Source organism: Tauraco erythrolophus, chromosome 13 (genome assembly GCF_009769465.1).
Source record: "Tauraco erythrolophus isolate bTauEry1 chromosome 13, bTauEry1.pri, whole genome shotgun sequence".
Classification (NCBI taxonomy): Eukaryota; Metazoa; Chordata; class Aves; order Musophagiformes; family Musophagidae; genus Tauraco; species Tauraco erythrolophus.
The window spans coordinates 1578382-1649025 of record NC_141477.1 but is presented as its reverse complement, the minus strand read 5'-3'; the positions used below and the strand labels follow the sequence as shown (position 1 = coordinate 1649025).

General features: G+C 49.5%; 2 protein-coding genes across 2 annotated transcripts; one reads left to right on the top strand and one right to left on the bottom strand.

Annotated features, from left to right (window-relative positions):
* Positions 1-17373: 17373 nt before the first annotated feature.
* Positions 17374-23569, bottom strand: LOC147527900 (uncharacterized). Its single transcript, XM_086619782.1, has 2 exons — positions 23496-23569; positions 17374-18073 (listed from the first exon to the last, which is right to left on the bottom strand). The coding sequence occupies exons 1-2, from the start codon at positions 23531-23533 to the stop codon at positions 17377-17379; spliced, it is 735 nt and encodes a 244-aa protein (XP_086475908.1). The 5' UTR covers positions 23534-23569; the 3' UTR covers positions 17374-17376.
* Positions 23570-55042: 31473 nt separating this feature from the next.
* Positions 55043-56297, top strand: CYSLTR1 (cysteinyl leukotriene receptor 1). Its single transcript, XM_009991975.2, has one exon. It carries the CDS (start codon positions 55044-55046, stop codon positions 56079-56081), a length of 1038 nt encoding a protein of 345 aa, XP_009990277.1. The 5' UTR covers position 55043; the 3' UTR covers positions 56082-56297.
* Positions 56298-70644: the final 14347 nt, after the last annotated feature.

The window sequence follows — 70644 nt, the reverse complement described above, 5'->3', positions numbered from 1 at the left end:
GGTGGTGGACGAGCCACCCCCTGCTTGGCTGACTCTTACCTTGATTACTTTCTACGTACCTTTTCCCTTGATACATCTTTTTGACCAATCTTACACAAAACTCTTCTGTCTGTGGTCTACCGGAGGCCCTGGGAGGTCTGGTGGCATTGCTGGATCTCCTTGGGCTTTGTTTGCGTAACTTTCTACGTGCTCTTTAGATTCAGAGTGCTCGTTTTCATCTTTGTTTGAATAATACTTTGAAGTGTTGATCCATGGCGTGGTTTCCTACAGCCTCCTAAGAGGTACTAGATAATTAAAAAAATGTTGTTAGTTTTAGGGTTTTCTTTTTTTTCCCCTGAAAAGATTATTTTGGGGAAAAAAACCTCATGGGTTTATGCTGTGTCTGGCAGGAAGGTTGGTTCTAGGTCTATCAAAGCTAAGAATGGATGTGAGCTTGAGCGGTGCTTCGGTAGCAGCATGGATAATATAGGGTCTGATGGAGCAGGGAGCTCCTGCAAATGGAGCTGCAATGGAGCTTCCCAAGTTGGAGACACCCACATTTCTTTGCAGTTTGACCCAAAGAACTTCCTCACACTGCTCCCCCAGAGCTGTTGTGTGGGTTCTCTCTCTGGGGCTACACCTGCTAAGGAATACAAGGAAACCTGGCAGGCCCTGTAACCTGGGAAAAAGAAGTTGTGCAGCTTCACAGCCTTCAAGAGGGCACACGTTAAGTAGCCAGCCACGCTGGTCTGTAAGGACAAGTAGGATCTCCCCACCAAACGCTCCTTTTCCTGTCTGTTGGACCACAAAAACCATGCTGAAGAAACACAGAGCAACACCTGGTGCTCCAAGGGTTGTTTTTCAGGTTGCCAGAAGGGGAAAGTAACAGTTTTCACACATAGGCAACACATCGGAGCAGCGTGCAGGTCGCTACACACCTATTAAATGGAAATCTTGGTACAAAAAATGCCTTAGAACGTGCTGAAGTTGTGTTTGTGTTTAGAAACAGTGATCAGTGGCAAAGAGACGCGCGCAGAAAACGTAACGACTTCAGCATCCGCGTCAGACCTGCTCACTCTCCTTGCTCTGAGCAACTTTTTGACTCTTTGGAATTAAGTGATCAGATATCCTGGAAATTGCATTTATTTCCAAATACAAGCAGGGTCACAGGGTAATTCTAAGACAAGGAGTTAAACTGGTTTCCTTTTCCTTTGTATTTCAGCTCGTTTTCGTTGTGTACAGAGCACATCTGAGATAAACTTTGCAGTAAACACACATTACTACCAGATTCTGCAAGGAAACATATTTTTGTCTTCCCTCCCCTCACCTCCCCAAACTAGGGCTTTAAACGAATCCTTCCATAATTCTCAAGGTCATTGTTAAATATTTTAAATAGTTGGACAAATGCCAAACTATTTTCATTGCCTGAATTTCTCTCCTTGGAGAATTGTTGCAGAGAACGAAACGTGGCATCTTCAACATTTGTGTCAAAGACAAACCTACCAGGAGAAGCAGTTTGGTGTCTCAGGAACTTGATGAAAGTTTAATATTGTACCGAGTGGGACAAAGAGTCTCCTGGTGCATTTAATCACCAGATCTCTGCAGCACCCTGTGCTGCAATTATTATGGCTTTTATTTATTAGGGAAAAAGAGATCTCGTTTCTGCGTTTTGGATGAAATTTGGGCTGAAACCATCTGCAGTCCTTAGAAATACCTGGATGGAGCAATTGTATGCAGCGGGGAGGCTCGATTGCCCCTCGAGCTTTCAGTGTTGGAGCACGCTCTCCAGGAACATCCCTGGTGCTGGGGGAGGCAAAATGGCCAAATCTAGAGGAAAGTGGATTTTTCCTTTCTTCAGTTCCTGAGGACGGTACATCAACTTGCGGTGAAAGCCTGTCCAAGACAGTGGGAGGACTCCTCAGTGGTTTGGGCCAAGCCTTGACCTACAGTGGAACACATGAGCAAGCCTCGATCTTGCCAGACAGCTTGCTTTTCTGTTTTCTCAATTTTATACTGGGAAAAAAAGGAATTAAGGTCTTTCTGTGATACACTTTTCACCATCACTTTCCTTGCAGAAGGAGTTGAGGGGGCTTAAAAGAGGCTGACAGATACGCAGCAGCGAAAGAGCTCGTACCAGGCAGGTACCACAGCTACATTCCACGTGGACACGGACCAAAAATGTTCAAATGACAAATATGCTGTTTGCCTGATTGTGAACTCTTATTTGCTCCGAGGAAGAAGTAAGTAGAATTTTCTGTAGCCGGATTATGAACAGATTAGGCATCTGTCTTCCTTTTGTGAGAACAAGTGGGCATTATTAGCCAGGAAACAGATGAACCTGTACTTGACCGAGCGACGCAGTAATTTTTATTTCCTTCAAAGCCCTAACTTTGGTTTCTCCACTTGATAGACACCGATATGCCAAAGTCTCTGGAAGGAATTGGGTGTTTATCCCTGTTACAAATCTGCGGGCTGGGCTGGTGTTCATTTCCCTCGGCTGACCCCGGGACGGCTGGGCTGGGGTTAGCGGATGACGTGCCCCGTGCTAATCGGCCGCGTCCCGCAGGGATAACGCGTGCCGGCGTGGGAGCTCCTGCTCGCCGCGGCAGGGAGGGAAGAGGTCTTGCAGCAGGACATGCTGTGGTTCTGACATCCACCAGCAGCACGTGCCGTGACCATCGGAGTGGCCTCTGACAGTGGGAATGAAAAGGCTGCGCGGAGATGCCTGTCCATAATTGAATTAGCGACAGCAATGATCTTGAAGGGTTTAGTGAAAAAGATTAAGAAAGGTGTTTTACTTTGTAGAGGAGACAAAGAACTTTTATCCTGCAACCTCCTCCCCCCTTGGGTATTTTTTTCCCTCTTTAAGGGAGGCAGAGAGTAGAAATTGCAATTGATGTCTTCTTTAGTTTCCTTGCTCTTAATGAAAATTCAGGTAGAGCACAGATCAAGTAAGCACATCCCACGGAGCCAGGGGAGAAAAGTCCTTCTGGCAAAGTAGGGCAACGTAGAAATGTCTGTGTGGTTGCTCTCAGCTCAGCCAAGTTTCTGAAACCACGTAGTCCATGGGCAGTCGGGCACAGCCCACGTACAAGGATGTTTAGCTGCTGCAGAACGCATCGTGCACATGCTTGTTTCTGCACTGAAGACAAGTGGGAAGTGTTGCCCTTTGCTTTTCGGATGCTCCTTCTGTCGCTTGAAAATTATCTTTAAAGCTGGAAATCAAGATTCTTGGGAAAAAGAAATAGTACGGTCTTAATACAGTCTTAACCTTTTTAACTTCACAGTTTTAGCTGTTCCAAATGCATTTACCTGATGAGTTCATATGTGACCTTGTGTGTTTGGAAGCGCCATGTTTTGGCTCCCTAAATATTATCTTGCAGCGAGGATCAACATTTCTAAACATATATTTCTACAACCAGTAAATAATGCAGAGGAGACAGTGAGGTTCACAAGACTCATCAACGGGTTGCGTGGCGCCAGCACCCAGCCCCGGAGGGGGCTGGAGCAGTGCCTCTTTGGTGCTCTCTGCAGTTTTGGGGTACTGGTGTGGCCACAGACTGGCTTATCTTTAGTGGGGAGACAAAAGGTGGTGTCTGCAAACCTGGTCAGCCAAAAACCTGGCTGCATTAAACAGTCGTGCAGAGACGGCGCTCGAGAAGCATATCGCCAGGGATGTCATTTCCTTGTGATCTCTCTTCTGCCCTACTCAATATTTGTTTTACACAGCTGCCTCCAACATCTGCTTTTTATCTCTGCTCTTTATCCATGTAGGTATTCAAAAATGCCTTTCTTCTTTCAGCTGCTTTGTGTGTCTCCTGTCTTGTCAATGAAACGTGCAGCTAATAGAATTCCAAAAATCGTTTGAAAATAGGCTATTGTATATTTTACACACAAATAATTACAGGAATAGTGTCAACTGCTTTCTTCACCTAAAGGAGGATGGGGAAACCAGCAAGATGAGCCTGAAATTTCTCAGGAATCTGAAAGAAGGCTGAGCTCATTCTGTAGTTTCAAGTTGACATCTTTTCCCACCCTTCTACCTGCCGGCTTTTAAGCTGCATTCCCAACCCCCAACCTCTCCCATCTTCACTTGGGGCAATTAAGACCCAAGCTGTGGTTCAGCCTTTTAGCCCAGGGTCCATCTCCAGAGCACCAGTCTTCCCGGGTGAGCAGCTGCTTCTGGTGAAGCATCTCCCCATAACGTCAGAAATAGCTGATTCTTTGGCTTCTGTCGCCGGTTGGCATGAAAACGTTGCCGAGCGGCACCGCTGCCCTGCGGCGGCGGGTCACAGCGGGTCTTGGCAGCTCTGCTTTGCCCAGCTGTGATTAGGAGGTTTGCACGTTGCGGGGGGGGGGGGGAGTCACATTTAAGCAGATATTCCATACCCGTTTCAGCCTCCAAATGTCTTCCCTTCTCTCCTCCTCCCCAGTAAACGTGAGCTTGTTGCTTTTGGATAAAGGAGGCCGCAGCTCTGAGGCATTTCTCAAAAAGCAAATATAACTCTTGACCTCAGCAAGGAGCAGTTTTGCCTGGATTGAAGGTCAGCAGCTCCACGAGCTGTACCGGCCAGAGATGCTGATGCCTCCTCCCTCTGACACTCGCTACATCTTCCTCGGAGAAAAGCCCTTTTTCTTAGAAAATCCCTCTCCTTTTGATGTTTTTCCCCATTTTTGCTATTTATCTCCTTGCCCTTCGAATAGCATCCCTCCACGCTACAGTATCTCTAGATTTCTGTGGCTGAGCTTCTCTTGCATCTTGAATCAGCCACGGAACAGGCAAGTCTGCATTTTCTCACGTAGATGATCAAGAGCGAGGGGAGCCACTAAGCCCCACGACTGACTTTTATTAGGCAGAAAGCTCTTCCACGCTCCGGTGGGGTGGTCTGAAACATAACTGACCCTTCCAGCCTGCAGAGCAAACGAGGTTTGGATCCTCTCCTCCTCCTCCTCACCTTCCTCTGAGCTTCCACCTGGGCGAATGGCCCGTACTACGGAAAGGAGATTGGAAAAATACTGCCAGGTCGTGTCTCTTATCTGATATCTAAAAGGTGTAGGGGGTTTCGAGGAGAGAAGCATGGAGCAGAATGGGGGCCGGGTGGGATCGGGATCTGCAAGGCCTGGAGGTCCCAAAACCAGGGACCGAAATCCGTGTCCGCCTGGATTCACACTCGCTGTTTTTCTTTAGCAGACAAAGGAAAAGCAAAGGAAAATCTGATGTGTTTGTGCTTGTTCACGGATCTGAAAATGTAAACTATGGTAAAGTATCTGCTTATAGTGTGACCTCTTAACCTGAGGGTTTTTTTCCGTTCTGGGGTGAATTCCAGCAAAACACTGCGCTGCCGTGTTTACAAGGAAAATGCCTGCTTTCTGCCTTCTCAAGGCCACAGCGTGTCTCCTTAAAAATCCTCTCGGGGAAAAGCAGGCGAGTTAGCACCGCTGACCCTGGCAATGCTGCAGGGAAGAAATATCCCTACTCCACTACTTAAAAAAAAACCCCAACCAACCAAAAAAAAAATCAATAACTAAAACCAGATTTAAATAATTGTTTACCACCTCCTCTGCTTATGCATCTATTCTGAGTTTTAAAGCATCGAGGTGCTCAGTTACCCTGCCGAAACGAGCCGCAGGATGAGCGTCCCATCGTCTCCAAGCACCGGGCAGGATTTAGCCCGCTCGGGGGAAGGGGCTGTGCGGGCTGGCAGCCGGACAAACAGCCCTTCCAGAAGGCTGCTGGCTCCCCACCGTGGCAACAAACGCGAATTTAGCGGGCGAACGCGTCGGCGGAGGCAAACCAGCCGCGACCGTGGTGGAATCGTGGCGGAAAGGCGATGGGTGGCCGGTGGCGACTGGTCGCGGGGTGCCGGCACCCCCAGCCCCCTCCGGCAGCTGCTGTGGCGGGAGCTGTTTCGGCACTGGGACGGGGTAAATGACAATCCCGGTGAATGCCAAGCAGAGTCCCACGCTTCCCAGTGGATCCCCGGCTCTGTAAACAGGCTTCCGTGTGCCTGGCCACGGATCAGAGCCGCGCGCGTCGGTCCGGCCGGCTCCGCGGCGAAGCTCCGCGGCGTACTCGAAGAAAAGCCAAAGACAATATGTTTATGAAATCCAAAGATCACAAATACACTTTATTTACACGGCTGACACTGAAAGGAGAAACAGATGCTGCTGGTTTGGGCGCCTGTCCGGTTTACAGTCAGGAAAACGTGGAGATCAGAGGGAGGGAAAAAAAAGGGAATCGAAATGTACAGCCTGTCACATCTCTGGGTTTTGATATTTTGAATTATTCACGTGCTGCTGCAGCAAACAGAGCTGGGCTCGGCGTTGCCCAGCGCCGGGCTGCGTTCCCCCATGGATTGATGCCACGGGTTAAATTGTCAGTAAAGGCCAATGCTGTGAAACGGCCCCAGAATGGACAACTGGTGGGATTTATGCCATGAAACACGTGTCATTAAAAATTCTCCCCAGGGTGCTGATGGGGCTGCCTGCATCTTGCAGGCACATCCCTGCTGAGTGCGTCCCGGAGCACCCTCCTGCATCCAGCCGGCCTCGGCCTCGGCTCGGATGCTCTTGCGGCGGCGGGTCGGTCCCACTCACCCATCTCTCCTTCCCGAGAAGCTGCCAGGAGGATGTGAAACATTTGCCATGGACTCAAACGTTGTTTTATTTCATATGTGCTGTTTGTTGTTTTAATGTGCATTCTGCCACCACGTGAGGTTTGACAGGAGCAAGCGCGTGATGGCATCAGTTCCCATGGATATCAGTTTGGATAGTTCCCAAAGCTCTGAGTTAACTCTTCATCACACCTCGTCCCTCTCAGCCAGATAGGTGGACAAGGCAAACAAGTACCATATTATAAAGCTGTCTTGCTTTCTGTCTGAGATAAAATATGTTTTCATTGCCAGGTGGACAGGGATAGGAGCATGGGTCATGCTGAGCTGCTGGGTCCTGGGGGGACCAAACTGCTTTCTCCTCTAAGAGGCAGGACCCAAAAGCCTGGACCTGCCGCTAAACCTGCCCCTGCCTCCCAGAGCAAGCCTGGGAGATACATCAGCGAGGGCTTTCATCAGCGTCATTGCTACATCACGGCCTGATTGCCATTGAGCAGAACAGGTGGAACGCAGGACCTCATCCTGGGATCATCCCCCGCCCCGGGCTGACCCTGTGCTCAAGGGGAAGTAGAACTGGAGAAGTTATCAGGAGCCATTAAGGAAGTTCTCCCGTCAGTTCCTCTGTCTTGGGGCTTTGGGGCGTGCTTGGAGGTCCTTTAAGCTGTGGTAGTGTGGTTCAGCACGTTGCGGGGCTGCGGGCTTCCGGCTGAGGGTGTGCTGCGGGGGGGGTCCCCGAGGAGCTGCTGTTTGGCACGTTCAATCGTTCAGACTTCCCACTAAGTTCTGGCTCTAGCTGTCCATTGTCAGAGCGTATCTAAAAACCAATGCATGAAGGAAGAGAGGATTTTTCTTTTGTCTAGATGAAATCATCAGTGTTTCCTAGGGAAAAGGATTCTTAATAAGGGAATTGGCTGAACCTTGTACATCATGATTAATGTGGAGGGAGTTTACACCCGTTCACCATCTTACATCTTTGGGGAACAAGCGGATGTGCCTGCAGGGCTTACACCTGCTAAGGCACAGTACCACTGGGAAGCATGTAGTCCCCTTTGAGAAAGCCACAATCGGGCCACCGTGGAGACACAGAGCTGGCTGGACGTTGAAAGCGTCGCTCGCTAAACCCCTAACAGGGCCAGCACCGCCTGCGCTCCCCCTCCCACCATCCGTGCTACCACCATCCTCTGGTGGGTAATGGTCCTGCCCTATCCCTGTCGCATCCCCACGATCTCGTGTGCCAGAATGTACCGCTCGACTCTCTGGGTACATCCACCTGGTGCCACAGCTGGAGCTGCAATCTGGTTTTCCCCCAATTATATGGGAAAATATATGTCCAGGGCGCCGGGAGTGCTGGGTCACGCAGCTGGAATCGAGCACTTTTTCTTGGAAATGTCAAGCCGTGGGGTGACTTCCAAGTCATGGAGTCATCTGATACCCTGGTGAGCTCCTGTTAAATGGAAAACCATCTGTCCCCGAGGGAGCCTTGCGTGGGCTGTGCCCTGACTGCGCGACTCACGTTGCGCGCGGGTTCGCTCGCAGCAGCACCCCTTGCAAAATCTGCGGGGTGAGGGCGGGAGCCTTGTCCCCCCCAGCCTGCCCAGGCTCACGGTTTGCACCCTGAGCACTCACTTCTCATCTTCAGGTGTGAACCCACCTGTGTGCTGTTATGACCAACGGGCAGCTCCCAGCTGCCCACCAGCCCCTCCGACGGGGACAGATCCTGCACAGGAGGGTTGCAGAGCAGTGCAGGACTCTCAGGTACCACCCGCCCCCTCCTACTCCTGGTTGTCCCATGTTGACTGCCCAGAAAGTCGTTCAGAGAGGATTGACACAAACCTGGAGTACAAACCTGCTCCGAACCAGGTGCATCTGTCCCGCGGCCGATCGCTTGCTCTGAGCTGAGACATGGTGTTTGCACAGCAACCCTCTGAGATGAGCTGCCTGCTGCTGCTCCAGCGTGGTCTCCTTGGGTGAGCAAAGCTGGACAGGACACTCCTGCCTTCCCTGTTGCGTGTGGTGTTCCTTAATCACCGGCCATCTGAACTCTGGGCTTTACTTTTTTCCTGCAAACACCTGTTACTGATCATTTCTCCCAGCACTGGTATTCCGAAGTCGTTCGGTGTGGTTTTGGCTGCGTTGATGGCTTTGGCAGAAGGTTGTGTGCAGGAAGGTCATTCGTCCCGGTCCCAGAGGTCATCTTTATAAGAGTGAAGAGGGATTTCTTTTTTCCCTCATTGAAAAGACATTTTGAGAACATTAGTCTGATGAGAGAGAATTTTTGGCAGCTGCCAGTAGCCGATGTGACTTACCCTTTCGTTCTCTGTCCCGGCCCCGCGCAGCGAGCTCGTCACAGCCTCTCCCTGCTCGTTAATCTCGTGTGCTGTACACGTGTCCACCAACTAATGAGCCACAGCATCCTGAAGCCCTGGTGTCTGTTGTCCCCTCCAGTGTCCCACATGGATCACCTGGCTGCCACAAGCCAGGCAAATAGCACAGCAATTATAAAATGCAGGGAATGATAGAAAATGGCCCGTCGAGGTCGTGTTTCTGCGATAGCCTTCTCGATACGAAAGCCACAAGCACAATTTAGAGAGAAACAAAAAACATGCTGCGTTTAGAAGCCCTTTGAAAGATGGAAATTGAACCTCTCTTGCTTTCATAATACTCTCACCAAAGGTTAAATTATGGAAGTTGTATAACATTCAGGTCTTTAGAAGCAAGTTTTTAATATTTTTGCTTGAAAGAAAATTCCTTCTGTAAAAGCTGTAGATGACTCGTAGCCCTTCCCCTTTTCCCCGTGGGGTTATAGTGATGGTGCTGCTGCATTTAAACTAAACGCAGCAAATCCCTGTGGTTTGTTGCTCGTTTGTTTCGGAGAGTTTGGGGAGACGTGATCAGGTTTGGGGAGATGTGATCAGCTGTAATATTTCTCCCCAATCACCCGCGATCAGCTGGGATTGCCAAACCTCATGGCAACGGAATCATAGAAAATCCACCCTCCGCGGGGATCAGTTTTGGTCATTCCGATCAGGCAGATGTGGTACCCCAGGGACCTGAGCACAGCCTTGTCAGGGTGAGGGGATCAGCACATCCTCTGCGTCTCGGAAGGACACCGGGAGCCCCATTCTGCGGCGTGCTGGGATCCACCCATTCAACAGCTTCAGCTTCTCAGGGCAGCAAAAGGCTTCATCAACTTCGACAGCAGCAAAAGCATGTGGTCCCGGCCAGGATGGATCACCAGGACACCTCCCAGGTGTGCAGCCAAGAAAGATGTGCTGGTTTTCAGCTTCTGCTTTCGTTCTCAGAGAACTGGAAGTAACACGCTCACAAATACCAGAAGTCAGAATGCAAATGGAAGCAGAGGACAAGAAACTGATATTTTAGCCCACATTTGGGCTAAAAGATTTTTAAAAGTGGTCTTAGACCAAACTATATGTCTATCTGTGTTAAATATTAATTTCCTGTGTATCAGTGTTGATTTACTAAGCGAGACAGATTCATTCTTCAGCATTAGCTGTACAGCAACGTACTTGCTTGCCCTAACTCAAACGATCCTTGGGGCGAGGGGTGGATACTCGGTGCCGGTAGGATTGATTTGGCATAGCTGCAGCGTGAAAGGGAGAGGTCCCGAAACAGGTCTGAATATCTGGGCATCGCGTGGCGGAGGGCTGAGGTGGCGGGTGAAAGGTGCCATCGTGGGACCAGGTCTGGAGCCACGGCCACGGCTTGGAATCGCTGCCTCCTCCCAGCATCGCCTTGTGCCGCAGCGTTCGCCAGAGCAAACCAGGACCAGTTTTCCTTCCGACCGGCCTAAAGCGTCACTTTCCCAGCAGAGGGCACGATGTGCAAACGAGAGCGGTGGTTTTCCGCTGCCAGAAGCCGTTTCAGAAATGATACAGCGAAAGGGAACGAGCGTGCAGGGGCAGAAAGGCCACGGGCAGGACGTGTCGGGGCACAGCACATCCTGCTCAGCACCCTCCGGAGCATCAGGCTGCCTCTGGAGCGAGCATCCCGCGCTGCCGACGGCTCCCAGCCCAGGACCGCAGTGGCCAACCACCTTCTGCGCTTCCGAAAGCACTCATTTTCCTTATAAAACACCCTCAAAGCTATTTTAAATGTAATTTGAAGAAAATTCTCTGGATTAAAGACAATCGAGCCAGCATCTGTTAGAAGGAACACAATTGCTCCTCATTTTCCAGAATTTTGAGGCATTGATGTCAAAATGGCAACGTTTCCCAAGACAACTCCATGTCTTCTAGCAGCCTAATTTGCTGCAGGGAGCACACCCACCTCTTCAGTTCGATCTGTTCACGTGGGTCGTGGCAGGTCTGAATTCAAGTCCTTTGTTTGGATTATCAATGCTTAAGAAAATAGATTTCTGAACGATGACCTAGTTGTAGAAAAATACTTTCCTGTCTGGCTGTTCCTTTCTCAGAAATGGCTCCCTGGATTATTATCAAACTTTCTTTGAAAGAGGCTTCCCAGCAAAGGCATCGGAAAGGCTCAGTTCTCAGCTTAATAATTAAGTGAGGCAAACGTGCTGTTTAGCCTCCACTGTGTATTTTTAACTGTTCTGGTCATTCCCATGACCTGGAAATTTCCCTCTTTTTGCACCATCATGTATCTATTCCAAAATTTATTTTATTTCAGTTTTCTGCTCATGTACTACTACTGCAGTGATGTGATTCCTGACCGACACACACTTAAAAGTGTTGAAATATAAACTGATTTTCTTCCAGGATTCCAAGATCTTGGACAGGTGTCCCTACCCATGGCAGGGGGGTTGGAACCAGATGATCTTTGAGGTCGCTTCCAACCCAAACCATTCCATGATTCTACGATTTGCATCGCTCAGCGATGCAAAGCTCTCGGCACGACCCAGCTCCGTTGTAGTTTTGTTTCCCCCCTGCTTTGCTTTTAGGATGTTCTCCCAATAAACAGCAGCCTGGCTGGTTTTCCCAGTTGGACCCTTATCTTGCAGCCAAGGATTTTTTCCAGCTTTGGAGAGATTTGTGTAAGGTTACCAGCACCTAAGCAACAGACAGACTGAGGGGATTCCAGCTATGCAAATCTCTCAGTAGCTCAGTCTGCTGCCCCAACTCCGAGCCCAGAGGAGAGGACTTTTTCTTGCAGAGCATCTCCTCCCCTTCCAGCCTGACTGCTGCCCAGAAATCCTGCCCGGTCGCAGGAGGGACACTGGTGGTGGGTCGTGTGCGGGGGCGAGCTGTTGCGTGCGCAAAGGTTGTAGCAGCATGGGGAAGAGCTAAAGGTTGCTCAGCCCCTTGGAGACCTGTTTCAAACCATGGCTGCAGGGCGTGCACGGAGCAGCTCTTCAGCCCTGGGTGGCAGCAGGGAGGTCTCCCCTCCATCGCGCCCACGAGCTGCGTGCTGAAACCACGAGCAGACCTTGGATCTTCAAGCTCCCTGGTGGTTTTCTGCTGATGGGGGAAAGGAAACCCTTTCTATTTATCAGTTTTATCATCCTGTGTAACTTTTGTTTCCTTTACATTTGAGAAGGTGATCAGAAGTGGGGGTGATGGGGGCAGGCTGCTGGTAGGCGTGCAAAGCAAAAATGTCAGTTTGCTTTCTGCTGCTTAGGTTTAAAACAGGAGATACAAGCGTGCAGCAGCATCTCTCTTCATTTGGGCTTTCTTTGTGTCCCTCTTTGCCACCTAAGGAGTCAAACGTGGTCTAAATGTTCACTAATAAAAATTTGCCAGTTTTGGCTATCACAAGATAATCATCACATCTGTAGATCTCAGCTATGCAAACCCGAAACCTGACGTTTTATTCTACGTCTGTCTTAGCTTTGGTGAGCATATCATGCGACTTGGGAGCCTCTGCTCCTCCAACCATGTCAGTGGGGGAAGTTTTAAGCTCCGCTCCAGACCTGATCTGCAGTCACTGAAATCAGAGGCAAATCAGGCCTCTGACTTCAACACAGATGAGAAAGTCCTCACGGGGCTGTTCTTCACCTTCCCCTGGGATTTTTCTTCCAAATCCATCAAGGTGGAGACGCAGCAATCGAAGGAACAGGAGCAGCCGTGGTTATGGGCTCCGTGGTTACCTTTGCAGAACGGGCACAGTCCCTAGGCTTTTGTCTTTGTCTTTATTATGTGCTTTTATTGTTGAAGACTATTTGGGAGATTCATTCGCCTTTCAGAGGAGTGTGTCGTTAGAAGATGCTGAAAAAAATCTCAGAGGTGTGAGATGACTTGTTTCTATGTGTATATTCCTCAGGTTTTGAATAGGAAAGGTCACTAAAGAGTTCGTTGGTTCTCGACACGTACGAGAGCAGGCAGCAGGGTAACCCAGCTCTAGAAACAGCCAGGTTGTTTCCCACCAGACTCTACAGATAACCCACTTTTATTAGTGTTTTTCTGATGGATCTCCATCACCGACTTCCCAGAAAATAAAAACTGTTGTGAAGAAGCACCCGACACAATATTTTGGGATTCATAGTGAATTTAGTCTGGCTGGAGTAAGCTGAATTCCTTCACTGAAAGGGTTGTCAAGCGTTGGAACAGGCTGCCCAGGGAAGGGGTAGAGTCACCATCCCTGGAGGTATTTAAAAGACATGTAGATGTGGTGCTTCAGGACATGGTTTAGTGGTGGACTTGGCAGTGGTAGGTTAACAGTTGGACTCGATGATCTTCAAGGTCTCTTCCAACCTAAACGATTCTGTGATAACCATCATCAATTCCTTTGCTTTTGATGGGGAGGGCTATAGCATTAACATCAGCTAACATAATTCTGGTTGCTAGCTTACTTAAGATTAGTAAAATGCTCATTCATACTATGGAAATGAGTCACTTGGGAGGGAGCAGAAGTTTCTCGAACTCTCGTTTTGCACGGTGTGAAAGTCTCAGGTCTGTTTAGTCATCATTTTGTGGAGTGTCTTGTATGAAATGACTCGCTTTTTCCAGAGCATGTGAATTTTTGATGTTTCTAAATGTTAGAATAACAACTGCTTTGGTGCCCAAAAGCCAACAGAAACAAGTGGATGGTGTTATTTAAAGCTCGACCTCGCTGCCAGCTGAAAGACGTGTCCTGGCGTTGTAGGACAGTAAGACAAACTCATTGCCTAAACACCTCCTATCCCAAAGGTCTTGAGGTAAGACCGAGAGGGCAAACAGAAAAGGCACAGCAGAGCTCTCTACAGGGGACTTTCCATCAAGACTTATCATTGAAAAATGGTGGTTTAACAAAATCTTCCGTTTTGTGGTGAAGATGTAGGAACACTGCCCAGTTTCCAGCAGAACAGAAAGCCTGAGATACCGGAGAGCTCCCGAGCGGTGGGGGGCTGTGAGGCTCACCACATTTAGGACCACCAGCTTCCCAGTCACTAAGCAAAATTCCCAATTCCTGGCTCTCATCAGCACCTTTGAGTGTTTCCATTTTGTTCCCTGGCTTTTGAAAATTGCCAGGGCTGCAAAGCGTCAATGGTTCCCTTGCCATGGCAGACAGGAGAGCTGGGTAGTTGGTTAGGGCAGCTTTCAAGTGTTTCGGGGGGCTTGCTGGCATCTCAGCACCACTGATGAACTCTCTGTCTTCAGAGGTCAGCGTCACCTCGTGCTCAGTTTCCTCACTTTTCTGCACCGCAGCCCTTTTTGTTCGATTGGGTGGTGGAGGGTGTCCCTGCCCATGGCAGGGAGGTGGAACTAGATGATCTTTGAGGTCCCTTCCAACCCAAACCATTCTGTGATTTCATGATTCCATGACTCCATCATTTAAATAGTGCCATGACTGATACTGAAGAGGAGACACCCAGGAGATGAACCCACTGCGATAAGTGTTTTATTTATGGTTATCGCTGTATCTAGATAGAAAAAGGATGATTTAAAACCTTAAAATAATACAACAAATCACAGCGATCGGAGAAGGGCGTCCCCTTGCCGTTCCACAGTAACCACCCGTGTCCCCGCAGAGCACCTGGGGAACGCTGGAGGGCTGTGGGGATCCTGATGCGGAGCCGAATCCCCCGACCAAGGTGAGGGAACCATCTATGACCAAGGACACTGAGCAACAACCTGAAAAATGACCCCACCTTCCTTCCAGCCCACTCAATATCCCTCCCCACTTGCTGCCCAGGTGGCACTTTTGGCTCCTCGTGTCCCGTTTGACCCAGCCGGGAGCCAGGACAGCCTCCAAGGCGCTGCCCTGCAGGGAGGCACTCTGTCTTGCACAGGGACCAACTGGAAAACGGCATCAAATTATTATCCATGAAAAACAGCACCTCTGCTGTTGAATCCACCTGTCCTCACTTCCCGTGGCCTTAAGCTTTGGACTTATGCATTCACGTATCCTTGTCGACATGAAGCTCAGCTAACGCTGACATCACCTGGCATCCCGATTTCCAGGTACGAGTAAACACCTGCGGTATTTTGCTGCAGGCTCCCTTCTTTTATGTGCTTGCTCTCGGAGCCAAGTTACCCTCAGTGGTTATTTTCATTAATTTCTTAAGAAAAGGGTTGTCCCGAGGGCAGAATCTGTAGATTGAAAATCCCGTGTGCCTCAGGTACCAAACAGAGCTCCGGTCCACACGTGGACACCCGGCCTTCTGCACAGGCTTTCGGAGAAAGCTGATCCTCAGAAACAGCACACATTTGTAATAAATAATGCACACGCTCTAACAAAATAAAATTTTATTAATTGCAGCATTTCAAGTAGCATTTGGTCTCTCCTGAAAGCGGCACTTCAGGCTTCCAGAATAGGAGCTTCCACAGTGCATCAGATATGAAGACACCCTCCTTGCAGAAGGAACCGGCTTCGTTAGGCAACATCCTAGTTCAAGGGGTTGCATCAAAGCTTTTTTGAGTGACTTGATTATGTTTCTGTTCTGCTTTCGCTGGATACCAGCCCTTGGCACTGTTTCCTTTTGGTCTTCTGAGAAACCACGTCGAGTGCTTCTCGCTCGCGTCCGGCCCCGCGCCGTCCACAGGATCTCTGACGCTGCCGATGTTCATCCTAAACAACTGCACTTGGGCAGATAACTTCTGTAAACTCGGAGGATAATAATATTCATAGTTTTTTGTTACTGCAGCCAAAGGGATTAGAAAATTTTTAAAGATTTTAGCAGCTGTAGGTATGAGCTCAGTGTTTCATCATTTCAAGTACCTCCTCATTATTATGGCTTGATTTTTGACGTAGAAGCAAAGATTCAGCCTTTTCTCAGAAAGCGTTTCAAGGATTGTGAATGAACACAGAGAGAAGGGGGGAAGGAAGCAGGAAGGGTCCATAAAATGACCCTGGAGATACTGAGCAGGGTCCAGTTGTGTTAAAAAGCTTTTCACTAGTGTCCTTGTCAAAAAAAAAAATGCACTTGAGTGATCTCAGAGATGCCAGTGTGAGACGCGTGCTCCTTGGGCTGAGATATTTGCCTTTTGTTAAAACTGAGCTGACTTTATCCGATATGCAAAAAAAACCCATTTTGTTTCCTTTAGTCTGGTTGCGATGCAGTCCCGAGGACATGTCCTTCTTCCCGTCAAATGGGCAGAGGCTTGTTGCTGTGTTCAAGCTGGCAAGGTGTACTGAAGTTCTGGAAGCGTGATGGAGGGAGGTTGTGTGGAGCGTTTTGGCTATTAATACTTGGGGTTTGGCTTATTTCACTTTTCTTTCCACCTTTTACGATCTGTGGATTGCAGATCATATCAGAGAGGTTTGGTCCCTCAAAACCAGAGTCTTGAACTGAAGCTGGAGGCCATCTCCCAGGCAAAGTGCAAGAGTAATTGGAAGTGTCTACATCCACTTGTGCGTCGGGGAGAGTCTGAGGTATCTGGAGTACTTCATGTTTTGCTGATAATCTCCCAGTGCTTTGAGGAGAGCCCAGGAATCACCACCTGGGTAACAGCTCTGTTATACATCCATCTGAGCCCCAGTGTGGTCAGAGGGGCATCCATGGCCCTGGCCTTCTGCACTGCTGCCAAGAGAGCTGAAACAGCACTGCTAACCCCAGCGCATCCCTCCCGGTTTCCGAAACCACGGCCACCGAAATCACAGCTCCCTCTGGGTACAGCACATGGAGCCCTCAACACAGGGGGCTCTCCCCCTTTGTAGGGCTGCAGCAAACAACTGCATTTCAGCTTTCCACCTCCTGTTTTTTTTTTTAAGGGAAATGTGAAAGAAGCTATTTACTACGTTGTTGTAGCAACCTCTCAAGATTAGCTCCAGGCGTGCACCGAGGTGTGGCAGCTCAGCCCTGCTCTGTCCTAGGGACTCTCGTGGTGGGGCTGATGCCGCCTGCGGGACAAGCCCAGCTGGGTTAGGTCAGCTTGGTGCTCACCTTGTCTCTTGATCCTACCTGCTGAGCCTGGTGAGTCACCTGGGTTGGAGATATTTTAGGACATAGATCATATCTTTAGTGTACAACTAGACAGCTCTTGGCTGAACACCTCCCTGAGTAAGCCTCTGAGCACCCTTTTTATATAAAAAATATTTGAATTGCTTTAGTTTTTACAACCATTCACAAAATGTCATTCGTTTCACCTGTACAGTGAATAAGCTCTAGATGGAGAACCATCAAAGCAAGCCCGTGGTGCCCCAAGGCTGTCCCCCGAGCACCCACAGCCCAACCTCGCTGTGTTTCAGTGCCAAGGAGCTCCTCAACCCCAAGCTCCTCACAATCACCAAGGCCAAATAGCATCAGAAAGCAGGAAGGTTTGCACGCAGTGCCGTGCCAAAACACGAGCCTTCGTCCTGGTTATTGAACAGTTTTCAAACCAGTACTTGGAAATTGTGTTGGAGTATCTTCCGTTTGGTGTCACAGCGATGTTTCCTCCGGGAACAGGCGCTACTTTGTTTTTAGTGTTGATCTGTGAGACATGCTAAAAAATATTTTGTAGTAGATATATACATTCACAATCCTTAAAAGAATCCCCAGGAAGTAGCTGAGGGACCTGAGGAAGGCTGCAGCCATGCTGGGGAAGTGAAACAGCAGAACGCAAGGGCTGTGGGTGGGAGCAGAAATGCAGCTGGCCGTCAGGAGGTCATCCATCTGGAACAGGGTGCACTCCGCAGTCACCAGGATCCAGATGACCCTGGATGTCAGTCTGGCGTTTTTCACCGTCCGTAGATGTCGAGACTCTGTGGGGAAGAAGGTTATCAAGTAAGCCTCGAAGGCAACGCAGCTTAGCAGCAAGCAGCTGATGTGCACGTTTGCCGTGAGCAGGTTCTGCAGCAGCGCTGGTGTGAACGCTGTAGGTGGGATGCTAACATCAAAGGTCCATGTGACCATCTCAGAAACAACGCTAATGGAAACCAGGATGTCTGCCTTTGCCAGGCTTGAAATGAGAACCACGGTGGACTTGGAAGAAACCTTGGCAGACTGCAGGATGATTATCGTGTACAAGCTGCCCAGCAGGCCCAGAAAAGTGCTGATAGCATTTGAAGAAGACAGAACAAGGTATTGGATATATTTAAGTACCAGGTATCTTCTGAGATCTTTCATGTGGTCTCTCTCCATAGAAATGCCGGTTAGGGAAGAATACCTGGAACACATATAAAAAAAAGTGATTAAATGTCACATTAGTGGGATAGATTCCAGACAACTTATTGTGCACCTGCATTTGTACGGACACATGGTGGTGTCCTCCACACTCCAACATGACTGTGGCATTGGTTGGAGATGTTCTGTATGTGAAATCCTCAGACTGCATCATTTGTGAAGTTAAATGCATGCAAATCCAGGCAATACATTTATCATAGTTAACACAGGAGTCATTGCAGGGAACTGGAATGACTCTGGACTAATACTGGAGAAGTTGAGGTCAGAATAGGGCTAATTTCACCCTGCAAGTTTTCTCTGATTGCCTTTGTGCGTCATTTCAGGAATGAAGAATCCATTCTCTAATGTTGCAGCAGGGAAAAGATTTCTTGTATCTATGTAGAAGAGTAAATGAGATGTCTGAGATATCACTCATTCTGGGAAACACAGTAATAACCTAAAAGGAACGCTGTCCAAGAAATGTCCCAGTTGATTCAGTAATTGAGAGTTACCATACAAATACCCATTTGATTTCCTTTTCTGGTCATTAGCTCAACTGTTCATACAAATTCATGTTTCTGAATAAAACTGAATGCCTGGGCACAGTGTGGGAACTGGCAATACATTACAGATACTGGGATACCGGGGAAAAGGTGGGCATAGAGTGGGAACTGGCAATACATTACAGATGCTGGGATACAGGGGAAAAGGTGGGCATAGAGTGGGAACTGGCAATACATTACAGATGCTGGGATACAGGGGAAAAGGTGGGCTCAGCAGTGCCCGCTGCTGTGGCTTCACACGCACACGACGGCTGGCTGCAGGAGCCCGTGGGGTTTTCAATTTTTCCTGAGAAGGGATGTGGTCTCTGGTTCGATGTGTGGTTGGTAATAGCATCCCTGTGCACACTGGACCTCCCAGCTTTCAGCTCTGGGGACACCGCGTGGCTGGAAGCTGGTCCAGCTGGTGCCCAGCCCCAGCTACAGCACCATTTAAAACGTTTCTCTAATGTTCTGGTCTTATTTCTACGTTTCTTTGGGAGCAAACTAAAAGCCAAGAGTCTTTTTAAGCATTATTGCTAAATTGTGTTGTTTATGTTTGTCTTAAGTACCGTTAACAAGCCTAAGACCAACTTGCTCTTCCACTGACGGAGTGCCTGTTGGCAACCACTAGCATTTTTCTCCTTGGACTTAGCGGAGCTATGATTAGATACAACTCTGATTTCCCCCAGAGACAGCTGTACTGTTTCCAGTTGGTTTGTTAGTTGAATCTCCTAACGCATCCAGTTGGATGTTATGTATCCATTGTGAGATCTGACCTGGAATTTGAGGGAAAGTTTATAGACCTGTGAGAAGGTGCACAAATGAACCTTGGGATGAAGGCGTTTGGAGGGGGATCACATCCATTGCTCCTGGTGCTTCTGGGTGCCTGGACTCCTTTCATACTTCCCCACCACTGACTGCCTGCAATCTTCTGAAGCAATGGTGCGGTTTTGGGTTGAGTTTCTCTCTTGACAGGCCTGACACAAGCCTGAATTCACTGGGGTGTGTGAGCAAAAGGAAAAAACTGGATCCCTCCAACTGTCAGCTAACGCCGCCCAACAGAACCAGCCATCAAGAATGGCAAACCGCTGGATTTAGACAACGTTTGAAACAATGGAATTTATGAAAACAGCCAGTTCCCATAGGCTGCCAGCAGGAGTCCTTCTTTGGCTGACTGTTATCTCCTGTGACAGGTTGTGAACACTCCCTTTGCCTTAAATTCAGTGGAAAGAGGTTCCTGTATGATCCCCTTCAGCCTGGGAGTCCCTCACATCTCAGTGGGTGGCTTCAAGTGAAGTATTTTACGTCAGTGAGATTAAGTTCTCGTAGCAACTCTTCACGGTCGTTTCGTATCAACGTGCTGAAGTAATCCAATAAGCCAGGGCTGCATCCCAAGGCTTTACTCATTTCCTAGTCATGCAAAGTACCCATTGACTCCAACTACAGCTTCGCACGATGTAGAGAATTGATTGGAGATGACTAACAGCTCAGGATCTCACCTTGTATTACAAACTCATATCTTAAGCAGGAATGAAGTTTGTAAAACGCCCAGATATTTTTAGGTGTTAGCATAATTTGGGTAACATTGCCTCGAAAGAGCATAAGTGTGACCTATCCCTGTGTGGGATAAGGTTACAAAGACCTGTAAAAGGCTAATTTGGTTAAATCATTAGTTTTCCTATCATCTCAACAGCAAGAAAGATGGTTACAAAGAATGGTTTGAGGATTATACGATGATGAACATTAGTATAAAAGAATAGCAGGAACATATAAGAATGATATGGGAAAGACCAAGAGACAAGATGAAGTGCAGTGCAGAAGTCATGAACAGGTAAGGAGGAAACACTCCATAAACCCATTGTCAGACAAAGGAAGACCGAGGAACGAGTCTGCTCCCTGCAAAGTTTGTGTTTCCAACCAACTGTTGAAGCCAAAATTAGAAGACAGCAGTTCTTTTTCTCTGAAAAGCTCACTTACGGTTGGACATGTGCCACAGCAAATGCTAGCAGCAGAGGGCCTCCAGTAAGGTTCCTGACTAGATAAAAGGAAGAACAAGGTGGCTGTTGCTTAGATTAATTCTCTGTTTTCAAATTCCTGAGCTTCAAGAAGTTTATCCAAGAACACTTAGAAACTGGCTGAAGCAATTTCAGAGATATTCATGGTTATCAGTGAAGAGCCTTAAAAGACAAATGCTAGAAGTTCCAGAAAACTTGAAATAGCAAAGATGGGGCCTGTCTTTAAAAGGGAGAGGTAGGGCAAGACGACCCAGAAAGTTGTAAGCTTCAGTTCCTAGAAAACTACTAAATAAACAAACAAATTGTTATCTAAATGATCAGAAGGAGATAAGGAAAACAGTGTAGATTTCTCACAGATAAAGCAAATTCATTGAGCCCAGCTTCCTTCTGTAGCCGATAATGGATCTCATGGGTGAGGAGAGAGCCAGCAAGTGTCACATATCTTGGATTTTATTAAGGCTTTCAATATTGTCTCATGAGGCATTCCTATAAAGGAGCAAGCTAAGGAATGTGGACTAGACAAAACTGTAAGTGACGCATAGCTGGATAGGAAACTAAGAAAAGGATAATTATCAGAAATTAGAGGAGTGGGGTTCTGCAGAGATCTGACATTTTGTGCATTTTCACCAGCTACAGTAAGGAACAGAGTTCATGCCTATTAAGTTTGCTTATTAAGTCACAAATCTGCAAGTGCAATTTCAGATCCATGCAGGAGCTGGTCCCTGCGTAGCAGTGAGTGAGAGGAAGAACGGACGTGTGGGCAGGATGAGGGAACAAGCCAGAGGAGGAGGATGGCTGCCGTGGGCAGCGATGCCAGCCAGGTGGGCATGAAGTTATAAAACTTCACTAGAAACAAACTGAATCCAACAGAAGTTTGCTGTATGGACAAAACCAGATTTCTCCAGTGAGCCTGGAGAACTCATGTATTTCATCCATCCACTTTTTTTTTACTTAAGAAGTTTGAAAGGGGTAAGACATCGAGCGATGGCTGGATTTACAGCAGAACTTTATCACGTCCTTGGGGAGCATTTTAACTTGAGCTTCTGGGCATTGGGTCCTGTATCACACCCCAGGACCTGGTGATGAGCCCATAGGCTCTTCTAACGACGAGCGTTAGAGAAGGATGCCGAGTGGCCGGTACAGCCGGAGGAGGTGCCCCGAAGCAGCCAGTCCAGATGCTGAGGAGCTTGGCATGTTTTCCATGTCTTCCCTTCTTGAAAAACTTTGGCATTTTACATAACACTGCCAGCATTTTACGTAACAGCGCAACATACGTCGGAAAGGAACTGGAGTTTCTGGATGGAAGATGCCTTCCTGCTTTCTGTTAGAGATGTGTCAGTGGTGACCTTCCTTCCAAGCCGCGGCTGCCCCAGGAGAAGGGATCGTTGCTGTGGCTGCCTCCTGCCTCCCTCCACCCGTTTCACACTATGATTTAGTGGTTAAAACTCTCATCCAGAATGTAGCAGAACGAGGTTTGATTTCCTCTTCCGCCGCAGGGGATTTAGATGTTTATCTCTTCATGGGTGTCCCAACCAGCAGGCTACAGGTTGTCCTGAGGCGCGGATGCTTTTCGTACCACCTAAGGAATCTGGGCACAGTGTTGGAAAACATCTGACACCCTGGGCCAGGGGCTGGGATCAGGAAATGCTCGTGGATCACAAAACAGGTAGTTGCGGATGTTGGCTAGGAAAAAGGACATCCCGTTTTCCCATACTTGCTCCAAATGCTGTTTGGTTGCATCTGCTCTAGTAAATCAAGCAGAGCTGGGAGATGTTACCAGGAGCTGGAGCTCAGTTCTTCATAGTCTCGAGAGAGCTCCAATGGCCCCCAGCATGTCTTGGCGTCTGCCAGCGCGCACCCTCTGAGCGCTGCACGGGCACGGGCTGGGCTGTAGCAGGAGGCAGGGAGCACTGCCCACGGGCAGCACAGTGGCACTGCCCACGCGCATGGATGGTTGAGGGTACGGTCCTCATTGCTCTACTCCAGCTTGGTGCCAGAGATTGGACCGGGACACATCCCCAGTCCGACACAGCCTTTAAGATGAAGGAGTCACTGGCTAAGGAACAGATGTGCCAAGAGTGCACAAGGCAGAGCCCGAAGCCGCAGGCTCCTCCTTTGGAGAAGGTGGCTGCCAGCATAGCTCTCCTGAGCTCCCACTGCCAGCATCCTCCTCCACGGCCAACCCAACAGCTTCCCTCCAGCTGGGAAATCCTGCCAGCCCACGAAGGCACTCGGGGAGCGGAGAGCGGGCACTGTCCATCAGCAAACCCTTCCCTCTGCCCGGGCAGGTGGGATCGCGCCTGGGATGGGGCCGGGTGGGGAACAGGAACGAGGGGCTGTTTCCAGAACAGCTGCTCCGGTCCTGCCAGAATGGCCAGAACTGGTGAAGCAGGCAACTTGAGCCAATTCATCTATTTATTTACAGTTTTCAAAGCAGCCTCTTGCAGTATTCCTACAGATCCCCCGCCGGAGCATCGCCGCACGTCGGCAGTGGCACCGAGACAGTTTTGGTTTGGTCCTTGTTCAGATGAAACCTCCGTTCAAGCTCACAGAGGTTTTTCCGAGCGAGCACTTTGCGTTTTCAGCAGCACTGTGTTTTATTTGCACAGAAATTGCTCTCCTGAAACACTTTACCAATTCCAATTAATAGTAACTTCTCATTTGTTATTGGTGTGCCGTCGTAGTCTGAGAGATACACAAAAACATCTCCTGCTCTTAAACGAATACTTCCTTCCAAAATTCCTCCTGGAATTGTGCCAAAGAATATACAGAAGAGGAGAACAAATTTGAAACCCAGACTACCGCTGAATATCCTGTCTGTAACAGAGTGGTACTAGCTTTTACTTAGTTTAAAAGCAAAAATACTTACATTTGCTGGAAAAAGCAGCCAGGAATAGTTTTCTGCATGGCTATATTCTGTGTACGGTCTGCAGCAGAGCTAAAACGTGCCGTTTCCCTTGGATTGCTTCCTGGTTTTTATACGTAGTGTCGCGTATTCGGTACCACGTCAGAGCACGGGGCTATGCTGACAGAATTTGTTTTGCTAGGCAACATCCTCAGAGCTGGTTTCACAAGAATTTCTTGCTTGAATCATGGTAGCTATTAACTTTCAGCCGTCTGGAAAATTGATGTCCTGCGTGGAAGAGGAGTCCCAGACGCTTCCTCAAATACACGCTTCGAGATGGAGCAGATTGCTGGGTGTCACCCTGAGCTTGTCTGGGTGTCGCATGAGCTCACACACGTTATCCATGAGTAAAAATATTATTTTACGAGCAAAGAAAAGGTATCCTCTGGCATGAAAAGCAGCGCTATACCTGGTGGAGCGGGCCTGTCCCCGGTGAGTGTTTGTGTTGGTGTTGCCTGGGACGCCCAGGTTCGATGCCGATTACGTTCACACTGACATTGTTCTCCAGGCGTGACGCTGGTGGAGCCAAGTTCATCCGTGTGTCAGGGCAGGTCTCGGTGTGGTGGGAGAGCGGAAGAAGCATCCCATAGGCATGGTGGAGAGCAGCAAACTGGTACATCCACAGCCACACGAACACGTAGCACAGCTCCCAGCATACCCACGGATGCCGATGTCACACCTGGAGTGGGCATGGGAAAGAGGGAATTAAAGGCAGAGACGCCGACGGGGCTCCGATCAACAGGGAGGGTTCGCTGCCAGTCCGGCACCGGCTCTGCCGGCAGCGCCCCGTTCCCTCCACGCTTCTCTAAGCGATGGAAAGTTGTAGAAAGATAAAGCAGCTGGAAACCCGGGTCACAGCCACGACCTGCGGAGCGGGCAGGGAAGGCAGCCCCGGGCTCCCCACCCGCTCGGAGAGCAACCGCCGTCCCGGCGTCGCACCGCGGCACCGGTGAGAGGACGTCTGCCAAAGCCAGAGGAAGTCCCTGAGAAGGGGGGTTGACTGCTGGGTGATCAATGTGTGTCCGTAGTTACTTTTATGTTTGATTTTAGTGGGTCAGTTTTTGCCCGAGGCGCTCCGCAGCGGGTTTGGGTTTTACAGCTGCTGTTTCTGTTCTGTTTGCTCGCTTGGCCCGCGCCGAGGAGATAAAACAGAACCGTCAGCTGCGAGAGCGTGGATGCTGCAAACCAGCTACGTCCTTCCCACCAGCTCGAAATTTCATCATAAGCCACGGGAAAGATAAGGCGAACCCTCTGCTTCTGCAGGGCACCACCCATTTCATCGGAGCGCTTCCCCCGGGCACCGGCTCTGCGAAACAATAGTAAAACCGCAGGGCAGGCGGGAGGGGTGGGATGGGGTAAGATGGGGCGGGATGGGGTGGGATGGGTGGGACGGGGTGAGATGGGGCGGGATGGGGTGGGACAGGGTAGGATGGGTAGGACAGGGCAAGATGGGGTGGGGTGGGATGGGCTGGGATGGGCTGGGACGGGGTGGGATGGGCTGGGACGGGGTGGGATGGGGTGGGACAGGGTAGGATGGGGTAGGACAGGGCAAGATGGGGTGGGGTGGGATGGGCTGAGATGGGCTGGGACGGGGTAAGATGGGGTGGGATGGGGTGGGACGAGGTGGGATGGGGTGGGATGGGTGGAACGGCGTGGGACGGGGTGGGATGAGGTGGGACGGAGTGGGACAGGGTAGGACGGGGTGGGACAGGGTAGGACGGGGTGGGATGAGGTGGGATGGGCTGGGATGGGCTGGGACGGGGTAGATGGGATGGGATGGGGTGGGACAGGGTAGGATGGGGTGCGATGAGGTGGGATGGGCTGGGACGGGGTAAGATGGGGTGGGATGGGGTGGGACGGGGTGGGACGGGGTGGGATGAGGTGGGACGGAGTGGGACAGGGTGGGATGGGGGTGGGACAGGTAGGAGCGGGGTGGGCAGGTAGGACAGGGTGGGATGAGGTGGGATGGGCTGGGATGGGCTGGGACAGGTAAGATGGGATGGGATGGGTGGGACAGGGTGGGACAGGGGTAGGATGGGGTGCGATGAGGTGGGATGGGGCGGGATGGGGCGGGATGGGTGGGATGGGGTAGGACAGGGCAGGATGGGGTGGATGGAGTGGGATGGGGTGGGAGATGGCATGCCCCGGGCCCAAGCCTGCCCAACTTTGCCCCATAGGGCTGGCAGGTGCCTGCAGAGCCAGCGCGGGGAGACGGCACCGGCCGCGGGCAAGGCAGCCATGGCGAAACCTCGGATCAGTTCCCCTCGGTTAATCTTCACCCGTGTCCGTGATTGCTCCCCGTGACTGACGGCTTTCAGCGCCCTCTTTGAACCCGCCGGCACCTGCCTTGGCACAGGCAGAACAAACACAGCGGCCCCCAGTGGCCTTCCGCCGTGCCCTGAGATGGTTCCCAGTATTTTTCCACGACCTGTTGATTTTGCACTACACCTTTGTTGGAAGGCTTTGGCCAGCTCTGTGCAGTGATTAGCAATGCTGAGGACTTTTTTTTTTTCCTCAGCAGTTGATATACAATAGAATTTAATTAGAATTCAGCAAAAGGTAAGAAAATTACCATTTTTTTTCTATCCGAAGTACTCCGTTTCACTTTTGACACCACAGGGTCTCCAGCACTCTTCCCTCGCCTCATTGGTGTCCCCTCTCCACTTCTTTGTAGGACAATTTTGTACACCCCAAAACTGCCAAGGGGCACTGTGCAACCTGGCCATCGCTCCTGCAGCCTCTCTCTTGCTGATACTGAAAACAGTCCTATTCCGATTTCTTTTCCTTTATACCGTGCTGAGAACTTTGTCAAGGAAATCCAGATAAATTACATCATCTAAATATTTTGGGGTTTTGGGTGGTTTTTTTTAACACACTTGAAGATTTCACTGAAATTCTAGGAAGGCAGTTTTCTTTGTAAACAGCTCTGCAGCTTGGTCCTACAAAACAAGTCCTAATTCTTGGTCTTTAGTGGTTAACCATTTATCTGTTCTAAAGTCATGCCAGCTGCTGCCATTCCCTGGGCCATCCGAATTTATGTCTGTGGTATGTACAACCTGCTGTTCCCATTTTTACTTTAGTTGTTGGGTTTTTTTTTCTTAGTTTTTTGAGAAACCAGAACAATTACTGCCTGATCTTCAGCCAAGAGTTCCTTTTCTCCCCTCATTAAACGGACGGAGTGTCTCCTGTGAGCATCTGACTTCAGATCATTTCCCATCTTATTGTCCTCAGAGAATAAGCATTTCTCCAGGGCCTCTTGTGCCTCACTGAAGTTCTCCACAATTCCTTGTCATCACTACCTTCTCCCTGGCCTCACAGTTTGAGAAACTCATTTAAAATTACAAACTGGCCAAACAACTGTGTCTTCTGACCAGAAAAGGGAGAAGGAGAAGCCAGGCAGGTGTTAGGATGAGTTGGGTGACGACGGGAAGAGGCTCGAGGACAGGAGTGACATGTAGCAGCTCCTATGGGCACCAAGCTGCAGCCAGGACGGCTGGACCTTCCCAGGCAGCAAACCACCAGGAGGGCTGAGCTGCCCTGCTTTGTGTCCTTTCTGATGGAAAAATAGCAGAGCCTGCATGCCAGAGAAGGAGAAATTGGAGAGTTTCAGTCCTGAGTGACCTGGGTGAATTCTGCAGCTCTCTCAAGAACATGAGTTTCCACTTTCCACTTTTCTAAACAGCTCATCAGCAAAGAAAATAATCAGCTCACTTGTTTTATTGCCTTTATTCTCTTATTTTCACTATATAAAAGGAAATTCACTTTTAGTGAGGGCAAATGCTGGATAAAGCAACGTAATAATGATTCCCAGTGTACACTAAGTCCAGTGATAAGACATCCTTGCAAGTGGCTTCCAGGATTTCATCAGCCCCTTTTTTGCATAGCTGACAGAAAAGATTTCCTTACAGGGAAACAGTGAAAACGTTGATGGCATAATCCTCTTTGTCTAAAATATTGAATGTATCGAGATTATAGATAAAATGCATAAAGAAACAGTGATGATTCATAAAACTGGGGAGAAGAAGTAAAAGAAAAAATTAATGCAAATCTCACTTGGTTTTGGTTTTGACTTCCTCCTTCACTGACTAACTCACATCTCCAATCTGGGAATAACAGTGGGAACAGCACTTTGGGAAATGCCCCTCATCCAGAAAAGAGTGCGTGGGAAGGAAATTCCCCGTAATTTGCCCATAGCTGAAGTTTTGGGAATATCCTGAACGAATTTGCAAGTTCTCAGCTGCCAACTCTTCTAAGTGAATAATGCAGGAAAGCCTGGAAGCTCCCTCCAGCCCCGGCCAGCCCTGCAGAGCTACACCCCTGCTCCTCAGCCCCTGCTCACTCCTTCCTCGCTGTGCCGTGCCATGAACGAGCCTTTGTGCCTTTCCATTTTTGTCCCTAACGGTTTTCCCTGTGGTCCATCGCTCTTGCGCGGGGCTGAGGGCAGCCGTAGCTCCCACCATAGCTCCCACCATAGCTCCCATGGCCAAACCAGCCTGTTTCCAGTTCTGGGTCTGGGGAAGTGCTTTCCTTTGAGTCACAGCATTCCTGCGCTGGCATCGCTCCGCTCAGCTCCCGGGATATGGGCTGTGGGAATTTCCCCGTCACCCACAGACTTCCTGGGCTCGGGCACGGCAGCTTTCGCTGAGCCCTCCGCTCTCCGCGCCCGCGGGCGCTCGCCGTGCCCCTGGCCGGGCTGCCGCGGCACGGAGGACCACCAGGACCACCCAGCCTGAAGCTCCGTCCATACGGCGTTTTCTTGGCGGTGCCGAAAAAAAATGTGATTTTTGCTCTGCCCTTGGAGGAGCACTAGGTGCAGTTTTGATATCTCCTCCGAAGGTGGTGCCTCTGTGTGTCCCCATGCTAAATTCCACCCTCTTGCCTTATTCTATTTCCAAGGCATAATATTGTTACTTGGCAAACTGAATCATAAAATTAAGTATATTTGAGTTTAAAAGGACGTACTACATCCTGTCAGGGCAGAAGGCTTTTATTCACTGCAATTATTTGTCCAGTACTTTGTCTTGATGGGATTTTAATGTCTCCATCTACTGACCTTTCCTCCCTTCCTCAATGCACAATCTAGGAGCTCTTCCTACCGTAAATGGCATATTTGCTTGTTAAGTATCCCCTCGTTACTTGCCTCCATTTATCTCAATTATCATTATTCATATCCTGTGTTCTCCCTCTATTTTTTACTTTCTTGGTGTTCTTTGTACCTAACACACATGTAAAAATTTATAGCCTTACTCACAGAGTTGAATACTGGATTCAGAAATAAGGCCAATTATTTTGACTTTAGCTCGAACAAGATGCGTGGGGCATCAGTAAGAATATGTGGTGAATTTTTACCAGCTTTTCCAGAAAAGCAAGAGCCAAAACCATAATCATCAGCAAGGGGTTATCCTGTAAGCTCTGCATGGTTAAGGGAGGCTATTTTTCAACCTCAGGCCAAGCTACAGGTACACAAAGTTTTACTTTTCGTATTTCCTGCATTTCGTAAATCCTCTGACCAAAAGTCTTTTGAGGCTTTTGTTTTCCTTCCAGTTCCTCACACCTGAGAACAAACAAATACATCGTGTGAAGCGCACAAGAAGGCAGAAACCCTCGTCCCCCAGTTTGGCAAAAGCGAAGAGCGAGCTCACTTCTGCGGTCTTTAGGTAGGAATCGTGTTGTCAAATTTGGAGCTGCATCCTACAGCAGCCCGGATTTATTATCATTCCCAACAGCAAACTGAAGCATGAGAGCAGCACCGAGGTGCCTCTTGGAAGCACAAACAGCTCCGAGACCTGCTCGCATCCAGCCCTCCCAACCAGAGGGAAAATGGGAGTGAGCCAGCTCACTGGGAGCAGCTGGTCCACTCACTCCCTTGCTTCACCTTAGAAATTTTGGGTTATTTTGCTAACATTTGTGTAATAATGTTGCCAGGAATTGAACTTTGCTTCACAGTAGATGAAACTGCAGCAGAGTACAATTCCCGTCCCACCCCACCGCTGCTCAGCATTCAGGAGTGACCCAAGGGACTCTGTAGAGCCATGCTGGCAATGAGACATACTTCCCTTCCCAGGAACCCGCTGCTGTCCCAAATCTGTCCGTGGTGCCCCCCAGCCTCATGCCCACCGGCACCTGCCCGCTCTGCTCTGCTCCCCCCGCTGCCCGTTTCGCTGGTGCCTTCTGCTGCTCTTAGTCGTAGCCCTGGCACGGTCAGACACAACGAGGCTGCCCACTGGCAGCTATTTGTGTTGTATCTAGTGGCGACAGCAAATTTACTGCTTGGCCTGATTCTTTTTTTTTTAAAATTTTGGCAGCTTGAGCATCTGCAGTCCCGGACGCTGGTGGGTGCTGCTCCACGGCCAGCCTGGCACAAGAGAATCATAGAATCATAGAATGGTTAGGGCTGGAAGGGACCTTCAAAGGTCATCTAGTCCAACCCCCCTGCAAGGAACAGGGATATCTCCAACTAGATCAGGTTGCTCAGGGCCTCGTCCAACCTGGCCTTGAACGTCTCCAGGGATGGAACATCCACCACATGGAGAACACAGCCTTTGCTGCACGGGAGCTCCGTGTCCCAGCCGGACACGGGCAGAGCGGTTGCCAGCACTGTGCACCCCGTCACCCCGCCCTTGCACGAGTGTCAAACAGTCATTTACACCTACACGTGTGTAAATAGTCAGCTGCCTCTCAGCCTTCTAACAGGCTCGGATGGCATGTCTTCTGTGTGGGTGCAATCCATCACGGCAGCAGCAGCAGCAAGGACTGGGTATCTGCTGGTGAGCATCCACCACGCAGGAAGTCCAGGGAGTCCACAGGGACACAGTCACCCAGACAGTTACTACTGTCCTGGAATGGGTTCGACACAGGTTTCCCAGAAAAATGTTCTTTGCTGTCAGTGAGACCCTGGAGGATACACATATGTTGCTCCCCCAGGCTTTCTTTGGGAATCATTTCCTCTGTGAGCAGTTGTGATGCTTCCCCTGAATATGAGTCTAATTTTTATTCTCTCTGAGGGAAAATAGAGGACGCATCAAGGAAATTGTTTGCCAGTTACTGGGAATACATTAGAAGGAAATATTTTCAAATGTGTTTTTCAACGTGACATTTGTTGCTTTCCAAGGCTATCTTGGTCTGAGGTGAGATTTTCTTTTTGTTTGGTGTGGTTTTTTTTTCCCTGACATCTGGGGATTGGTTTGCTTTGTTTGTTTTTGTTTTTTTTTTTTTTTAAGAAAACAGTTTTGTTCAGGCTTGTATACTGGAATAACGAACTTACTCATTGAGTAAAGAATGGAAATTCTTTGGAACTGAAATTCAGTTATGAATTGAAAACAGAGCTCAAAGTCTGGACATGTTGCGAATGGTTGAGTTTAGTAGAATGAAATTCCTGTTTCCTATCAGCACCAGGAAATAGATTTGCTTCGGTCTTGTTGGGTTTTAATTGGGATGGGTGACACAAAGCATCAGTGTCGTTTCCAGAACAAGGTACCAGCCCAAACTGGGGCTTGCAGGTCTCGTACAGGCAGAAGTTACGTTGTCCCATGTCTCATCAAATACCTGGAGTAAAGGTATTCTCCAACCTTTTACACCTCTGTGGCAAATGAAAGCAGAGCAAAGTTTGTTGCAGTGGTGGGAGGTAAAGGCAGGAAAGCTGTAGTATTTGGAAGTACTACAGGAGTATTGGGATTGTAAGAGCTTCGCTCGCACGTGGAGGCAGGGCTGGAGCGTGGCAGGATTCGAGCTGGAAACCCCAACCCACCAGCAGCAGCAGAGCTAATGCCAATGATCCATCTCCATCCGGATCGCTGTCCGTCGCATAAAACAACGCTCCTGCTGCTGAGGGGAGCTGGGGGAAAAGTGCAAGATAATTTACTGGTACACTGTCAGTGTCTGCCAGAAGTCTGCTCTCTCCATATTGGAGATTAACATCAGTTATCTTCAGCTGGCCTGGGGGAAAATTAGTTGAGAGAAAGAATAATTTATTATTTCTTTAACAGAAGATCTCAGGAGCTATTTAGAGTGTTATTGTTGCCTAAAAGAATGAAAGGAGGAAACAAATTCCGTGCTACTCCATGCAGATGTATTTTATTTGGGCAGATGACAGGCATTAGTAAATTGTTTCCTAGTGGGACCACACAGATGGACAAGAATAACTCACATAAAGACGCAGTTAATTAAGTGAGGAACCTAATTGCACCATTGTCAAACTTCAGACACTTTGAGCAACCTCACTGGCAACCCTGGAAAATCATTTTGGAAACCTAGTTCTCCTAAGGGAGTTATTTAGGCCTATTCAAGGCTTAGGTTATTTAAACATTGAAAAACTGGCTGTTTTTCCCTCACTGCCAAGATTCTTTGTGTTCCCATTTAACATTTTTGACAGTCCAGAACGTAGTCAAGCACAGGCAGGTGCCACCTGTGAGCAGTCACCAAACAGCACGTGGAGGGTGGAAATCCTGCAGCCAGCTGGGGCCCAAACAGCTGTACAGGCAGCCCCAGGGATGGGGGGGCTGGTAGGGACTGCCCAGTGCCAAGCTTCACTGCGCTTTCCTCTCCAAGGGAGACCAAATACGTTGGGTTTTCACACTGAACACAACCCCCAAAGGCTGCACAGCAGCTCCTCGTGAGCAATCACAGGTTTATGTAGTTCCCCCGGTCAAGAACAGGCAGGTGAGGCTGGTCTGCAGAGCAGGGTGGGGAGGGATGGTTGGCAACTGCTCAGCTGAGGTTGAGATGGTCAACTTGGAAGAGGGGGAAAGTGGGTTTGACCAGATCAGCTGGGATGCAGGAAAGGGGAAGGATAGAGTTGACCACATCTCAAATATCCCTGGCCAAAATATTCTACTCCCAAGCTACGCGGAGCCTCCAGCACACCCTCAGCTCTGGTCTCCATGGAGAGCCCCCTCCCCTGTGTCCTTTCTTCAGAGGACCTGCGTGCTCTTGCTCCACAGCTTGTTAGTGCCTGGCTCTGATGGAGAAGGATCCCTACAGCCCTCTGACCACCCAGGCAGGATTTCAGCACAAGTGATTCCCCTTTCCTGGCACCTGTTTCCTGAAGTGACTCGATCCACCTAATCTCACTATATAATCTCACCTCTCAGTGCTCACTGCTGTGGCACCAACGTGGCTGCAGACCTGCTCTCCTGCTGCTGTGCTGAAATTTGTTCCTTCTCCTGTAAACATAGGCTCTAAGGAGGAAGCAAGCAAGGAGTTGGAGGTAGAGTGTTGGCACCTTTGTCTCTGTTTCCTCGAGCCTTTGCCTTCTCATGCTTGCAGTATCACCTTGGCTTCCCTTTTCTCCTGCTGCAGCTCACATGCAGTGTTGCAGGTTCTTGCATGAGCCATTACTGGGTTTTTTTTTGTTCTCATTGCCTGTAACAGTGATGCTGTAACTCTGAGAAAAAGCTTGGAGGCAGCGTAAACACTTATTAAACAAAAATGGCACTTTGTTCATTATTATCCTCTCAGTTGGTTGTATTTCTTCTGCTCCTTTTCTGTATGTGGCAATTGCACGAGTGTGGTTTTCAGAAGTCCATAACAGGCATGAATAAAATTGCAATTAAAACAGGGCTGGCTTCAGTAAAAGTCCTTTGATGAGCTTCAGCCCCAAGCTGTGTCCTGCCAAGCAGCCCCCCAGGTCTTACGCTTGATACTTTGCCCACTGAACCCTCTGATTTTTGTAGAACTGTCAAGAAGGCAAGTATAAAATGCTTATTTCTGGTTGACAAGGAATTATTCTTCAACCACATCTATTCTGGAGGATCTGTTTCAGCCTGGTACCATGGCCTGGCTGGGCAGAGTGGTCACAGACAGGTCTATCTAGAGGTTATGGGGTCGTGGGCAGCCCCATTGGCAGCAGACCACCACTGGGTTTGCAAGGGTTGGCAATGAGCAAGGGCCAGAATGACCCAACCCATCTACCTCCTGAGATTCCTCTTTGTTTTCCCCATGGAAGGTAACAGGAGAGTCTTGATTGTTCTCATGCAAATCATCAGATCACTGCAAACACCATGTAGGTGTTTTTTATGGCAAAGACAGAGCTTGGGCAAATTGCTGGAGACAAGTAGACCAGAGAGAGCATTGGTGCTGGTGGGGTGGAAGAGAGTTTGTATGATCTGGGATAGCTGTAGCTTTTGTGATCCAGAGCAATAGAGAGGAAAATGTAGGTTGCTGCTCAAAGAAACTGTGGTCTTCAGATCAGAGAAAGTTTGCATCAGGATTTCCAGGGCTTGTCACTTGGCAGATCATAAGTCTGTTGAAGCTGATTAGATAAAAGATCTGGAGAGAGTCTTGAGGGATAGGAGGAGTAACATATCTGTTAAACGGGGGAATTACCAGAAGTTTGGGAGGTTTTTTAAGCCACACCAGTGGTTTTCAGACAAAAATGAATTTCACTGCCAGCTGAAACTGCAGATGTTGTGTTACCTGCTTCCCCACAAACCCAGCCCAGTGTGCATGGGCGATGATGCTAATGTGGGTGGCTATCACCACGACCTGCACAGAGAAGGCTAAAGGATTCTCAGATTCCTTTCGTTTTATTGGGATTTGCTTTGTCCTCTCTTTGGAAGAGAGAGCTGGGACATGTGAAATAGGACCTAGGACCCACCTGTTGTTACCAGCAGCAGTCAATGCAGTTGCAGAGGTGCAGAAGCCCTGAGAGCTGGTCCTTGGCAGGGAGATGCGGTCAGTACCCGGTGCTGATTTAGGCACTGACATGACTCTGTGGATGTTCTGGTACAGCCACGGCGTCCAACATCTCTAATGTTTGTAAAACAAAAATAAAGGCTCAATAATGATGATCCTGTTCCATGGAGTCCTGCTGTGCCTTAAAAAAAAAAGCATTGTGGGAAAATTAGAAGGAAAACACAACATAGAATAATATTGCCTACAAATACAACTAAATAAATAGTGGAGCAGGGCCAAGACTTCAGCTGAACTAAGGTTCATGGTTCCTGCAGTGACAGCCTGAGAGCCTGAAGACATCTGTCTGATACTCTTAAATTCAGAACTTTAAAGGCAGGAGTGGAGAAACAGGAATCTGATTTTTCTTGGGCAGATTAAGAAGACAATGCAGAAACCTATTGGTAGGTTTAGCATTGGGTGGGCAAAAAAATGCTCCACTTCCTGCAGAAGTCATCATCTCTAACTGGGTTGCTCTGCTTGGGTCTGTCACCCTTCACGGCGGGCAGGCAGGCACGAAGGGCACGGAATCCAGTAACCCTACATGACTTGCATGGATGTGAAACATCATGGTGCACGTCAGGAAAGAAGAACAGCTTCAAAGGCTTCCAGGCAGAGAGCAGCCATCCAGATTGAGGCGCAGTTATCTGGACAAACAGCCTTTAACATCAATTCCTTGTCAGTCTCGGCCTTAAGTTAAACAGAAGCATAGCTGATTTATCTCACAAGTACTCCGATGGCCAAAAAAGGCCAATTTCCCATGATGTAGCATGATCTTCAGGGAGCAAGTGTCAGGCATAAATCTTGCAAATATGCACAGATAGCTTGCACAGAAGTCTGAATCCTCCTGAGAAGAGGTTGGTGCAGTGTTTTTGTTAGTCCAAGGTCAGAAAGTCACTCCTGAGCCTGACCTCCTTGCAAAGCCAACGTGGTTTTGAGGCACACACAGCCGTAGAGTAAACAGATGAAACTGTGCTGGTGTGCTCGATATCTGCGTGTGCTCCACGCTGCGTGTGGCAAACTTGAAATGAAACCTCATAAAAACTACTTCAAGGAGCTCATAGAAAGTGTGGGAAGATCAGTCCCCACCAGTGGTACCTCTAGGCACTGACTGCAGTTGTCACTGAGACCTGCGTCCCCGTGACTTGCAGGATGATGGATCAAAGCAGCACAAAGAGGGGTTAAGATGTTTCTTGGCAATGGGCAACGAGTTCCAGTCTTTACTGGGCAGTGACTACAGTACTGCTTTAGCTCTGTGCTTCTCAGCGTTTGGAAACTTACTGGAAGGGACTAAAAAGACATTTATTCCAAGGTGAACATGCTTCAGTTTGCAAAAGCTCCACTGATATCTGCTGGACAGGGTATGATATTTGTCACCCCCCCCCCATAGGAGACTTTTTCTCTTCCAGCAGTGTTTTTGTATTTTGAGTGATCTTCAGACAGGTGGAAACAGACATTTTGTCTTTGGATTTTAAATGCTGTTGCCAAAACTCAGAGTCAATATGATTATAAAGTTATGATTTAGTTGCTGCTGTACTGAACTAATGAATCGTGTCATGGCACATTCCTGGCTGGTACCCTTGGTCTGAGCCCAACGGTGTGGCTTTCCCTGGAAGTGGCTGCCCAAGGACTACAGCCTGGGCTGCGGGTTGTTCCCAGTCTCCACCACCACACATAGACCACTGCATTTAAATTATCAGTGATCATAAAGGAGATGATCTTGTGTGTGACCATTCCCATCAGCAAGTGACTGGGGCAACCACAACTAGAGATGCTTCTGCTACGCATTCTCCCCAAACATCGTTAAGCCCATGTGCTGCCTCCTTGGTTTGTTTACAGATTTAGGAACTTTCTGCAGATTTATTCCGAGCACATTAAGAGGAGAGGACTGTCGAGCAGTTGTCAGGACAGAAAGACCATGAGAGGGTTCTCTTTGTATCACTGAACTCAGTTGTAAGGTGTTTGATACATCTAGAATGAGACGAAAGCAAGAAACCTCGGGACATTAAGCCCACAAAAGTAAATATATTGTTTATTCAAACTCAGAATTAATAGGTAAATGCCAGAGTAAGGAACTATTTTCCATAATAAAAACCTGAGCATGGTTTGGTCTTTATAGGCCTTTAGTGACTCTGACATTCGAGTGGGTTTTTTGCAATGAGGGTGAGTTTCCAGCATTGTCTGGCTTGAGACTAGCAAGACTCATTTTTAAGTGGTGATCTTCTGGGGTTAGAAATGAGGAGACAGGCCCAGACGACCCTTCAGCCCTTCCAACCCTGCTTCACACCAAGTGGTTTCTGAAGCTTACATGTTTCAGTGAAAGTGGAAAACAAAATAATTATTTATGCTTAGCCTCCTGCCCTCAGCAGGCTTCTCAGCCCATCTACAGATGTTCCACAGACAACATCCCGGCACCTCAGGCATGTTCCTTTCCTTCCATTTCCATAGCCTCCTTCCTTTCATTTGCTGGGGTTTTGTCCTATTTCCCAAATCAGAAAGAAGGATATTTCATGGTTCCTCAGCATGACTGTACAAACAAGTTTATTAAGTGTCAGAAATCCAGTTCTTGTTCATTGCAAGCTGCTTTACTTTGCTGGTATCGAAAAAGAACATCAAATTAATGCTGCTGGCAAGAAACACCCCCTATTTACCTGGGCAGTGCTCAGAAGCTTTGATACTAAAGAGAATTAAAAACCATTATTCTGAAAAAGGACAATCAGTTGGCGCAGTTGCTGTGTCATGCTTCATCATACAGCTAGTCCCGTCTTACACCCTTCTCTTGTCATTTCTTTTAATTCAAAGTTGTTTTGATTTGATTGTCGTGTTGAGTCAACTCATCTGGCTGCAAAAGAGGAAGAAAAAGAGGAATTAATGTTGAGTGACTTTGGGGCTGCATCTCCAGAGCTAGTTGGTCACTTCTTGCTGATGGTTTTCCTCTCCGCTCAGGGAGATCTTGCAGCCCAGCCTGTCTTGGACCAGGAGCTGAGCAGATGCTGCGGTTGCATTGGTAGGCAAGAGCAGCAGGTACAGAGATGGATGGCTGTGGGCTGTACCTCAGCCTGGCATGGGCAGGAGATGGCCTGCGTGATCTGAACTGGCACAGAAGAGCACACTGGTAAACAGGAAGGCAACGGTCCTTCGCTGCAAGCTTGTTGGGCAACGCTTATCAGCAGCTGGGCAGATGGGAGGGCCACCAGCGAGGAGCAAGAAAGTAGAAAGAGCCTGAGGCACTGTCTGAAAGAGGAAGGATGAGGGATCGAAGTCTTACAAAGCAATTAAATAGATGGTCAGAAATCCAACCAAAGAGGTTTGATACACTTCACTGAATCTAACAGCCAGAGATGTGCAATGTGATTGAGAAACACCCAAGAAAAAGAGAGGAAGAGGGAACACACCACAGTCAGAGGTTATTACACCTGGAAGAGAGATAACTATTCAAAGTGATACTCCAGGTTAGAACTAGAAATAATAGTATTAAAATAAAAAGGTAACTTGAGAGTAAACTGGAATAACCTTCTGATAGAGAGGGGGCCCAAGCAGATTTTGGGTTCCAGGAATTAGATCTACATATGTGAATATGTAGAATGTGTGTCCGTGCGCAGCTGAAGCTGATGGGTAGAGTTTGCACGCTGAGATTTTAAGGGAGAAATCCCTTTTCACAGGTCTGCTCCGTGGGAAACAGGAGTGTTAGGAGCAAAGCGAGTCCCATGGTTTTGCTCAGACTCGAAAGGTTAACGTTTTTCCCGAGAACCAGCAGAAGAGCTTTCCAAAAAAATTTTTTTTATTGCTTTGCAATATTTGCAGTGTGCACTTGCCAAACATTTTATTTACCTCGTAAACTGGAAGAAAACTCAATCCAGAGCCATGTAGGATCTGAGAGAGTGCCAGGAAACAAAACCACCCCGGCCAAACTGCGTCCGTCGGCGTGCGCCGGCTGGGAGCGAGCAGGACTTGGGGCTTTTACTCCTCATCTCAGAGCAGGTATGGAGACATCCTGGTGGCCTCTCCAGTCCTGCACCCGTTCCAGGAGGAATCAGGAGTATTTCTTCCTGCAAAGTTTGACTTTGACCTTTTGGTAATAAAAGGGATGTGTTTCCTGTGCGCTTCATTGCATGAAACACAGCAGAGCACACCAAGGGCACCGTATCGTGCTCTGACCGCAGAGCACCCGTTTGATCTACCATTAAAAAACCATCTTTATTGGCCCATTAATTTTACTGCTGCCCTTGAGTGTTATTTAAGCAGCTTCCAGTGCACTTTTACTTTCTAATCACAAAGACTTGTTTCTCACCCATCCTTTGTACCTCCATCTACTACATGCCCAAGAATGATTTTTTTTTTTTTGAATGAGCCCGACGTGAAAAAGCATGCAACTGGGTTAAATGCATTATTAATTCTTTCCATCATAGCAAAACAATATGAAAGTGCAAAACCTTAAAGTGTATTTCAAAATACTGAGGATTGCATAACATAATTAATAAAGAGGGGAAAAAAAAAAACCCAAAGTTCTTGGAAAGATGTTGCACCACTGGTTTGACAAGAAATGATTAGTTGTAACACTGCAACAGCCTGTGCTTAGCATTTTAACAACGGGACTAAATTAGCAGGAAGGTAGTGATTAGTGAAAATATCCAGGTTCTGAGAACATTGCTGAAAGAAAAATAACGCTTGGTTTACACTGGCAGAGTTGTGTGTGGTTTGCAGCTGCTTTGCTTCACAGGCAAAGAGACTTGGCACGTGGTGTCTAAGAGGGGCTGAGCTCAGGTTCTTCACTCCAAAAACACTGGCCACCTCCTAATGAAGCTGAGGAAGAGTCCTGGTGGTTTCAGTTGGACCAGATGATCATTGTTGGTCCCTTCCAACTGAACTAATCTATTCTAAGGCATATCCATGGCATTTTATGTGCCTGGTCTGTAGAGGACAATTTGAGCATGTGTATTAAACAGGGCTCACGCTCGGTTGGAAGGAGGATGCTCCTCACTCCGTCGTTGGGACAGCAAGGTGTCCTCCACTGCAGTCAATGGAAAGTTACCTCCTGTTGTCTGTCCATGTAGGTTGTCTGCGTGATGTGAATTAACACGTGTAGAAGGTTCCTGATGGGTGGTTTTGAAGGACGCAGTTGTCTGGCCCAGGACCAGGTATGTAACAGTCAGGACTAATGTGGTCCCCTCTGAGTTACAACTGGGCTGGACTGGTGGAATTTTTCATTGTGGGTGGACATCAAAAGGTCCACTGCTTTTTCAGCTAATCCAGAGCAAACACCTGTTCATGAAAACTCCTGCAGGTGCCCACTGGCAGATGCTTACGCAACACCTACTGTAAAATCCCCTGATTTTAAGTCCAGTGGAGAACAAGTCTTTAACCAGGGACTGACAGTTACATGTGGAGCTGAGCTGGGAGGAGCATAAAGGCAGGGAAATTATGATCCTCTTCAGTCTGTTTTTTCTCCTATTTTAGAGAGATTCTTAAATCTACAAATACATGCCGTACACAATCGTTAGCTCGCTCCATAAAAACCAAAAATCTACTTTTCATCCTGCAGACAGTGACAATGCAGATAGCAGTCGAATTGTGGCAGAAAAACAGTCTTGTCCTCCTCCGGTGAGGACTGGGAGGGGTTTTTTTTTTTAAAAAAAAAGCACCTACTTCTCAGCACATCAGATAAGAGGACCCGCAGAGAGCTGCAGGTTATGTAACTGAAGGTCTTGATTCACAGCCCGGGGAAGGTGCTTTTGGGGCTGATCAGAAGCTTATGGATGGCCTGGACCAGGCATGTTGTTATGGAACTGAGACTACACCTGATTAAATCCAAGCAGAAAGCCTGGGGCAGAAATATGGGAAGTTTTGAAGCAGTAGATAACAACTGGATGAGAACAAAAGCAGCTGAGCGTGGTGGTATATGCTGCACAACCCATCTCTCTGACCAAGAACGGGAATTATTTTCAGGCAGTTCCACCAGTGACATTCAGGAAATACGAGGATGTAACTATTAAAGCCCAAACTTCTACTATTTCATAAAACTTCCCGGTGATATCTTCTGCAATCCCTTTTAGAAGCAGAAATACAAAAGTGTCGTAGGTGGAGGCCAGTAGCTGTAAGAGCATCTTTCCACAGATTCCTGGTGTATAGAGGCCCCTTATCTGAATCTTAGATCTGAGTGGACAGCCTGCATAAGCGTGTCATCATTTGCCAGGGGTTTCTCTTTACGTTTTTCCTTTTAAATCAACAACAACAAAAAAAGCAGCCCCATAACCTTTTTGAGAACTTGAATGCTCAAAGAACAGGAAATTTCTAATACTATTTCCTCTGGTGATCTTAATCAAGCTACTTTGCCTATCTGACGATCTGTATTCATCATTCTCATGCTGATGTCTCAAGTTTTGTTGACTTAAATTCTCCCGTGCAATTCCCTATCCTATCCTTCCATCAGTAGTTGGAGGACGTAAAATGTGTGTCTGTTGCTATGTTGTCGTTAGGTGCTACGGTTTATTTTGATTCAAAGCTGAGTGTTTGAGTCATTTTCTGTTTGGGTTGCCATTAGCTCCCCTGACATTTTCCCTGGTTGACAAACCCCTCTGCCCAGGACGGAGGTGCGTGTTCAACCACCGGCACGGCTCGCAGCCTGCTTCCTCCTTTCTCTGAGAGCTAACTGGGCTTTTGCTATGTTAGTTTTGCTATTTTTTTTGAGTTCTGTCCTTCAAAGATCTTATTTCTCTCGCCTTTCATGCAGAGTCCATCTGATACCAGTGCCTACCTGTTGCATTCGCTCCTTCATGGATGTTAGAAGCCCAGGACTACTGAGCTCCACGGATGCCCAGCAGTCATCTCAGCTTAGGCATGGACACGGGGCTTTCCTTATATAAACCAGACAGCAACAGCATCCTCCTCCTGTCACGGATTATTTACACGACCTAAATATAGTCCAGAAATCTAGGGATATTATCCTAAGAAGAAATAATAAGCAAGATGCTCTTTGCACAAAGCAGTGAAGATGTTCTCTGTTCCAGATCTGTCACAAGTTGACATCAGAGTACAGAAGCTACGGATCCAGGACAGTAACTACTCTCTCCATGTGAAAATCTGCCACAGCAAGCGTTGTGGCAAGTGCAAATTAAAAAAGGGAAGCGTCAAATGAAACAGTAGAGACCACTTAGACGGGATGTGTGGCCAGTGCCTGTAGTCACAGGTGAGATCTCAGCAGCGTTCTGCAGACTGGCACACCGTAAAGCCACACGACACCGCAGCAGGAGGCTGCTGCCCCGTCACCCAGAGCCCTGCCTTCATCCCAAAAGTGCTCCAGTCGCTGCTCCCTGGCAATCCGGGACATCTCGGGTGTGAGGTGGCTGCAAAGTTTCTGAGAGCCAGAAGAGCAGATGTGTGATGACCCTGCTGAAACACGGTGATGCTTCCCTCAAGCTCGTGTTGATGCCAGGTTGTGGACTAGCATGCGTGACGCAGAAGGCTGGACACCACGGCTGTGGTCTCATGTTCTCTCCCCAAGCCCCTGCTGAAGGCGAGCAGGATGTCACGGCTCCTCTTCCCACTGCCAACTGTCCTGGTCCCCCAGTGACCTACATCTAGTGGAGACAACTGGCTCCTCTTCCCAGCATCTACGACAGGGCAAACCAACCTTGTGTGCAGACCTTCCAGGCACACCAGGTAGTTAATGTGTAGGAGTTGAAGAATGAGTTTTCTCCAGGGAACCAGCTCAGCCAGTCGCATCCTTGTGTTCCCTGTGTCTTTCGAGGGTAAAACTGGGAGTAAGAGCAGATGAGCGTAGGTGCAGCCTTGGTGGAATGGGAAGATGCTGGTACACAAAGGAAGTCATTAAAGAGGTAAGCTCATGGGGGTGTGTTTGATCAGCAAAGATTAATTGTGCGGGGTTTACTCCCTCCCTGTGCTGCGGGGTGCTCTTGGGCTTGGCTGGCACCCTGGGCTGCTGGAGCACATGGGCTGCAGGGGTTTTGGGTGCCGTGTTAGAGTCAGTCCCTGCAGCAGGGACCAGGCAGTCCCCAGCACCAGGAAATCCAGCAGCAAGGAAAATCTGAGTCCAATTTCCACCTGGGTGTATTTATGCAGCCAACGCGGAGCTGTTCTGTTGCAAGGGAGGGGTTTGTATCCTGATGGATATTTCCTAAGAAAAGCCCCTGCTGGAAGGCAGGTAGCACAGCCTACAGTCTTCAGAGACAGGTAGATTAACATGATCCCTGGTGTTCTGCAGGAATGGACTTGACTTACGTTGCGTTGTGGATAATTCTCTGGCCGTCCTCAAATACCTGACAGCAACGTATAGCACAGGATAAACACGGCTATAGGTAGTGGCCAAGTGTCTCTGTTAGCAATGCTGAGATTCAGTAATGCACATGAATTTGCCTTTCAGTTTAGATTTAAAAAAATTTCCAAGTGAAACGAGCCCAGAAATAATTTTCATCCCAAAACTTCACGTGTTATCATGATGTTGTTCCATTCCCTTTCCATAAAGAGAAAGCTGACTTGCATATACTATTTCTGGATTTTTGGGTTGTTTACCAAAAGATAAAGCAAAATTTCCCCCAGGAGAAATGTTTTCTTGTGTACTGTTAATTTTCCAGGCATAAGTTTGTTTTCCTTGTCTTCCAGAGAAAATGAATCCTAGTAGCTTATGTAATCAGAAAACTCCGCTATCAAAAAATGAATATCAGAGAATTTAAATGCTGGTTTACTATTGTGAGTGGGGAGAAAAACTGTAACAAAAAATCTCTGATAGCCTATTTTTATTTTAAAAATTTGCACGTTGAAATATATTTTTACCAAAAAAAAAGGTAAGAAGCAATAAATCTAGTGTCGCTATTTGAAACACAACTAGAAAATTGAAGCACAACCTTTTGTCAGTTTGAAAGTAAATGCTTGAAATGCTTTGAAAGTTAAGGTTACTGGCAGACTCCCAGTACCCAGAAAATGAAGCCTAAATTCATTGCTGACCTGTATAGACCCTCACACCCAGTTCCAGCCTAAGGGCCAACAAATGCACCTTAGTCTGTCCCATTCTGGGAAAAAAAAAAGAGAATGATAGAATATTTCACACAGATTTGCATATAAGTTCTGATAAAACCAGGAGAATTAATATAATTTCTCAGCTCCTGATAAAAGAAGCCTTCAGGAATGGGAAAATACTCTGCTGCTTTTGCCCAAAAACGTGTCGTCCATGGAGCAACCCTCAACGTTTCCCATTTCTTGACGGGTATGTCTGCAGGGTGACTTGTGAAATAATGGAGAGGCAGCTGAAAGAGGGCTGTATCTCACCCATCTACTGCAGCACTCGTGTGTTACATGTACAAAACAGGAAGAGGAAGCAGCGATTGGCTCTATCAGGACAGCATCTCCTGACAACGTGGCTATTCTGTTTGTTACAGGTTGACATGTTGGAACCTGAAAAAAACCAAACGGAAAACCTGGCTTTTCAAATCAGCAGTCCGAAAGGCTTCGTGCTTTCTTTAACTTTTCTCTTGTCGAAGGTGGTTAACCACGTAAGGGATGTAGGATGCTAACCTGCAAGACGCTGGGAATCCCTGCCTGCCATCGAAGGTAGCAAGACCTGGAGGTGTTCAGCATCTGGTAAAGCCAACCCCAAAATGCCCACAGGGAAGATAAAATCTCAAACTTTATCTTTTACAAACACTTACGTGTGTGTGTGTACTTGTATGGAGTATGCCCAGTTCTCAAGGCTTGCTGGGGTCCCTCACCAGCTGAACCTCAGCAAAAATCTCTGGGTCCTTGTCTGGAGTGTTGGCTTGACAAGCCCATCCTTTCATTTTGCATGAGGCAAAAAGATCAGAACAGGTTAAAGAGTCCCTAAAAGCCCTGCTTCCAGAAATTTCTCCAAGCAGAAGATGCTGCCCTCACTGCTCCATCTCAAAGACCCCTCCAAACCCAGGTGTGAAGGCAGGGTGGGTCAGTCTGGGGGAGAGTGGAAGCACACCCAGCTGCAGGGGCACCATGAAGCACTTTGGCTGCAGCACCCTGGGCATACCCATACCCGTACTCGTACCCATACCTCTGCGGTGGAGGCCACACGCTCTCCTTCACTTCTCAGAAAAGACAGCACAAAATCTCACCTTTTGGTTTGTGTTTTGAGTGGAAACCACATGAACCCCATCTTCTTCGATGAAACAGAAACAACGTTGTTCCCTGGCTGGTGTCTTCTGTCATTTCCCAGCTTAGTCACCCATCCCCATTACCACCTCCTTTTGCGAAGAGAGAGTTGTGCCTCTGAAATAAACACATAATTCTCCAAATGTTTAGGCTAACAGCAATGGGATTGTCCAAATGCTGTCCTTGCAGTCACTTCTGGTAATAATTTATTGCATTCATGCCAGAAGAGCGAGTGCTTCATTCCAAAAAATGCTAACTAAAGATAGTGCTGAAGATGTTCTGCCATCCCACCCAGCTTTGCATCTTCTCTCAGTCCTCGTTTCCACAGCAGCTGGTTAAAAAGGTTGTAGCTGCAGAAGGGTATGATCAACAGCTTCATGATCTGAGAGGGTGACACGGGCTGGGGTTTTCTTCAGAAAGTTCCCCAGCTCCATTCTCCTACAGAGATCAGGGGAAGGAGGAGCTGTGCTGGTCTCATACCAGTGGAATGGAGGAGCTGCAATGGGCCACTTGTACTAACACCAGTCCCTAAAACCCAAGTGGAAGACACGTCCAGTGCTGGAATTGTGACATAAGGTCTCTGTGCCGGGTTTGTGAGACACATCCTGCAGGGTCTAGGTGACAATAAAGGGTGGTCCCTTGGAGAAACAGGTCCTGCTGGGTGGGGGCTCTCACAAGAACCGTTCCAGGGAGAGCAGAGCAGAAAAGGGATGGCATATCCTTGGCAAGAAACAGAAATTACTGTTCTAAACAAGGCATCGGGTTTGCATGCCTGACGAGGCAGGAGGGAGCCATACCCCCCCAAGCCCGGCCGCTGATAGCATCGGTTCTCGGCGTGGCTTTCTGCCACCCAGACTGACTCACCAGCCAGGGGCTGGCTCCGGGCTCACCGCCGCGCCGAGATGGAGCGGACGGCCCTGGCTGAGCTGCTCCCGCGTGGGCGCGAAGCAAAAGCCGCGTGTTTCAGAATGACTGTGGGCTCTCAGGCATCAAGGCACGGAAATCGTTGCATAAAAAGACTCTCATCTCCTCTCGCACTCAGACAACATCTCCAGACTTTTCATTTCCCAGCAACCTTCCCATCCCTTTGAAATGGAAGTGCCCCCTGTACCTGCTCCACCTAGGGCCACCGTACCAGTGCACTCCCTTCGTTAACCCACACCAAAAGCTTTCTGTGCCCCATTCCTCCTTTTTTTTTTTTTCCTCCCTTCTTTCCTCATGTGCTTTGTTTCATCCATGTCAAGGGAAGGACATGCCTGGGTTGGCAAGTCCTCCCTCAGCAGAGCACGGGGACCGCAGCTGTGCACTTTCCAGGTTGGGGCTGGCTCAAGGTTGGAACAGGCAGAGCTGTGCCCAGGTCTCCATCCCTGATTTTGGGCATCACCACAGTCTTGCTTTTCTACAGAAAGTGCATCTGGCAGATGACGGTGCCACTGGTCGTTCTCCCCCAGTGTCACGCAGTCCAGCCTACTCTGAGCAAGTCTGAGCTGCAGTTGTGATCACCACCCTTTTCACACAAGATTCAAAGAGAAACAACTTATTTTAGGAAGTCCCAGGAGAGGAAAGAAACAGCAATGCATTAAAGAGATGTTTGCTTTATCAGGAAACGCTGTCTTTCTGATTTCCCCTTCTTGAATAGCCACAGGGTGAAAGCAGTTGCCAAAGCTGAAGAGCTTTTTCACTCAGGCCACAAACTCTTCAGGCTTTTAAGAAAATTGCCTGAAACTCCAGCAGTGAGGAAAGCAGCGGTCCAGTGTGCTGGACCGATATGACGTTTATGACATTTAATGAAGGGCTCAGTATCTCGGAGTCTGGCTGGAGCTGTGGGTGTCGGGGTCTGGGAGGAGAAGGCAATGGAGGGTCAGTCAGTGCTCAGTGGCAAATTACCTTAACCCTAAAGCATGATTGGGCTTTTTCCAGATTCGGATGGTCCCAGGCAGGTCTCCAAAGCCCATATCCCTAAATTGTGCCTTGTCCCATTGTCCTGTGAAAAGGGAGTCAGACTGATTTACAGCCTCTAACCACCAAATCTCTCTTACGGAGTGCTAAGAGAACAAACCTCCAGATGTCTACCAAGCCATTAAAATCTGTGTTGTTAATTAATGATCACCTTTATAGCAGTAGAAATCTTTCCCAGGGGCAAAAGGTGTCTTATCTAGGCAAAGTCCTCTGGTGAAACACCGAAAGAGCTGACACCTCCGGGGCAGTCACTGCTGGCACAGAGATCTGCTGACACACGGGAAGTGCCAGCAATGAGCATCATCAAGGTGGCTGTGAACATCTGCCGTGTCACCGCGCTGTCTGACGTGCTCCGAAACTCCCGGAGCAGAGTCTGCGTCCCGCTGGCTGGTTCTTCCCCTCGGCGTGCATGGCTGTGTCGTGTTAATGAGCTGAATGACCCCTTCCAGGACGGGGCTGGCTCCCCAGCATACCTGGGATTCAAATTGTCACTTCGTTAGCCCAGACTTTTAGTGATGTCGCAGGACAGGAGAGCAAAGCAATCACTTTACGCCACGTGAGAAGTGAAATGACAGCTTACCGCTGCCCTCGCCCAGCCCCAAATCCTGGAGCGCAGCCCTCCTTCCCTGCTGACCTCCATCCCTCTCCCAACACACCCCACAACCCTTCCTTTCCTCTTTCTCTCTCATTTCTAGCCTTCATCCCCCCCCATCACACGAGTTTTTAGGGGTTTCCCTCTCTTTCAGACTCTGTCACTGCCTTGTGTGGTTTTGCACGGTCTCGCCTCCTGTGGTTTTCTTTCTGACTGCTGCTCCCCCCTCGTCCTCCACTGCTTTAGGTTCCTCTGAATTTAGTTTCTCACCTTTTCTCCAGCCCTAGTGTCTTTGATCTCCCGAGTCCAAGCAGGATCTCTGCCCTCAGGACACGGTGTGCTCTGAGCTGCTGCTCTAGACAAAACCACCCTTGATCCTGCCACCTTCTCTTAATCGCTCCCCACACTGTCACCACAGCACACCCACACTATAGACCCCAGTCTCTCTTCTGCTGACCCATCCTCAGCCTCCAGCAACAGGTTCTCATGCTGGAGAACCTGGTCTTCCTAAAGCTTCTCCATCCCCAAAGTCCTGCCTGGGCTAATTCTGCAAGCCTGACCGCTCGTGAGAGGTGATGTCTAACCTTGTTCTCCAGACCTGATGAGGATCACTTTGTGAGGGTCTTCTTCACACCTGCTTCTCTGGCAACCCATCCAGGGGCTACTCTGGGGAGTCCTCCCCTTACCTCCTCTGGGTATCTCCTCTGTCCACACCTGGCCTTTATACATGCATGTTCATGTTGGCATCTCTTCTGTCCTTTGCATGACCCCCTCCTAATTCCTTGTCTAACCTACCCTGCATCATCTTTCTGAGGCTTTGAATTGTCTGCCCCCATGACATGTTTGCTCAGTTTGGCCTCCAGCTTACAGGAAGGCTCTAACAAACCAAGCAGGGGAAGAAGAACGAGGAGGTGACCTTGTGTGGTGTGCGAGGGACACCACACTGATGGCACTTCCATGCAGCACTCAGCACTGGCTGGCCTGAAGATCTTCCCCTGCGCAAACTGGGTGGCCTGTCCCACCAAGCAATGCCACCCATCCCTAGGGACGGTCACTCGCAGAGGTCTGCTTTGTCCTCTCTTAGGGCACCGGCTCTGCATGCCATTGATCCAGCCTTTCCCCGGAGTGGGGAGGTGTCAGGGTTGGCCACCCTCCAGCCACCCATCCCAGAGGACAAAAGGTTTCATCCAGCTACTCACAGTGTCAACACATTCAGTGAGTGACCCAGTCCTGCTCCTGGTTATCGTGCCTGGTCCCCACCAAACACCATGTGTCTTCTTGGCCCCGTTGTGTCAGAGAAGTTTGGCCTTCTCTTAGGAGTCCGGTGAGGAAACCCTTCCCACACCAGAACTCTGGCTCTTCTGCTGGCACATCTGGAGCAGCAACAGCTTTCCCTTCATCCCGCACCAACCTCAGACTGATCTTGCAACTAGAAATCTTCCTGTTGTTGAGAGTAAAGGACAGAAAAGAAAAGAAGAAGGAAGAGCAAAAAAAAAAAAAAAAAAAGGAGAAGGAATAACAAAACTGAGCAGCAAAAGCAGAAGGAATGGCAAAAAAAAAAGTACCAGAAAAAGCAGAAGGAATGGCAGAATGGAGTAATACCAAAATGTGCACCACAACTAAAGCAAACTACAGAACTGGATCACAGCATAGGTGGTGCAATGGGTCGCCCGGTCTCGGAGACCCTTGGACCTCCATCCTTGAAAGCCTTAAAGATCAGGTGGGATAAAGCTCTGAGCAACCAGACCTGGCCTGGTTTGAGCAGGAGGTTGGACTAGAGGTCTCCTGAGGTCCCCTCCAACCTAAATTACCCCGTGATCCTATGATACAGCCGTTCCTCTGCTTTCCCTCCACACTGTCAAACAGTGAAGAAGGGAGAATGAGAACATGGTGAATAGCAGCTTGCAGTGGCTGAGTGTGGTGACACTTAAATAAAACACACAAGTAGAAAACCAAAACCGTGCAGCCCAGGCAGAACCTGCCATAACAGTCTCCAAAGAGACCATCATCCACCCACCTCCCACGAGAGCAGACTCCGCTGTACTGTTGATCTTATTTGTGGTTCATTCCTAGAGAGCGACGATGAGTGTGTTGACATGGTGGCACATATTTCATTCTAAACCATTTATTTGAAAGGTTCAAGGGGGCAAAATGTGTCATTGATGCTCTCCAGCAGCTTTCCCCCAGGGGCTGCTCGGCTCTGCACCCTTCCAGCTCTCCCCGCACAGTGCCTGGATGCCATCTCCCCACCTTGGCACCGGCACGGGGCCACGCTCGGCCCTTTGAAACCACACGCCCCTGGGTTGCACTTGCTGCCCTGTTCCCTGCCCCAGGCCAAGGCTCTGGTGCTCACCCAGCCAACACTGACCTGGGATCTGCTCCCTGTTAATGAGACAAGGAGGGTTTGGGAAGCCTCGGAGCCCAGACGTCATTGCCCAACCATCTGTAGGGGTTCTTAAAACGTTTTTACCCACTGTTGTACCAGAACTGATGCAGAAGCAGCCTACAAGAAACCAAAGAGCTGGAAGACCATCATGAGTGATGCTCACGCTGACCCCTTCTCTCTGGAAAGAGCCACGAGTCCTTACGCTGTGAAGGGGTGCCACCTGTGCCAGGCTGGGGAGAGCAAGCCCTGTAGCAGGAATGTGCCCTTCCCACCCTGAGCACTCCGAAATGCGAGCATGGGATGTCCTGCCGAGCAGGGAACGGGCTGCGGACAGGAGCAGCCTTGGGGACCCTCACAGAGGACACGGACAGGCTGGGGGAGTGTTGCCTGACATGACCTTCCTGTCACAGAGGTGCCATGGGAATAGGAGGACGTGGATAGACGTCCGTCCCGGGAGCAGAGAGCAGCATTTACAGGATTTCTTGGTTACTATATTTTTGGTTTGTGCCTGTCATTTTGGTAGTTAATTCTTAATTCTGAGGAAGTGCATTTACTCAATATTGTCATTTCCCATGAGAAGCTAAAGCTTAATACTGGAGTTACTACCAGAGGTTGGTTGGGATCACATGGAAGGAAATCACCTTTCTGGGTCCCAGATGAGCATCAGAGCTATTCCTTGGCCACCGCAGCGTCTCTACGTGACCATCCCGTTCTGAGGGGACAACCCAAAGAGCTCTGCTGGTGTCAATGGTCAAGATCTCCCCGGCCGTACCTTTGGGAACGCCGATTCCGCAGAAAGCAGGGCGATGCCACTGCTTCCAGGAGAGCGCGGGGGCAAAGTTTGCCCGAGTGCAGGAAAAATCTCTTTTGGTGCCTACTTTGGTGCAGTGCAACTAGAAGTCAGCCCAGAGCACGTTTGTGCATGAGCTCCAAGGTTTGGATCTGTCAGCAGCACGTGGGGGGGGATCTTTCAGTAGCTGACTTGCCATGAGCTGAAAAGATCTGCCTCCATCCTCAGTGCAGAGTAAGTAGCCAAACACACCAGGGTTTTACTGGGGCACCTTCCTGTCCCGCTGCTGATGTTGCCCCTTTTCCACTTACCCCCACCCACTACTGCTCTTTCCCAGTTGTGTTCTCCACTGCTTTGGATCCCACCTGGGTGGACCACGCAGCCAGCCTGTCCTTGCCCACCTAGAGAGCACGTAGATCTACAGAAGCTCCAAAACCGGCCATCGAAACGGAGCTGGGGCAGCCAAAACAGCTGAAAATTTGGCCAAGCGGTGGCTGCAGTGATGCGGGTTCCTTTTCAGCTCCTGGGGTCACTGCTCACGACATCTGCTCACCGAAAAGGCGCCGTCTGGGGACACCGGCAGCCTGGGGACAAGGCTGTGGGGGGGGACACCAGCCTCACGCGGGTCTCGGGGACCAGGGATGCAGATGGGGCCAGAGGCCGGTCCCGGCGAGTTCCCCGGCAGGGCTGGCTCAGACGCTGCAGCAGGTTCCCCTTGGAGGCCCCCCCAGAGACAAACCCACCCCCCAAAGGGTCTCCCCGTGTCCCCGCGGAGGCGGCGGCAGCTCTGCAGCGGCCGGTAGCGAACGAAAAGCAGCCGGTTCGCCCCGCGGGGCAGGGAGGGGGCGGGCGGGGGTCCCGGGGCGGGGGGTCCCGGTGGGGCCGGGCCGGGGGCGGGCCGGGGGCGGGGCTGGGAGCGGCGCGCCCCGGTTTAAGGGCGGCGGAGGGGCGGCCCGCCCACAGCTCCGCGCCCGTCTCGGTCCGGTGAGTCCGCGTCGGGGCTCGTCGGGGGTCGGGACGGGGCTCCCCGGCGGCGGGGAGCCCCGCGGGGGGGGGCGGTTTGCAGCCCGGGCTGAATACCCGCGGAGCTCGGGTGTAGCGTTTCGTGCTAACGAGCTGCGCCGTTAATTAGCATCTGTTATTCGTGCTGTGCCTCTGTCGACGCCCGAGCCGGGGGGGGGGGTCCCGTTTGGGAAGCGCGGTCCGTGTTTTGGGGCAGCTCCTGCGCCTTTTGCACCCGACGTTAAGCTCAGCCCGGCCGGTGCTCGGAGCGTCCCTCGGGACCGGGGATGCTTCAAGTTGGGTTTGAAACAATCGGTACTGTCTTTGCTGGAATGCTTTTTGCTTGTGCAATGAGATTTATTATCATCTACTTGCGGCTGATTGTAAATCCAGCTGTGCTGCGTGAGGCGCGGGGAATAACAGTCGGTTCGGGGGTTGCTTAGTTCGGGGATGCTTTTTCTCAGCTGGCCAGCACTGCCCCCGCTCCCTTGTGTACATTCCTAACGAGCCGAATTCACCAGCACGTAAATAAATGGTTGAGTGAACCACGACTGTATAAATAAAAAGCAGCAGAAGTGATACTCGCCTTTAATTCAGGATGCACATCTGGTCTAAAGCTTCAGCTAGGAAATGGTGTTTTGTGGGGTTTTTTTTTGGTTTTTACAGATATATTTTTAGGTGTGGAGCTCTCTTACCCTTTAGTAGTCTGCTTCACTATTGCAATCATCAGTTTTCCTTTTGGTTACAAAAGATGTTTTAAATTATGTTTAGAAATATGAGAGATAACAGGTCTCAGCTCTCTTTCAGACAAATACCTCGTTCACTCCCTGCTGATGTCTTTAAGGACAGCAGCTGAAAGACTGAACTTTAATCCCCAAAGGAAGTAAAAAGTTTATAATCCAGCTTGGTACTGCTCACAAAGCGTGCACAAATAGGCACAGAGATTAAATAAGGCAGTTTATCTAATGAGCAAATGGTGGGCTGAGACATTTACCAATATCTCGTGGTTATCTCTTGGGCATCGTAGCTAAACTGGCAGAAGGGCAGAGAACTGTGCAGTGGCAGGAAGGTACAGGGCTAGTGCTGTCCAAAGGCACACGGGACCCTGACCCAAAACGTGCTGCTGAGCAGAACCTGTCTCCCAGCTCCCCCAGTGCTCCTATGCCTTTCTCCATCTGCAGCCTCTTCCCTTCTCTGAGTGTTACAGCACATTACTGGTTTTAGGCAAAACATCTTTGTTTATCCACTGGGTTCACCTCGCAGCCTGGTGTGTCCCGTTTTCTGCTCCTTCTTCATTCTGATGGTAACCTCCTGGAGCTTCGGGCAGATGAATAAAGCCTCAATGTGCAAAAGAGATCATTCCAGCCTCCTAATTTCTACCATCTTGGTTGTGTGGGGGTTTTTTTTTGTTTAATGTCTCAGAAAGAACTGATATACGATGCCTTGGTAAGTACAAAGATTTTATCTCTCTGAGTTTTTGTGAGATAATTGAGCCGCTAATCTCAATGTGTTCATACAGTGCGTGGCACGGCGGGGTTTTGCTCAGCAGGGCACTAACCCAGCAAGAAGAGTGGTGGTAGTAATCCAACACAGGTGATGAGCCTCTTATCTTGAGAGATAAAAACAAGGAATGGGGATCAGGCAGCTTTTTTCAGAGAATATTGCACCACCTGCCACTCCTAAGCAATTGGTTAAGCTCAGACCAATGTTACCGCAAACTTAATTTTAGCCCTATCTTGGAGATTTTCAAATGTTATTGGAGTGTTGCACTTTGTATAACTTGGACCTCAAGTCTGAAGTGAAGACCTCAGGCAAGTGAGGATGCCGGTGGTGAAGGCTGAGGGCCAGATCTCTCAGCATCTTCCAGGGGACCAGGGCTCAGTGTCCTCAGCACCGTGCCACCGGGGTGGCAGCTCCGCGTTGCTGGCTGGTCCTCACGGAGGAAGGGCAGCTGGAGCCGTGAGAGGCTGCCAGGGAAGTCTCGGGGGTTCAGACCCACTCTGAGCTTTCCATTGCAAGCAACCTGGACTCATCCAAGTCAGGGCTGAGGTCTGGGTCCTGCCAGCACCAGAACCAGGCTGCCGAGAGGCGGCACATGCGGGCCAGGGAGAGGATGCGGCTGCTCTTTCCAATTAACAGGTTTATTTGCCATGGGCATCGCTAGATAAGCTTTGTCTACGTAAGCTGAGGTGAACCATAAGTGATGGACAATGTTCTGATCTACGGCTTCTGACAGAGCCAAGCAGAGTCGTGTTGGGTCTTGGCTGCCTCTTCTGGCCAAAGACCTTTGTGCAGCCGCACCGTTGGTGGTTCGCACACCCCTGTCTTGTGTCCACAAATAGCCCAAGGGGGGGGGGGGGGGGGAAAGCCCCTCTCTTGTTAGGTTTTGCCACCTCGCTGGCATCTGTTGAGCTGTAATGTATTTTGTGCGTCGCAGATAACCACAGGGGTGTTGTAAGAGCGCAGACTCCCAAAAAGCTGAAGCTTGACTGAAACTTCAAAGTCTCGAGCATCTCAGCGTGGTTCTAAATTCCCACTGTATCCAGGAGAGAGACTGGGGGAATCCTTCTGCTCTAATGCTGCCAGGCTATTTTCATGGATGAAAATGTGAGCCATTTAACACCAGTTTGGAGCACATACATAGTGTGGGTTCTCAGTTGCTCTTGTCCCAGCTGTTGCTTTCATCATTGTTTTTGTTCCAGTCCTGTTATTTCAGCCTGGGTGTATCCTGCGGTTCTGATCATCGGGGTTTTACGTGGTCTCACACTGCAAGTGAGATTCTGTGTCTGAACCACTGGAAATTGGAAATGAATGGGAAAAATATGTAAATGCATATTTTTCTCTTGCTTTACTTTAGGACAACGCAAATTAAGAGCGTCCTGTCTCACTGCACTCAAATGAAGACCAAAAGGAAAAATAAAATTTCATGAAAGACTGGCTGAGCGGATCCGAAAACCCTCCCTGGCTGTAGGGTCTGACTGCTCTGGAGACCCCCAGTGTAAATCAGAGCAACGTACAAAAGCAAACCCAAGAAGAAACCCTTTGCTAGGGAGTTACCTTGACAGGGCAGATGCCTCCAGACCAAGAGGTTTGTCCTCCGTGACATGAGCCTCCCTGCAGCTTCCTGCTCCACCTGCCGGGTGTTGCAGCAGCATCTCTGCCTGGGCAGCGCCGGGGAAACCGGAGCCCCGCAGCATCCTCCGCTACAGCGACGCTTCCCGTTTGTCAGATACGATAGGCGATGGCTGTTCCAAAGTAATTACATGTATTTATTAGTACAGCAAGCTTAAAAAATGGTGCTACCTGTGAGCAATGCAGAACTTGGGGAGCTGATAAACATCTGGTCATGCACTGGGCAGCCCCTGGCTTGGAATAGTCTTCCACCTTCTGAGCAAAGGATTTGGGGGTTTTTTAATTTTTTTTTTTAACAGATTTCTTTTACTGTTTCAGAAACTTTCTTGTGGCCGTTCTCCTGCAGCAACCTGTCCGTCCGCAGGCAGGCATGGAGGGGAGCACAGGGCGGCAGCGTTGGCCAGGCCAAGTGGAGAGGCAGGACAAAACAGCCAGCAGGGTCCAGATCTGATCTTTTTATTTTGAATTGCACAGTGCTATGGCCACCTGCGTTATTCCTCTCTGTTGTTTTGATGAGCAGCCACCTTAGTTTGTGAGGAGTTAGAGCTTTTTGGTGATTCAGTGGAAGAAGGATGCTGCCAGTACTGAGGACTTGTGAAAATGTGACTGTCATCTTCATGTCACCAGTTGTTGGTACCACGTTAAAGGTGGCTGTAGTGGATAGTTACAATAACACGGATCTGCGCAGATCCCTTGCTGTTCTCTCCTGTACGAGAGAGATGATGGGTTTTCTTCCTCCTATTTAGTAATGGCATTTTATTTTCTTGTGCTGCTTTACATAGCTCACCTGAGTTTTTCATCCTTAGGCCTGACGCTCATCACCAGGTGGAACCGGTGCCTTGGCCAGGCAACATGACGGCGCAGTTCGATAACCTGTCGTGCCATCACTCCATCGACGACTTCCGAAACCGCGTCTACTCCACGCTCTACTCCATGATCAGCATCATGGGCTTCGTCGGCAACGGCGTTGTGCTCTACGTCCTCATAAAAACGTACCAGCAGAAGACAGCCTTCCAGGTGTACATGCTGAACCTCGCCGTGTCCGACTTCCTCTGCGTGTGCACCCTGCCCCTGCGCGTCATCTACTACGTCCACAAAGGCAACTGGTTCTTCAGTGACTTCCTGTGCAGGATCAGTTCGTACGCGTTGTACGTCAACCTGTATTGCAGCATTTTTTTCATGACTGCAATGAGCTTCTTCCGTTGCGTGGCCATCGTTTTTCCAGTCCGGAACATCAATTTGGTAATGGAGAAGAAGGCTAAATTTGTCTGCATCGGCATCTGGATTTTTGTCACCCTGACAAGCGCTCCCTTTCTGCGAAACGGGACGTACCAATATGGCAACAAGACCAAGTGCTTCGAACCCCCAGAAGACTCTCAGAAGACAAATCTAGTGGTGATCCTGGATTTTATTGCCCTATTTGTGGGTTTCATTTTTCCCTTTATTATCATAACTATCTGCTACAGCATGATCATAAGGACCTTACTGAAAAATTCTTTGAAGAAGAACCAGGCTAACCGCAAGAAGGCGGTCTGGATGATCATCATCGTGACGGCCACCTTCCTGGTCAGCTTCACCCCGTACCACGTTCTGCGCACGGTCCACCTCCACGTGCTGCGGCTGAAGAACGCCAGCTGCGAGGACGCCATATACCTGCAGAAATCTGTCGTGATGACGCTCCCCTTGGCAGCTGCCAACTGCTGCTTTGACCCACTTCTCTATTTCTTCTCAGGAGGCAACTTTCGGAAGAGGCTTACCACGTTTAGGAAGGCTTCTTCCTCCAGCTTAACGCAAGCCTTCAGGAAAAAGTTCTCCGTGAAAGAGAAAGATGAGGAACCCTTTGGAGAAAGCCATAGGGAGAATGGAAAGTCAACTGTGGCCTCTTCATAAGGGGGCTAGACCTTCCTCTAAGATCTCAGATGGGCAACAGAGATCTCAGAACTCTTCCAGAAGACATAATGGAGGCTTGCAAGCCTTTGTCACAATTAGGTATGTAATAATAACAACGTACGGTCCCTGATTTACGCTACTCGGTGGTACCGCTGGCGCCGGGGATGGCCAGCCCCTTCCCCAGGAGCACTGCTTGGACATGCACAGCCACTTAGCATGGAGGAGCCACCGCCAGCACCAGAAAACTGCTGATCTGATGATAAACTCAAGTAAACAAACTCTTCAAAGCCAGTATTTGGGCGTTCGCTTCATTTCACAGCTCTACAAAGCGTGTTCATTCTCCGAGTCAGTGGGAAATGTAAACACAACGTTTCTACTGACAAATCAAGAGGGCAGAGTTTTCCTTGCATCTTCAAACAACTGCTACGTTATTTACACAACAGGGGCCAAGATGATTCCTGCCCTGCTCCCAGCTGCTTCGGCTTTGCATCGCAGTTCTCAACCCGATCACGTGCGTGCGACTCAACTCGCAGGGCTGGTGCAACACTGGAGCTGCAAATCCAGGAACTTGGCCTTGAGCCCCTCTCCCACCCCAAACGAGCAGCTCTTGGGACACGCTCTCGTGGGCAGCAGGTCTGCCAACCTTTTTGAACTTCTAGAAGAGCCTCGTCTGTGGGAGCAGTTTTAAAATTGCAGTATCCTCACGCGTGTTTGAAACTTATTTCAGTGGGGCTGGTCCTGTAAGTGATGGCTGCAGGATCTGGATTATCCATCCAGTCCTTCAGGAGGATTTACCGAAAAGCAGAGCTCTGGGTGATCCAGTGCAGGATCAGGCCTCTGCTTCTGAACTATTGACCAAGGTTTTTTTAAAAATTAATGCAGCAGTCCTTTTCAAAAATAGCTCTATGTGATGTTTGATCTTGTTGAAGAGTGTTCCCCTTGCTCACACCTTGCAGAGAAGAGGCAACCCAAGGCCCTTGGAAAAGTCTCCAGCAAGATCTGGAGATCAAGAGTCTGATCTTTAGTGAATCTTTAAAGTGAATCTGATCTTTAATGTGAGTCAGATCTTGAAAGAGAATCTTTATTTTGAGTACAGTATGATGAAAAACCGGATTAGGCTGTGTTTCTTGTGTAAAGAAAAACTTGCAAGTCTTGGACAGAAGGAAACATTCCTATGCTTTTCCAGTGAAGCCAGGGAAAAGTAGCAGTGCCAGCCTTTTGCTGGAGCGAAGCCCAGCCCGAGATGTGTGACACATGAAGACAGAAATAGGAATTCTTGTAGGATTTAGACTCTTAATTGGAAAAGCAGTTGATAAATGAATAGCAAGTCTGGTTTTGTGAGCAAAAGGCGTTTGGCTTGGGGGCAGGGGTCTGCTTGAGAAATTACCTTTACAGGTACGCAGGAGAGGGTGAGTTCACTGTTTACACCACAGTCTGCCTTGCCCCAGGTCGGCACAAGGCACTTAAAGCAAATTCACCTGCAGAACAATTTAGGGATCTGAAACCCCTTTATGAAAATGTTGAGGATCTGTATAGTGGAAGAGGGCTGAGAGCTGCTCGTGCAGCGGGGCGGTGCAGTTCCCCGAAACCCAGAGGAGGGCAGGGCTTCTAGTTTAGGGGTGTAACTGTGCCAGAGGAGACTTGGCTAAAACTTCTTTCCAAGGGTTGGCACCAAGTGTCATAGCTGTGTCTCAAAGCACGAGGCTTTGTGCAACTGTAAATAGAAATCATCATGGAAAACTGAGTTTCAGAGTATGTAGAGGTAATAAGCACATTCCCAAATTCTAAAATATTGTACAGTGAAGCTATATATATGTGTGTGTGTATATCTGTGTTGCAAAGCATTTTTATTGTACCTTTTTTTTTAATGAGACACTGGTTACGGCAAGAGAAATGGCAGTGTGTTTTTGTGCAATAAGAAAGGCTATTTAAAAATAGATTGCCAAAAACTTAAATTAAAATGTCGCAAGTTAGATTTTTACCAATTACCATTTTCTGTGTCTTTATTTTAAAGTCTCTGCGTCCAGGTTCTTCTTCCCTACAATACATTTTTGTCTACAGACAGCACTAGAGCATAGTATTCACATAATAATAATTTATAATGATATCAAAAACTTAGTCAAAGCAGCACAGAAGTTGCTGAGGGCAGCACCTGGAGCAGGCTGCGATGTTGGGGGAATCGCTGGCCCAGTCTCTTGGAGCTGGAGTTTGGTCCAGCCAAACCGGCCTTTGCTGTAGCCCAACGTCCCTGGGCTCAGGGTGCTGTCTGGGGCTGCTGGAGCGGGGACCTGTTGGAGCCAAACCACTTCTGATGGCAGCAGGGGTCTTGGTAGGTCTTGCAGAGGTGGAGCACCCCAACGGGCAGCAGCTGGGACCTCAATAAATCTGTATTTACAGATAGAAAATGCTCAGAAGGCACTTGGAGGGGAGCGATGCTTTTGGTGGGGACAATGTATTTGGGGTGTCCTGTGTGGTTGCGTATCACACAGGGGTTCCTGCGTGGAAAAGTCTGCCAAGAATGATACTCTCTACTTATAGATACGTGCAGGATCTGCACTGTGTTGCTTAGCTATAAAACTCCAGTCTGTACTGGTGAGGAGGGAGCTTTGCCATCGGCTCAGCAGCAACTCAGCTCCAGGTGAGAGCAGTTGTCCCCTGCTTGGGTCTTTGCCCTGTGGCACACAGAAAAGTGCCACCCCAGCAGCAACTGCTGAGGAGGTTTTGCTCAGGAAGAGGGACCTGGAGAGAAATGTGTGCCGAGAAACAGGACCCGTTACTGCCATGAGGTGAGTTGGAAATCGTGGCGTCTGTATGGGCTGTAAAAATGACGAGTTGGGAGGAGGGCTGAAGTGATGTACAGCATCGGCGTCAGAAATGCCTATAAAAGGAAAGTGAGGTGGTGAAACTGGACGTTTTTCTGCTGCATACGCTGCGATTTATGGTACAGTGGTGTCCCCTAGTGCTGAGTTGTTCCTGGAGCAACTGCCTGTTCCCCAACGAGATTTCTTCTTTCTTTTTCAGATAGTCCAGTCTCAGCCCCTCACCTGTAACATCGTCCTGTTTCCCCCGGTGTCGATGATGCTCTGTTCTCCCCCTCCCACCCCTGCCTGTATTTTATTTCATAATCTTTAGATTTTACCTCTCTGCCTCCATCCTGTTTTCCTGGAGGGATGCTCAGGCTGCGGAAGGGGACCCAGCAGCACCTGTCCCCACATGGCCACTGGTCCCCACGCAGGGACACGGCCTCGGCACCGATGGCGAGCAGGGTCCGTCCTGCTGCCCCGGGCTCCAACGGCACCGTCCACCTCGCCTAGAAGATGCTGTTTCTCCACTGAGTGGCTGTCCCAGCACCGAGTTCAGACCTGCAAAGCTTTTGCTAGAAGGTGATAGTAGCTGCAGCCCTTTGGCGTCACCACGTCACGGCAGAAAACCCATCACTTTGGCCTTCGATCGTCTGGGAAGGTTATTTCTGATAAAAGCCAGTATAGCTCCAGAAAAAAACAGCACCTGGCATGAGCTTCCCCACTGTGCCATCTGCTTGGTGCACGGTGGTAAGACAGTCTCGCGTGTCTCCTACCAAAAGAAAACAAGCGGTTCCCTTCGCTCCGAGGAGTCCCTCGGGGCCAACACAGCATGTGCTGGCCAGGAACATCCCAACCCAGGAGGGGAGGAACTGGCAGGTGTCTGTTGGTGCTGGAGAACAGGTGATGCCTTGTGCCAGCCTCTCCCTTGGGATTTGGCAAATGGCACTAATTCTGCAGGTGAATGAGGTAGCGGCGTTCGTACCCGTAACGCGGTCTCCCTTCTGTTTGCTCAAAGATGGAAAAACGACTGGAGCATCGTCAACACTCCCAACCAACTGCAGTGTTGTTTCTGGCTGTCGCTCGCTGTGGACGTGTTGCCAGTCCTAAGCACTCAGAAACCTTCAACCAAGTCTTCCAAATCATGGCCTCAATGTTGTTTCACATCTCTGTGCCACTCAGTGCCTGTAGGGTGCAACCAGGAGCTTCACTCTGCAACCTCCACAACTAGAAATACACTTTTTTTTTCCCCAAAGCAAACCGAGAGTGCAAACTGAGAAAGTCTACGTAGAGCTAGTGTGTGTGCATTAGAACTGTCTTAAATTACACGTGGGGCTCAGACAGCGTGGTAAGTGTATGCTACATGCTACAGTATGAACTGATTAATATTATATTTACTGTAAAAAGAAAAAAAAAAAAATGCTTTAACCTACACTTCTCACTGCTGGGTTTCGTGACTGCAGAGTTGCTGCATGCCCTGAGCAGTGTTCAGGGTGTGATGTCTCACTAGGCAGAGACCCAGGGACGCTTCACGTCAGCCCGTGCCCGCTGCCTCCAGCAGCCCTTGCCGGGGCAGAGTGCTCGCTGCCATACGGAGGGGTGGAAAACACCCATCTCTGCTGAAGCCTATAGCATGTATCACATATAGCATGTAACATCATGGAGTCACAGAAGGGTTTGGGTTGGAAGGGGCCTCAAAGATCATCCAGTTCCAACCCCCCTGCCATGGGCAGGGACACCCTCCACTACACCAGGTTGCCCAAAGCCTCATCCAACCTGGCCTTGAACACTTCCAGGGATGGGGCAGCTACAGCTTCTCTGGGCAACTTGGGCCAGTGCCTCACCACCCTCAGAGGGAAAAATTTTTTTCTTGTATCCAATCTAAATCTCCCCTCTTTCAGTTTAAATCCATTGGCCCGTGTCCTGTCACTACACACCCTTGTAAAAAGCCCCTTTCCAGCTTTCCTGTAGCCCCTTTAGGTACTGGAAGGCTGCAATAAGATCACCCCGGAGCCTTCTCTTCTCCAGGCTGAACAGCCCCAACTCTCTCAGCCTGTCTCCATAGCAGAGGTGCTCCAGCCCTCGCATCATCTTCGTGGCCTCCTCTGGACCTGCTCCAGCAGCTCCATGTCCTTCTCCTGCTGGGCACACAACCTGCAGGGCTGAGGCTGCGAGGAGGCACCACCTCCTTGTTCTCCTCTCCTGGTTTGAGTGCACAAACCATACGTGTGAGAATACACCAGAGATACTGCGGTTTCTGGTTTTTAAAAAATGGGGGGATCAGGGTCTTTTCCCAGTGGGTTGAACAGGCACCACCAGCTTCTCAGAGCATGGATGAAACATTTAAATACAAGAGAGAAAAATCTGCATCATATGTTGATCAAGGCAGTCATCACTTTCGGTTGTGGGGGATTCCAGCACAGCGGATAATGTTCAGATTCCTTAGTGGGAAACCGAGGCAGAGAGTTTCCCTTAACAAACAAGAAATCCTGGTCTGGCAGATGCCCGGGACACGGTGTCTCCCAGACAGACACCACCCTCCACCCGTAACCTCTTGGAGGACGGGTTTCAGGATAAACTTCTGTGCAAGCAGGGAGAACCATACGGGCGCTGGGCTCTGTTTTGTCTTCATAGCAAGCTAAAACGTGTTTTTTATTTGTGCTCGTTTTCAGAGAGGGTCCAAAGCAGCCACCTGCTGCCAGCAGCTAACCACAGACTTAGAGCTCAGTTTGCAAAAATAAAACAATCTTTCTGTTTCCAAGAGAACACCACAGATCTTGGTTTCCAACAAATCCTGGCCTTGACCGCTCTGCACCGCTTCGCAGCAGCTGCTCGTGTTCTTCTCGAGCCACGGTAAAACCGTCTGACCCTGACTGCGGGGAGAAGGGCACTTTCTGACTTCTCTTAGACTTTGTGTCCCCAAACCCCATCCATCAGGATCGCTGGTTGCTTCTGGAAACGTTGAGTTTTGGGGGAGCTTCCCCACATGCATGAATATGCTTGAACACACTGCAGATCACAGAAGCTGAAGATGTATTTCGAATACTCAAGAAATTGTTTACGAGCCTTCAGTGATCTTTTTTTTTCCCCTCAAGCTGTGAAAATATTTCCTTTTTCGACACTTGTGATACTATAGCAAGTTGTCATTTGGGTTGATTAACTCCACACCGTTTTTGCCTGCTACAGGGCCAAATTCCAATGCCACAGGCTGGGAAATTCAGAAACTACCCATAGGATGTAACCACCCTTATTCTGTGCGAAGTGTCTTCACAGAAAACGCTTGCAGGATGGGAGAAGCAAGCAACCCTTCCATTTAACAAGCAATAAACCCCAAGTGCTGGCAATAAAGAGGATTTCCTGCTCTGGGCAAGGTGCTTTCTGCCCCCACTATCCATGGGAGCCTGGGCACCTATTTTGGGGCTGGAGGGGCTCAGTGCCAGGTGTCGGTGCAGCCCACGGGGCAGCTCCCACTGCCTGAATCCCCCCCCCCACCAGCTGCAATAGGGGTCTGTGCACCCAGAGGCTGCAGTTCCCTACGCAGGAGCTAATTCTCACACTGAATCCTAATTTAGCAAGGTTTTGGTTTTTTTTTTCCCATTTCCACTGCGGTCTGACATTAGAAGAGGGACTTCTTCCATATGGCAGGAGGCAGAACACTGGGCTCTTTATCCTTCACGTATGGCAGTGGAGGGTATGACCTGATTACTAGGGGGAAAAAATGAGCAGCAAAAATGAAGGAAAGTACATCAGATTTTAAAATACCAGCAGCGCAAGCAACAAAATGTCTTAGAAATGCTATGGAAAGCAAACCTGAGGGATGAGCAGCCTGGCTTGCTGCTCGGGGTTACGAATCCCATCTCCCGGCACGCGGGTCGGCAAGATCGGGAACTCAACCCTACTTGTCCCAAACTATTACTTTCAGCTCTGTGAGTGGCCACACGTACAAACAAATATTCGGAGTATTTGCAGGCTTCACTTGAGGGTGAAATGTGCCCGTTTCTCTCCTGTCAATGCGGCTTCTTACGCTTCAGAGGAAGGCAGGCTGCTCCCGGAGCAAAGCGAGGACTCTTTGTTAGTTCAATAAATATATTCCAGATGGATGTTCACTGGGTTTGAGGCAGGGGATAAAGGGGAGGAGGTAGCAAAACGACCCTATTTTGGTCATTAATAAAACTCTGCTTCCAGGAACGCCGCTGCATGTCTCTGCTAGGGATGTTGAAGACTAAACACAGTTGTTTTCGGTTCAGCCCATCGCAATCCCTTTCACTTTTGAGGAGCACGTCTCCCTGATGCTCTGCTTGAGTTTAACTCCAGCAAGGCTCCACGTGGCCCCACCAAAACTCCCAGGTAATGCCTTGCAGGACTGCCCTGCGTAAGTGTTTCGGGGATCGCTCTCAGCACAAGGCAGGAGGTTCCTGCAGATATTTCGTCCAGGAAGCCCGTGCTGGGGGGGCTGACTCCAGAGCCGCTCGCTTTGGCAAGCAATTATTGCCAAAGGCAAGCGTGTGGCCTGGCTCTGGTGAAGAATTGCATCTGCCCCGGGAGTCAGACGGGGCTTTACTTCCTCTCGGAGCGACCATCTGAAATGAGACGGTCCCCACTTTCTGCCCTGTTTTCCTTCCACGTCACTCACGGCAGGAAGCCTGCTGCGGTGCCGAGGGCTGAAAAACGCTGCAGTGCCCTTTCACCACTCTTTTTCAAGGCAAATGGAATGAGAAGTTCCCCATAACTGGCCTTGAGCCCCTGCCTCCCGGCAGCAGCATCTCCTCCCACGCGCCTCCATGTCCTTCATCACCCTGACTCACTATGCCAGAGGTTCGCAGGACTTCAGAGCTGGTTTGTGTTCCTCCGAGCCCCTTTTCCAGGTGCTCCGGTGGGAAGAGCATCGCTGGAGCTTCCCTACAAACCGAGAGCAGCATCCTTGCCCTGTGCAGGAGGGCTCGTGGTCCCCAGCTCCAGGCGGACCCTGGGCCAGCACCCTGCTCCCTACCTGGGCAAAGGAGACCAGCACGGCTCTGCATGTGCCATCCAGCCCCCGGGAGCAGTGAGACCTGCCCTGGAGAAGACCCACGAGCCGTGGACGAGGTCTGCTCGGTCCCACACTGTGCTTGAGGCGGGCAGGGGCAGCGTGCTGAATTCAGGTGGATTTTCTGCTTCAGGACGCAGCGCGATGACTCCAGTCAGGGTTAATCATATCCTGTGGTAGGAAAAACAGGCCTCGGGGATGGGAACTAATAAAACAGAGGCACTGAGAAACGGTTGCCAAAGCCCTCGGGGCCAGTTCTGCACATCTTGAGATCCTGGGTACTTTTATCTCGTGATCTACCGGGAGCCCGTTCAAATCCGAACGGCACTGCTGATACCGAGCTGATGGTAGAGTTTGCTTTCACTGCAATTAAAACTAAAACCAATCATTACACTCTGGGGTTGTTCCAAGGGTCAGGAAAAGTCCCTGGAGCATCTGAGCCCACCGGTCCACGGCAGAGGATGCTGGAGCAGGTCAGTGCCGGGCAGGAGCATCGACAGCCAGAGAAAGTGGCACCAATGATTCAGCTGTGGCATCCGCTGGGTTAAATATCTAAGTACAGTAATTCTCCCCCACGGTGAGAAATTCTTCTAATGAAATAACAGCAGCTCCTTGCAACCGTTCAATATTACACCGAGTTTACACAAACACGTAGGCACTGATCTCACCAGCCTCCCCAGCTCCCAGCCAGGGCTGCCCGAGCTCGTGACCTCCTCCACGGGTTATGTAGTTTGATTTTTCCCTGTTTATTTCTACTGGATGTTCCTCTAAAACAACTGGGCTCCAACAAGCATCGCTGTAGCAAGAGGGACCGGTTAACTTCACCCTCCTGGAGGGCACGTTGTGTCGGTAAAGTGACTCTTCTTCGTTAGAAGGAAGTGGTGAGAGTTAACTGGTAGTTGCAAGGGAATGAAAAAAATAGTAGAAATACAGGGTATGAGCCATGAAAGCTGGAAAAGCTTTCTCTGTGACAGTCCTCCTGCATCAAGGCAGGCAGAAAGGAGCAAAACATCCGAGTGGTGGCCACACCATTTACAAGGAACCTCTTGATTTTGCTCCAGGTATCATCTCGCCTGCTTTGTCTGGCTGCAGAACCCTTTGGGCAGCAAACAAGGAAGCTGTTCAACTCCTCCTCCACCCCACTCCCCCCCAAAAAATCCCAAGAATAGTGATAATGAAAATTTAATTTTGAGAATTATTCAAGAATTCAGACCAGAGAAGCCCAACCGTTGAAGTTTGAATCTCCAGTTTAATTCAATGACACAAAAAATATGGAAATGCTTCAACCCCCGGTGTCCCTAGAAAAACGAAATCTTTACCATTTACCAGCTCTTTATCCAAATTACAAAGATTATGCCAATACAAACCATCCCTGCTGCTCTCCCAGGGTTGGTGGGAGAGGGAAGAGATTTGGGGCCATTTGAGGAAATAGTAGATCAGGAGATCTGTTCCTTTCTTTTTATTTTATGTTCTGCTTCAGGGGGCTTTTTTGTTCAGCACAGAAACACCGCAGAACAGCATCGCCTTTGCTATCCCAACTTGCATAAACACAGCTCGGGCTCCTTCTGGACACAGGGATCTGTATTTAAATACTCCTGGCTTTTATGCTTGGGTTTGCTATATCCTATATCTAAAGACCAACCTACTTATGGAAGGACAGTGCTGAAAAGGCGGCTGCACTGCAGGTGGAGAGCAGACACCCCCAGTGTCACCAGGACATTTTCTCTCCCCCTTTCCCAAGACACACGGGATCGGGGTCCGTCCACGGGTTCCTCCAGAGAGGCACCAATGGTGTTTTGTCCGTCAGGAAGAGGATTTTCAAGCCTTGGCCACGTAACCTTAAATGAGACGGGGGGTTAGCCAGCCTCGCTGAGTGCCACGGTGACAAACGGGCAGCCTGGTGCAGGACACGCCGCCGGCCGCCGGCGCGGGCTGGGGGGGAAAGGCTGAAGTAACTGCAAAGAGGGGAAGTGAAAAGCAGATTGCTTCACGTTTTTATGCAACGAGAGCCCTGCAGTTCTCTCAAATATGTGCTCTGTGTTTTTTGGTGTTAGAGGAACAGCTGGAACAGACACTGAGGACGCACGTGTAGGAGTTTCTGGGGTTTCTGCTCCCAGGTGTCCCTCCCAGTTCACGGGTTCCACTCTTTCAGTTCTGCAGGCTTTCCCTCCGCTCCGTTTGAAACACTCAAGAGCAACGAGGCTCATTCCCAACTTTTTATTGCTAACGCCACGGCAGTTCAGCTGTGCCGTGACCGGGAACCTGCTCTCAGCTCTCCTCCTCCCCGCGTGTCCCGGGGCGCGATGCTGCTGCACCCAGCGCCACGTGGGACGAGCCGTGAGCGGGATGCAAAGGGAAACGTTGGGATCTGCGGGGTGTAACGTAGCCTGCTGTTTGCACCAGCCAGGACATGGGACCTCGGGCGCCGCGCGGCGGCCGGGGCGATGCTCCTCGGCGGGGTCTGGCTGACTCCCCCCTCTCTGTAGCCGAGGAGCGTCTGGCTCAGGGGTGTCACATCAGTTCCTGGCAGAGAGGAGCTGATCAGCCCTCTCGTACAGCAAGAACAGAAATCTGTCCTCCATCACTGCTGTGCTGATCTCACCCCCATTATCACAGCGAAGGAGCAACCTCTAATGAACTTAACTTCCCTGTTAAGCCGGGAGTAACTGTTATTCCCAGTGTATAAATGGAGAAGTGGGGCAGTGACCGATGCCGGAGCGCCGGGCAGCGCCCAGCCAGCTTTTGCCAGCTGAAACATCCATCCTGAGCTCACCACCAGCAAGATGGTGATGATGACCCCAGGCATTGCCCAGCGGGCTCCAAGCACAAAGGAGCTTCAGGGCACACCCGTAGCAGTAACTGCTGGATACGCCGCTTATGTTTCACTCCTTTCCTTCTGCTTTTCTGGCAGATGATGGAAAAGTTCACTGCCAGAGTGTCAGAGACGAGCTCCACGGCAATCCCAGGTGTTTGCAGGAAACTGGGCAAAGCAGGTGCTCCGCGTTTCGGCAGAGGAGCTTTCGGGGATGCTCTGTAAAACCTCCCCTCTGCCAGCAGCCTCTGCTGCGGGCACTCACAATAGCTGTGGTGAGGAGGGCAGTGCAGAGGGTTTTTTTTCACAGTGACAGAAGATGAGGAAGGTGGGAAGAGGCCAATTTTTTTTTTTCCTGCTTTCTCATGCACAAAAGGGTCCTTATTCATTTTAATAGCAGGTTCTCACAGCCAGCAGCCCATTCTGTCAGCCAGACAGCAGAGGAAGACTCCTTACGCGGAGACCCCACGCAGAATATTGCTGCTTAGACCTTCTTGTCTGCTCCCCGAGGACGGGAAACAAGATCCATGACAATCTCAAAATGGAGACCATTAGCCCTGAACAAATAAGTAGATTGCAATAATGGATACAATGTGGAGGTTTCCTCGAGAAGCCAATATTTGTATTCTTCACGGCTGCATCTTTTTCTGTTTGCTTTTTGTTTGTTTTGGGTTTTTTTTTTCCCTTTTTAGCCTGAAGTGCTCCCAAATGCTTCATGCCATGTGGCTGCTTCTTATTTGCCTCCAAGACCTGATTCATCACTGCTCTGCACTTTGATAGGTTATGTATGCTCCTGCAAAGCAGATACAAAACGCCCATGGGAGGGTACAGCGAGCCTCCTCCGCGGCGGTGCGGACACCCATCCGACGTGAAGGAGACGATGCTCCAGCTCCACAGGGTCTGCCCAGTGCTGCAGCTGGAAGAGGAACCCCCAACCCAGAGCAGGGGCTGCCAGGCCACCAGCAAGTGAAAAAAAAAAAAAAAAAAAAAACAACAACCAAAAAAAAAGGGAATGGAAACAATAATGAGGAATGGGGTTATTGTAGGAGAGAGCAAGTAAATGAGGTTGTCTGGGGACAGCGAAGAAAATGCCAGATAGGGAAGAAATAGTGCTCTGAAGAAAGACAATGGAGAAATAGAGTGAAACAATTGAAAAGCCACGTTAGCAGAGAGTGGGGGATCGCAGGCGAGCCGCTTCCCAGGAAGGTGCTGCAGCTTCCATCGCTCCCAGCACCCGCAGCTTAGGGGCTGCAAGTCAAACTCTTTGCCGACGAAGTTAAGTCGAAACTTCAGTGCTAACGCGATGCCATGGGGGAGATGGGTTTTACTCTCTAAACGTGAAGGGAGGAGGGAAGTTAAAAAATGGGAAGCAGCCAGAAAAATGAGTGAACCTGCGTCACCTGATGGAAGGCAGGAAACGCGCACGGCGGGCACGGCAGGAGAGAAAACAAAGCAACAAAGGGAAGAGCATCGCGTTACGCTGGACACAAAATATTTTCAGATGGCATCAGGCCTTTCTGGCTGATGGTTCACCTGCAGCTCGTCCAGATATGGCATTTAGAACAAGTTGAAAAGAGACCAGTATTTCAACAACTAAAGTCTCAGCCTTTTGTCTGATGGAAAAAAATCAATTCCAAATGTGGAAATTACAATACAGACTATAATTTTGTTACAATTCAGATTTATTCTGCTTGCTTGCTTTCCTTTTTGTCCTCCTCTCCTCTCTGTTCTTCAGAAATTGGCTCTGAGGCTTCGCTCTCCCTCTCTGAAGACCCTTTGCAGCTGAGTTTCCTGCAGCAGGAAACGAGCTGCTGCCCAGCCCAGCCCAATTCCCTGGCTTTGGGATAAAAACACAGGACTCTGGTGCTTTGGCATCTTGCAAATTTTATCTTCCTGCAAAGCAACAGTAAAGCATGTCAATGATGTTTTCTTAAACTTTTTCAGTCTAGTTTATAAGAGCCAGTGGTGAACTCATTTTGGCTTCCTCCTTGCCTCGCTGGAGCGAGGACGAGCATCCTCCAGCTTCAACATGTTTGAATTATGGTTGTTTTGAGCATTTCTGAGGATCCAGCTACTTGGAGTAGCTAGAGCTATGACTTTGCTCATGTCAGGCCAAGCAAGTGGACCCGACTGCTCCGCTGGCACTGCCACCAGCTCAGCCCCTGTATCTACCCTGGGAGCAGCGACTGCTCCAGCTCCTCAGAGCCGGAGCCTTCCCACCCCCAAAACACCCAACGAATCTCCTGGGTGCTCTGAGGATGCTGCAGCACCAAGGAGCGAGGCCAGGATGGGCTCCCTCCTGCAAGGAGAAGCTGTTTGCAAGGAGACCACCATTTCCATCAGCTGTACGCTTTTGCTCTGGAGCAGAAGGTACGGTGCCACGCTGCGTGTGCTTCCCCTGGCATCTGCTTGGGCCTGCCTCTCCCAAGCACTTTGTTGCAGCATGGAGTCCATCAGCCTGTTTGGTTTTGGTTGTTGGTTTGTTTGGGTTTTTTTTGTTTGCTGTCTTGGCTTGGGGGAAGGGTTATCAATTTACGAGTAAACACAGCCAGTGTTTGGAATTAGACTGAATCAAGATATTTGATTCCTATCTGGGCCCTTGCTGAATAAATTGAGGAGGAACTGAGCAGAAAGACTTTGCAGAAGGTGGTAAAGGCATGTAGGAGAGAGCAGGCAGGTGTCCCACAGCATCTCCTCCTGTGGCAGTGCTGCAGAAGAGCAGCAGCTCTAAGCTGGGGCCAAGAGAAGTGAGCGATGCCCGCCCTGCTCCAGGCTTTCAGGTGAGGAAAGTGTTGGTGCTCAGGTGGTCCTTGGGCTGTGGCAGCCAGCCAGATGGTAAAGGAGAGCTGGAGGGTGCCACATCCCCCTGGACCAGAAGGCCAAGCAGCTCCAGCCCTTGCACAAGCTTCTCCAAAGCTCTGCAGAGCCACCAGCACTGGGCACCACCAGTCCTTGGAGAAACAGCACTTTCCCCCAGGGCTCCCACGGCTCAGCAAAGAGCAGATGTTAATGTGTTAATTACAGGGGCCGCGTTCAGCACGGAGTCGGAGCTGCTGCTAAATGTAAGCATCCATCACTGGGATGGAGACGGCCAGGCAGTCGCTGGGATGGAGACGGCCAGGCAGCCCAACGCTCCCAACTCTTGCAAAGTAACAGGCACCTCCCGGGCTCCGGAGGCCCTTCCAGCCGCTTTTCCCCCTCGTTTCAAAAGCTGCTGGAGTGCGATGAGTTCGCCGCAGCTGATGGGCAGCCTGCATCGAGCTGCAGGAGGAGCCACGCTGCCTTTGGCTGCTCCCCACCACCCTCCGCCCGTATTCCCAGGCAGCCCCCGGCAGCCGGCGCAGAGACCAGGGATGTTTGTGGTGGGGCACGGAGACCTTTCGGTTTGTGCCTGTAGAGTTTCTTTGCACCAACAGCATTGTGGATCCAGTATATTCAGTGAGTTCACGTGGGATTTTACACGGGAACTGCCGTGCAAGGGGTCTCTGGGCTGGGGCAGTGGGATCACTGGGAGAGGAACCATGGAGGGGTTCTAGGTCCTGCTCGGAGAAAGAAGCGCAGGCAGCAAAACGTGGTGTCCATCTGCATCTCCATCACCTGTCAAACTCTTCTACCAACCCATCCTGGCCTGCCCATCCTGAAGACAAGAATTTGTCTTCTTTCTTCATAAGACACCTCTCTCTTTTTTCTATAAGATTACCACCGTTCCAGTTGTACCAGGAACATAAACCACCGTGCCCACTGACAGGGCAGAAAGTGCTGCGAATGTTACTGGACTCAACAGAAAACCTCCAGACTTGGTTTAATTTCTTCACTTAAAATGGCTTTTTTTTTTTTTTTTTTTTTAACAACATAGTGGACAAAACCACACAGAGCACGGAGCAGAGTGCTGGTATAACCCAGCGTCTCTGATGGTATCACTTG

What these genes read in the sequence shown, in the direction of transcription:
- CYSLTR1 (XM_009991975.2), top strand. Translation starts at nt 55,044, where the DNA reads ATGACGGCGCAGTTCGATAACCTGTCGTGCCATCACTCCATCGACGAC.
- LOC147527900 (XM_086619782.1), bottom strand. Translation starts at nt 23,533, where the DNA reads ATGCAGAAAACTATTCCTGGCTGCTTTTTCCAGCAAAT. An exon ending in GGCTGCTTTTTCCAGCAAAT is followed by an intron (nt 18,074 to 23,495) that starts GTAAGTATTTTT and finishes TATGTGTTCCAG; the next exon opens with GTATTCTTCCCTAACCGGCA.